Source organism: Dreissena polymorpha, chromosome 8 (genome assembly GCF_020536995.1).
Source record: "Dreissena polymorpha isolate Duluth1 chromosome 8, UMN_Dpol_1.0, whole genome shotgun sequence".
In the NCBI taxonomy this organism is placed as follows: Eukaryota; Metazoa; Mollusca; class Bivalvia; order Myida; family Dreissenidae; genus Dreissena; species Dreissena polymorpha.
In genome coordinates this window covers 71,758,144-71,830,232 of record NC_068362.1, presented here as the reverse complement: position 1 = coordinate 71,830,232, position 72,089 = coordinate 71,758,144, and the positions used below count along the sequence as shown (strand labels likewise).

At 35.9% G+C, this 72,089-nt stretch overlaps 1 protein-coding gene and 1 long non-coding RNA gene across 15 annotated transcripts; both read left to right on the top strand.

The window, feature by feature from the left end:
* Window positions 1-25,963: 25,963 nt before the first annotated feature.
* On the top strand, window positions 25,964-43,677 carry LOC127842512 (uncharacterized). 14 transcript variants are annotated; one of them, XM_052372043.1, is made up of 16 exons: window positions 25,969-26,181; window positions 32,515-32,541; window positions 32,690-32,896; window positions 33,031-33,087; window positions 34,407-34,433; window positions 34,582-34,788; window positions 34,923-34,979; window positions 36,301-36,327; window positions 36,476-36,682; window positions 36,817-36,873; window positions 38,186-38,212; window positions 38,360-38,566; window positions 38,701-38,757; window positions 39,761-39,817; window positions 40,816-40,872; window positions 41,697-43,677. In XM_052372043.1, exons 1-16 carry the CDS (start codon window positions 26,133-26,135, stop codon window positions 41,945-41,947), a joined length of 1,578 nt encoding a protein of 525 aa, XP_052228003.1. In that variant the 5' UTR covers window positions 25,969-26,132; the 3' UTR covers window positions 41,948-43,677. The 14 variants fall into 14 exon arrangements, with proteins under 14 accessions (XP_052228011.1, XP_052228017.1, XP_052228016.1 ...); XM_052372047.1 differs by lacking the exon at window positions 38,701-38,757 and having other exon boundaries at window positions 25,968-26,181; XM_052372044.1 differs by lacking the exon at window positions 39,761-39,817 and having other exon boundaries at window positions 25,970-26,181.
* Window positions 43,678-52,454: 8,777 nt separating this feature from the next.
* On the top strand, window positions 52,455-55,971 carry LOC127842522 (uncharacterized). The gene is made up of 2 exons (XR_008031682.1): window positions 52,455-52,746; window positions 53,286-55,971. It is a non-coding gene; the product is annotated as an uncharacterized LOC127842522 (long non-coding RNA).
* The last annotated feature ends 16,118 nt before the right edge of the window (window positions 55,972-72,089 follow it).

The window sequence follows — 72,089 nt, the reverse complement described above, 5'->3', positions numbered from 1 at the left end:
CGGTGTCAAACCGATCACCAACTTGAGATGTGTGGCATAAGCAGTAATACCTTATCAGTGCAGACATCACCATGAACGGCGAGAAGCTGGAAGAAGCGACCAGCTTCAGGTATTTGGGAGCCACCATTTCCAATGATTTCAGCAGTATCGCTGAGGCCGGAATTAGAAATGCCTCGACGAACGCGGCGATGGCCAGATTGAGCAGGTTGTGGATAAGCAGTTTCATCAGCTTTCCTCCAACAACTCTCTCGTAGTCTCCGTCCGACTGTACGACTGCGGAACCTGGACGCTTAAAGTTGACACAGGACGCACGATACAGGCCTTTGCAAACAATTGTCTCCGAAGACTGCTAAGCATCTCCTTCATTGGTCACAACACCGTTGAGTACGTCCGAAACATGACAGTAGCACTTGTTTGCCCACAAGGCGACCGCCAAACGACAGAAGCTGGCTTGGTTTGGACACGTCACCAGAAAAGAATCTCTGTAAACGACTGTGCTACAAGGCACGCTAGAGGAAGGTCGCTATCAAGACCGTCAGAAGAAATGCTGTATAGACAATGTGAAAGAATGGACATCCCTCAGACTACAACAGACCTGACTGGCGGAGGATCTTTGTGTAGCCGTCACTCATTTCCACCAAACGACCAGACCGATGAAAGGAATGGTGATTATTTGCTTAAATGAATCTGGTATTTTCAAATGAAACGTGTGTGCTCTAATTCGTATCGTTGAGAAAAGAGCCGATACAATTTATAATGAAATCCTTAGTCCACAGACATTGATTGAGCCGAGGAATTTGACAACAATTATATATACAGGTAAATAAAGCCATTTCTCTCATAAGAAAGGTCATGGTATCGCTAAAAATAGAACATGTATTTGTTATATAATTTTTAACACATTTTTTTACCTTTACACACATTGTTTTAACCTTCGGCTCTATAGCGATCGAGAAACAAATCAACTGATCGTCGCAACAGTAAACTTGAAGGGACATTTCAAGAGTTAAAATGGAATCTTATTTGACTTGCCTGATCGTGGTCGCTTTGTGTTGTTCAGGTATGTTTGTTATGGTTGATTATCAGTTAGTTGTGTATGTATTTGCAATTAAAATTTAATAAATAAATGATGTAACTTATTACGGCATTTGGATTTAAAATTAAGTATATTTCATTCACAGCCGATATATAATTGAAACAAATGAAGCTTCGAAAAACTTTTTTTTAATAGAGATCGTAGCGACCAAAAATAAAAATATAAACGGTTAAAAAAGGTAAAGTTGTAACAAATATGTGTAACTTATTCGTAATATTTTCTATACAATCGAATTTTAGCAAAGCCTCAGAGGTAAATTGACAATATTAGTCGCAAAGTTATTATAAAAGTAATAAAAATGTGCTGGTTACTTTTTCAAAACCGATTACACTTTATGAACAACATACTGAAATATAAGTTAAGATGAAATTATAGAAGAACACCAACGGAAATAGAGTTTGATACATTTTGAAAATCCTTTCATGCAAAAAAGACATGAATATTGTTGGGGCATGGCTTTTTTTCGGTGCAATTTTTTTTCAACGACACAAGTTATGGTTTTGCAATGAATACGACTGTCGGTTGTTATAATTTTCACTGGGGAAAGACATTTGATTTTTGGTTCCATGACAGTCGATTAATTTTTTTCATTATACCTCATTCGTTCATAGTGCTGTGTTGGTTTAACACCGAGAAAACCAATGTTAAATATGCAGCTGTGAATGAATTAAGTATTGTATATTAAACAAGATGTTTTAACTCAGTATCATATATAAACAGTTGTTATTAAGCTCAAAAAAGTTATGTTTGAATTCAATATTCTATTTTTACAGCTATGTATGAATTAAAGTTTCATTAGAATAGAGTATAAATTTAATATACTATATACACATTGAGGATCAATTTAATTCTGTTATTGACGACAGAGTAATTGAAGCGATAGGAATACGGTGGATTTTGTATTTTATTACTTTTGCTACTCATCAATATATTTCATATAACAGTATAACCGTAAAACTCGTCATTTATAAACAACATATTAAACAATTAATACGTCATATGCAATTATTATAAAGATTTCATTTGTCATTGAACCGCTGTGCAATTTCGTGCTGTAACACTTGAAAAAGGATGTATTTCTGATGTATTTAATTTTAGCACATGCCGACATCATCGTCTGTGACGGCTCGTATATGTACCTGTCCTGTCCTGTGGGCCAAGTGTGTATGTGCGCTCGGGGTTTATGGGCGCGCACATGGCTTTCACATCTGTCCTCACAAATCCTCAGTAAGCCAGGATACAAACTGCGCTTCGACAACATCCACTGCAAAGGTATAAAGCTGTGTAAGGGAAAACAAAAACATGTTTCATCTGCATGCGAGCAACGGCGTATTTGGAGAACCTTGTGCTTATACATACAAATACATAGAGGTGCAGTACACCTGTTTCTAATGTCCCCGGCTGTTGTGCTTCTGTCTTTTCTTGTTGCATTTTGTGTGTTTTTGTTGTTCTTCTTATTAACCAGAATAATTTTGCTTAAAATGTAGGAAATTACTTTTATTATTTCTCAAACAGTGTGAGAGTTGTGTTGTTTTTGTTTTTGCAATTATATTTTATCTGTAAAATGCTGGATATTTCCTTTTATTATTTCCTCTCAAGTGCTAAATATATGTTTTCTACTTTTTTGAGCACTTTCATTTATATATGGTTTAATAAAGGTTAATCTTCTTTGAGCAAATGAAATTGGCTGATTTTGAAGTATCCTGGACTTGAATAATCAAGCCGATAGATTATTGCATGGAATAGAATGTCATCATATTGCTTCATGACAACTTTATGCTTACATATTGCCTCTTTGTGCTAACGTATCACTTGGTTGTATTTAGCTTGCCTTTTCGTTACTTTATAAGCGAGAATCACATTTTCATGCATGCCTAAATGAAAACGGTTCAATTTAGGATAATGTTATTACGAAGAAGTTTTCATTTTCCTATAGTTTGTCAATATTTGCTATTTCACCACGAATTTCTGGCTTTTGAATTATTACTAAAATATATAACACCATCACGAACGCATGTGTTTCCCAAAAATATTTGTTTAGCTCTTGTTAATGTTCAAATGATCGGAACCTTTGATATAAAAGACAACTTTATCTCTGCCAAGTCAATCGGCGCTAAGGAGATGTTTGGACATCTGTAATTTTTGAATATTTTTATATCTCCATAACTTGAGTAATTACGGTAACGATTTTGACACAAGGCGATAACAAAAGCTAACTCAAGCATATCGTGCTCTGATGAGCTAATAACAACTTAACATGACCCCCCACCCCCGCATGCACTCTTCCTATTGCTGCTTTGATTAATCGCAGTATAAAAGGAAACATTACTCATTTTACTAGCTTGTAATACCGCATACACAAGCCAATTAAAGACAACACTCAACATTGCTCCAAGCGCAATATGTTTTAAGTCGCTACGACAGCTATTTGTTAATTTGTTACTTAAACTTTGAAAATGTGTCCATTAGAGCCTTCATGAGCAGTGGCGGGCTTCACAGTGATCGCTATATGTATACAATTAATAAATTGACTTAAAATAGAAAGAACCGGCAAATGTTTCACAGCATGCTTCTTGTGATTGTTATTTCAACACGGCTGATCCGCAACGCGCGTTATATTATGTGCAAGAATGTCATCAAAAGCGTGGTGTTTGTCTATATGAATATATCATTCTGTTTATACTCAAAACACAAATTCGGTGAAAACCTTACCAACCGTGCAGAAAATCTTCTCAACTTTTTTGCTCATTGAAATGCAAACATCACGCCACACCAATATGTATACGCACACTGAGTTTTATTTCAATTTGAATAGCTAATGCAAGAAGCATGGATCCCGTTGGTAAAGATTAATGCCTGAAGCCTGTATACGTTATGATTTATTTTAAACTTCAATGTTTATATATGGACGGGTAACCACGTAGTGCATTGATCATATGTCAATGAGTTTCTGTTGCGATGTGAGTTAATGTAAAGTACAGGTTTTTGTTGTGCGATTATTTTAATGAATTATTAATTAGCGAACGCATAATGGTCATAATAATTATCGAATAAAACGTATACAAAATACGTATTTCATGACAGAAAAAATAGTATAAAATATAAGCAATATAATAATTATACAATGTAACCTCATCTTGTTATCAGATTTATTTATAAAATTTGTTTTATGGCTTGTAAACTGTCTTGCATTGGTTCAGAGTACGTAGGCGGCCTTTTTAGGAGAGATATTCAATTTGTTTGTTGACTTGTGCAGTGGAGGTTTATGGAAGGGAAAGACTGTTAATATTATTCATCACCAAAAATGTTGCACGTGTTGAATATTCAGCTCATTTGTTAACAGAGAATTTTTAAAATGCAACATTTTAATATCTGTTTTGTACAATTGTAAAGTGAAACATGTTGTATATTCCGATTCTACGAAATGTTTAAATGTTTAAATAAACTTAATAAACTACATATATGAAAAAGAAGTGCATATATAAAGTATACATCTTCATATACCTAATATTGTAGTCATAATAATAAATAAAAGATACTAGATCCATATGAAAGTAAGTTGATGACTTACTACATTAGCATGTTGAATATTTTCTAAGTTGTACGATCGGTTTTAGTAATCTGCTACAAGTCAACATCTAACAAGTGTACACTATACTGACTATATATGCTTTTAAAAAGTTTTCAAGAGGCAGTAATACAAAAAAAGAAAAAAGGCCCATTATTAGTTCAAAAAACATTCAAACACATTCAACGTACATTTGTATTTACAATACAAACCTAGCTAATCGAAATTACTGAAACGAATTTAGTGTTGCAGAACGCTAAAACATTAAACTTTATATCACCAGGATTCGATCATTAATCTTGTTCAACCATGTAACAAATGGTATGTTTTCGTTTTATTGCAACATTTTATGTATTTGGGAACTAGCTTATGTTTAATTAATATTACATGCTAGATCCTATTAAATAATCTCGACTACGAATGACAAAAATACTTATTTTGAACGAGAAGCCTGTATAATTTAAATACACCGTAAGCTTAATTATTTATATATAATATCGGGTTAAAATACCCCGAAACATCAAACATTCGAACAAAACTTCATTTTCATGTTGCCATTATGTCAATTAAAGTATTTATTAACAAATCTACTTTACTAATTATTGTCTGAAATAAGTTTCACATTTAAGAACGCTAATATGTCTGCTGGTACAGGTGGAGGACATTTCAGGTGTGTTATTGGCTTCTTATCTGTAACATCTTTTCGTGTTCTTGTGTTTCTATGGTGCATTTTCAGCTGTATATGAAAATATTTCAGCGCATTTCAGGCCAAGTTCATGTATAATTTTAAAGAGCAACGAAGGTTTGAAGACATACATACCAAATGGCCAAGAAAACCTCGTTGAAGATGGTAATGTTTTACGATTTGATAAATTATAATGGCATGTTTTCTAGTATATAATACGCCAAAGTTTGTTTTAAATTCTATCATATTAAGCATATACATTTCACTTCATCGGAAATATCTGTTTACTTTATACTTAGAATAAGCGGTTTTAGAATAATCTTACATCATGAAACAAATATTGAAGGATGAAAGGAATCGCTTCTCAATCTTCTGAATCAATACACACATGATCAAATATGTCTTGTTCTGAGAAAACTGGGCTAAATGAATGTGCGTAAAGTGTCGGCCTCTTTCCGCTTGAATGGTATTTTTCGTTTAAAGGAAGTCCTTTTTTACCGAAAATCTAGTTTAAGCGGAATGTGTCGTCCCTGATTAGCCTGTACGGACTGCACAGGCTAATCTGGGACGACACTTTACGCACGTGCATTATGTCCAGTTTTCTCAGAACAAGAAACAAATATGCCTAAACGGGCAATGAAGTTCGTTTAAGGTGAATTATCATCATAGCATTGATGCAGTTGTACTTGGTACTCAAAGCTAAACATAACTAGCTTACACATTTTCTGGCCCATCTCCAATAACATTTCAACCAATAATTGTGTACAAGAATGTACGCCATTACTAGCGCACAACCACGCACACTGGCTGCTCTTTGTGACAGGCGGGTATACCCGAACATCGCTTGGCACTTATTATTCCGGACATTTAGTCACTGAAGACAACATTTGCAAAGCGCTATTAGTAACCCGTTGATGCTTTGTTTTATATAAACAAGCAACGCCAAGAATCAAAAGTGGCTACTGACGTATAAAACAAAAATTTGTAGACATATCATACCATAATTAGGGTTACACTAAAGTTATCAGATACAAACAGTATCACACTCAGGCTACAAATTGAAAATTGAAACGTTAATATTAGAGCAAAGTCGGGTTATTTCGACACCTTAAGAGTAAAATTGTATTTAGTCCTGATTTGTCGAAATTAACTTCCAAGTGCACAAACTAGTCTGGGTTCCTTCCCCTTTCACTACGCAGTAAAAGAGACAGTGGACCAGACTAGTGCACAAACTTGATGCAAAACACCGTTTTGACTTGTAGATACTTGACGAACGTTATTATCGTTGCCGGCATAACTCAAAACTTCAAGCGATTTAACTAAACCAGGCGGAGTGTAATTTCGACAGTTAGCGGCTAATTTCGACAGTTAGCGGCTAATTTCGACACTTGTCTTTGTATTAATTTTCAACAACTGTTCTTATCAGTTATTTACATTTTATCTCTCAATTAATATAATGTTAGATCTCTTTAATGTTTAGTGTCAATAAGGTTCCGTTGGTTTAGTGGATGTGGTGTCCGCCTAGCGATCAGGAGAGAGTGTCTCAATAAGACGTAGACTTTCCATGCAATCGAACTTAAAAATAGGATTATACTAAATTAGTGTTGATTACAAATCAGAGAATTATAAATAAATTGCATTTAGAGTTCGTATTGTGGTCCCACGTGACTAAAAATAAATGCATCTTAAAACGATATCATAGCAAAATTTATATGGAACACAGCGACCAGAATATTTATTAAACTCACAATTATCACACATTACTTACTGAATTGTTAAAAATATTGCCACATGTTATCGCAACAAATGACTTATACAAGCACACAAATATACATGTGGCAAATGAGCCACGGTGGTTGTTTTTCACCAATTGTCACATGCAAAATTCGCGGTGTTTGAATGGATATTGCGCGATTTGCTCGGTTGGGATTTCACACAGGATGGCATCTCCAGTGCACGAGATGTGCCACTTTCTCTGGAAATTCGTGCATGCAACCCATTTGCTGGGATTGCCGTCATCAGTATCACTGAGCATCACTGAGCACTGAGCATCATATTTAAATTGTCATCATTCTCAACAAAGCGGACATCTCTTTTGGAGTCGGACAAAGAAGGTGAGTCAGCACGCCTTTTCCTCTGTGCATTGACAAGCTCCTTAAGACGCCTTGCCTCCTGTTTCGTTTGCTTCTCTTCTTCGCGAATCTTACGTCTCCGTTCTTTTTCCTCCTCTTTATTCTCCTGGCATTGCTCTCTTTCTTCTTTTCTCTTTCTTATAACATCTTCTTGAGAAACTTTTTATATCTTGCGGTCTTTCAGCATATGCAATGCCGCTTTCCCGGAAAGCGCTTTTGGGAGCTTGCTGCGAAGTCTTTTAACAGGGTTTTTGGAGGTCAGCTCTGGTTCTCGAAGAAGAGCAAGTGACTCGAATACCTGATGTTCTCGGTCAGTTTGTACAACCCTGACGGATCCCCCATTATGCTGTTGGCTTTGGATAGAGAGCGTATGTGAAGCACTTGTCACCGGCGAAGCTCATAACGGATAAAGAGGCGGAACTTTTCGTCAGAGTCACGGCTCTTGTATTGGTAGCGCTTACAGGCTGGTCACCATTTTCTGAAGGAGCGTTGCAGTGCTTCTCTTTTGAAGAGCCGTCGTCACCTCACGAACCAACAGATGCATGTATTTCATGTATGAGGGATGAAACTTAGATCGGTCAATATTTTCAGGATTCATTGGGAATAATCCAGATCACTGAAAAACATGTATGGCATTTTCTATCTTGGTAACATCATCCCAACATTTGCGAAATACACCAGAAAATTGTTTCTTGGTGAATGTTTGACCAAGATGTTCATGTGCCAGCTTTTCACTTCTGATGATCATAGCAGAACTGCGCCGCGTCAAGACTCATGTTCGTGGAATGCCCATCTACAAACAAGATCACGGGCTTTGTATCTTCTTTTGACCAATGAAGTCATCCAGATGGTGCAAAAATGATAAAATAAGCGTACAGCTCACGCAAAACAAACAAAGTCCGCTTTCCGCGGAGTTCTATCTTGTGTTCGCGGAGTCGACTCGAAATCGACCATCTGGTCGCCGAGTAGCAGCGTCTGTCCGCCGAGGCACTCCGCATCTCGCCTCCGCGACACGCCTCTCTCGTCGGACAATCTTATTAACTATAACCCTTTCCTTGACAGGTACGCGTTTGTACGACCCTAACAATTCCCTGTCAAATACGCGTTTCTACGCCTCTATCGATTACCTGTTATATATGCATTTCTACTACCCTATTTATTACCTGATATATACGCGTTTTTACGAGGCACGATTAAATTTGCTATTTAAATGCTTAAAATGACGTTTTAAGTGTAACAGAAATGCATGTGCACATGCGATCATCATTTTGCTAAACTGTCGAGTAAACATCCGGTAATGTTGCTATTTAAAGTTATGATGCGATTGACGTCCGATCAAGACGAGGGTTTACCATTTAAACATGCGTGAATCACGTTCCGGGATATGCGCGCATCGGGCATTTCGTAATGTTCTAAAATAACTGCCATTCTCGAACCGTATTCGATGTAAATCGATTTCATTCTCATTGTTGTTTGATTCCATTATATCGTGCTTATCTAAAGTTTGTGTTTCGTAATAATGTCGCTTAAATGTTTCTCGATGTAATTAATACTTTCTTAACCGATGACCTCAATAGCGCCTTTTTTTCTTTACCCAGAAATAAACCACAGTGTGCATTCAATATCAGACAATCACCTTTAAATTTGAATCAGGATGGGTGAAGTATACAACGTGTTACGTTCATGACTTGTGGACGTTATAAATGCTAAATACTATTTTTGCCAACTTTGAACAATACAGAACCACTTCAATGCAAAATGTAATGACCTGTATAAATTCAAATCGTAAAAGAATATTATACGTAAGCCCAGAAGCGTTCGTCACAAACAGTTATTAACTAACTCAAGCGTAGAATCAAAGGACATATATATAATGCAGTCAGTCCGCAGTCCGTCCGCAACGTGATCCAAATCAGCAATGTGGATTATAGCCCTTCGCTCTTTGACCTTTATATTTAGCCTTTGCTTTTAAGAGCTATTGATGTTTTGTGTGACAAAATGTCTCTGTATGGTAATCATTTGTGTCAAGGTATTTTAAAATTGCGTAAACATGAGTAACCGTCCGGACAAGATATCGGGTCATACGGTCATCTGCGTGTACAGATAAAAAAACTGCTTCATTTTGTTAACTTTTATGTTAAAGCAAGCTATTATAAATATTCAAACTTGCATAACATATTTGTTTTCAACCTTACTCGTCCACAGTATTTTTATAAATATACTATAGAAGTCTTCCAAGATAATACATAACTTGATGTACAATTGACTTTAAAAATGACTAATTCAGACAAGCATTCGTCATTTGTATAAGCTTAAAATTAAACGTGATACATAAGTTGTTATGCTATTCTTTATGTGACATTTTACGATTGTGTCATAATTTTAATGATATTCATAGCGCCTAGAAGGCTACAAAACAGTTGAGCACCCGGATTCCCGCGTTACAAACCCACCCATCCCGAAACCAATTAATATGGTTTGCGCAATGTGTGTTTTAACCGGATATGATCTATGATAATTATAGTTACGAAACGTTTGATTTTTTTATCACCACTCATGTCACTCTAACCTGTCAACATTTTGCTTCTTTGTATGATAAATAACATGTTAAGAATATGTGATATATATTTATAAACTAAAAGCCGCCCTTAACATTATGAAGAAGTATTACACAACTGAAACACGTTTAAACTACCCGGTATAAATGATACTATATTGATTAAAAATGTCCCGGGTAGTTTTACAGTACTTGTAACATGATGAGATATTTTAATCAGTGTTGTCCCATTATAAATTCTACCTGGGTATGATTATCCTATATATTACTAAAGACTCGAATACAGTCTTGTTACTTCTTGGACTTAGATATTAATCAAGACTCACATAGTGTCTTGCTAGTTCTTGGTCTAGTGATTACTTAATACTTTCTGACAGTCTTGCTAGTTCTTTGACTTCACTTAGTGATTTCTAAGATGTACTTTAAGTCTTGCATGTTATTGGACTAAGCCTAGTAATTACTAGCAAGTCTGCAAATCTTTGTAGTATTTTGTTTTCTACCGACTCTCATACAGCGTTGATCCGGAGCGTAGTTTCGTGATTCCTTCAGCTTGTTAACAGTCTAGCTAGTCCCTGGACTTATCATTTTAACACAAAGACTCTCAGACAGTCTGGATTTTATCTGTGCGTAACCTAGTTCCTCAAGCAGACTACAAGAAAGTCTTGTAAGTGGTCGAAGTAACTTTATTCCTCCCAAAGACTTCCAGAAGTCAGGCTTGTCTCTAGTCATAGCATAATATTCCAAAAGAGGGTTCATTTCCGGATCAAATACTTATTAATCGCAGACGATCTGGTGAGTTATTGGACTTACCTAGTGTTTAACAAATATTCACACACAGTCTTGATTGTTCCTGGGCGCCTTGCTAGTTCCTTGACGAAGCCTATGGAAAGCCAAAGACTCCAAAACAGTCTGGATAGATACTTGTTAAAAAATGTCTAGTCCAAAAGACTGCCAGACTGTTTGGCTATTAACTAGTTGTATAATTTTACTCCGAAAATAGTCCAAGGCAATCAGGCTTTATCCTTTGTGTAGCTTTGGGACTCCCAAAGACTGGTTTGATAACTCCCAAATTCTTCAAGACAGTGTGGGAAGTTTACCAGTATGGGAAGACTACAAATCAGTCTGACCAGTTCCTTGGCGAAGCCTATGGAATCCCAAACACTTCCAAACTGTCTGGATAATGCGTAGCTAGCCTTGTGACTCCCTCCGTCTCCCACACATTCTAAATAGTTCGTGAACCTAGCAAATTGACTCCAAAAGACAATCAGACAGTCTAGCTAGTGTTTCGTAGCAGCCAAGTGACTACCTAAGACCCTAAGACAGTCTGGCTAGTGTGTCGTCACAGCCAAGTCTTCCAAAAGTATCGCAGACACTCTGGCTAGTGTTTTGTCGCAGCTTAATCTCACTTCAAAAGACTCACATACAGTCTGACGAGTGATTAATCGTAGCGACTCACAAAGATCCCCGACAGTTTGGCGAGTCGCTAGTCGTATTAAAAGCTCTAAAGGACAAAGTTGCTATTGCCTTGTCATACAATTTTGACTGCTTAATACACCCAAATAGTCTGGCTTTTTTCCTGGTCGCAGCCGTAAAACTCCCGCACAGTGTTCTTTTTTTCCATTGTTGGTTGTAATCTAATGACTCAAAGAAACACTATAGTTTGTTTCTGGACGTAGCCAAGTGATCCCAATGACTCCAGACAGCTAGCCAGTTCCTTGGCGTGGCCTAGTGACTCAATGTACCAATTTATTTGTGTTTATTGCATGTTCAGAATGAAATTATTCAGGATCAATTATAAATCATGCTGGTCTTTGCTGTCCACTTGATTTACATGTTTAAGTTAATTTCATTAAGAATGGTACAAATCATGTTTGTGTGTAAGCGTGTGTGTGTGTGCGTGTGCGTGCGTATGTGTGCGTGTGTTTTGTGTGTGTGGCAGCGTGTGTTACTCCGCCTGAAGGCATGCTTTTTTGTTTGCCTCTCATATAACATAATTTATACTGACATATGTTGTATGTGTGCACTGTAATGAAAGAATGAACTGTATTTTTACTCTCTTGCAAATATAAATACAATTATGAACGAGTGATCCATAAATGTTATATTATATTACCAATGTGTTATGCATGAAAATGTAAATGAAGTCTATGTTAATTTCGAACTTGGTAAAATAAATGAAAAAAGTAGATTTACAAACAACAGATCTGTCATACTGATAGCATGTTCAGTTCAGTAAAGTGTGTACAATTATTAACCGACCAAGTAATAGTTATTTGAAAAGACATGTTTTAGCTGAAGGGCACGTCAGAGTTCAGTCTATTGCCCAATGACCTTGTCGCATAACAGGTTATGAAAATAGCCAACTATTTGGAGAGCATGAGGTCTACCATCATTACTGTAGCTCATTTTCTGGTATAAGATCCTGTAGATTTTACTCTCAACGTTTAGCTGAATGGCACGTCAGAGTTTAGTTCATTGCCCAATGACCTTGTCGCCTAACAGGTCATGAAAATAGCTAACTATCTGGAGAGCATGAGGTCTACCACCATTCCTGTAGCTCAGTCCCTTATCGAAGATCCTGTTGATTTTACTCTCAACGTTTTCAGAATCAATATCTGCCAATGAGGCAAGTAACTCTAACGCTTCTGGTTTTGCCTTCAGTTTCATTCTACCCATCATGTACTGCACTGGATCATCAAAGCTGTTCCAGACGGGCATTTAAGTAAATACCTCCACTGAAGTACATGAAAGGCTTCAATTTATCTGTCATTTCATTTGCAGTTTGTTTTTCAAAAAGGATCTCCGGAACCTGATATGCAGAAGTTCCAGGCTTTAACAAATTCCAGCCACCGTTGTCATAATAGTGTTTGTTGTCTTTAGTTTACTGAGACCGATATCACATAAGTTCACCGCATGAAACTCGTTTGCAACAAGTATATTGTCAGGTTTGATGTCCCTAGGTATGATCATGGGGTTTTGTGCATGCAGATATGCAACCGCTTGGGGTCTCTTCAACATTTAGCTTCAAAGACTTGCTCAAAGATGGTCCATCAATACCAAATAGACAGCTGTCTAATGAAACAATATTAATAAGTTCGGAAACCAAATATGATCGATCACTTTCTAAAGCAAAAACGACCAGCATGACACTATTAGGATGCCTTTGATGTGAATTGACGCAGAATTCTCGATAAACAATTGGTTTTGCGATATTCATCCGCTTGATCTTGATTTCTTTGATAGCCATTTTTGTGCCTATCCACGATCCTTCATACACAATACCAAACTCCGCTCTAACAATTTCTTTACCTTAGTTTATGTCAGCCAAATGTATTCTTGGTACTGTGCAAGATGTGCCAAATGCCTGTATTTGAGTGTTTAATGTCTGTGGCTTTGTTCTGCATTCCTGTGATCGGCCGTTAAATGTCTGTGGTTGAGTGTTCAATGACTGTGGTGGAGTGTTCCCTATCTGTGGTTGAGTGTTAAATGTATGTCGTGGAGTGTTCCTTGTCTGTGGTTGTGTGTTCATTTTATATGACTGTATGTCAACTGTCTGTAACGTGGCCGATGACTGTGTGGATGTGCAGAATCTCTGTGTTTGGGTGTTTAATGTCTGTGGATGAGTGCTGCATTCCTGTGATTGGCTGTTCAATGGTTGTGCTGGAGTGTTTAATGACCGAGGTTGAATATTAAATGCCTGTGGTTGAGTGTTCAATGTCTGAGGTAGAGTGTCTAATTTATGTCGTGGTGAGTTCCATGTCTGAAGTAGAGAGTCTTATGTCTGTGGTGGAATGCTCAATGTCTGTGGCTGAGTATTCAACGTCTGTGTTGGATTGTGCCCTGTCTGTGGTTGAGTATTTAATGTCTGTGGTGGAGTGTTCCTTATCTGTGGTTGAGTGTTCAATGTCTGTGTTAGAGTGCTCTCTGTCTAAGGTTGAGTGTTCAATGCCTGTGGTGGAGTGTTCAATGTATATGACTGTATGTCAACTGTCTGTGAAGTAACCATTGCCTGGAATGATTATTTCAGTATTTTCATTGTATTCAGCTGTTCTGTTCCATTTCACTTAGCCCCAAATATGTACAACTGCTCATCTGTAATTATTACAACATAATAGTGTCCATGACATGTTATTTTCATAACTGATGCATTCATCTCATTCAACAAGACTGCCATCCTTATACCACTGATACTGTAATTTCTGTAAATTGTGCAATGGTGTTATTAATCCCAAGATTAAATCACCACCATTTATTCCATGTATTCCATTTGGACCCTGCATTATTATTTCTGGATTAGCAGAAGAAGTGTAACTGCTTAATTGGAACGACCCGTCATTTAATTCAATGAAATACATCCGAGCATCTTCTTTCACCATGCACTAGTAAAAATCCATCATCTGTGATATAGTTATAATCTGCATATGCAATTTCATGCGCTGATGCATTATTCCATTGTCTCATCGAGCCATAGAAAATTGTACACTATATCTAGAAGGTATGTTGCTTTTGTACTTAAGGTTCATATTTCCAGGCAAAGTGTTGTTTACCAAAAACACGCTTGACACGTCTTCTTCAGCTGTATCTTTCACTGTCTCTTCTACATTCAATTCTTCTTCATACTTCACATCCACATTTCCAGCTGTTTGTTAAACCTCCATAGTACATGATACAATTTGTTGTTTTGGCTTTGTTTTAATATACAAATGGTACTGTGAAGAAAATAGCCCGTGAGAGTTAAGGTATTCTTGAAAAGAACGTGCATTGCCTTCTGTGTTGGTAAATCTGTCTAAAATTTCACCAGCAAATCTGCCTAGCGACAAATGTATGTCCTTCAAGTAACCTAACTGACTTTTTCCCTCTGGTAAATATTTCTTTACACCTCTTTCAATTGTTGTTTCCATAGTTGGATCTTCATCTGCATTGTAATCAATTTTTCGTACACCTCCTCCTTTTGTCTTAGTGACGACTCTGTACTTTTCATTTGAAAAGTGCTGCCATCCTATATATAATTTGTAGATAGTGTGTTTTCCCCTTCCTTTTTTGCCTTGACCAATATCTTGTTTCTTCTGAAACAAAAAGACAACATGAGCCAAGTTATAAGAAAATGACAAGAGCTCCACGGTCGGAGGCTGATGCCCAATTCGTAGACAATTAATTGACAGGAATCAATTTTCACATTTAATGTGACGAGGACCTTTTACCTAGTGACCCAATTTGAATAGGGGTCATCTACTGTCCAAGGCCAATGCACATTGGAAGTATAAAGCAAATCGGTCAATTATTGACAACAATTATTGACAAGTTATTGATCGGAAACCTTGACCTTTGACCTAGTGACCCCAATTTCAATAGAGGTCATCTACTTTCCAAGGCCAATGCACATGGGCAGTATCAACCCAATTCGTCAATTCGTTGACGAGTTATTGATCGGAAACGAACTGGTCTATCGACCGACAGACAGAACGACAGACAGACCGACCGACATCCAGCAAAACAATATAACCCCTCTTCGTATTAGTTGTCCGTAATTATCTCTACGGACAAATTGACTGCAGTTTTTTAGCACTATTATTTTACAAATGAGACCCACATTGAAATTAACCAAGAGGACAAACATTTTGACCATAAATCATCAATGTTGGAACAAACTTCAGTTCCCTATAGCATTGAAAAAGACCTTTAAGGGTACGCATATACCTAAAAAATACTTTCTTGCCACAGGATTAAGTGTCCAAGTATCAGGTAATACTCATGTCTTACATTGCTAAACCATGTGATGATACCCAACCGAATAAAAAACAACCATGTGAATATTGTACACAAACTCAACAACAAACTATAAGAGCTAATAGTAAATAAGCTGTACCGTAATAAAGAAAACTAGAGGGCAAATATGGCTCTGAATCATTAACCGGAGTCCAAGAGCTACACGAGCTTGACCTCTGGCCAACTAACGTGAACAAAATTAATAGGGGTAATCTGCTGGTCATGGTCAACCTCCCTATAAAGTTTCATGATCCTAGGCTGAACTGTTCTTAAGTTATCATCCGGAAACCGTTTCACTGTTCTGGGTCACTGTGACATTGACTTTAAACCTAATAATATAAAAATAAAGTTTCCTTGCTCATGCTCATCCTCTCTGACTGTATTTTGTGAACAAGTTCTTCAATTCTTTGTTGTTTTTTGCGGATTGTTCAGACTGAAAATAAAGTACAGTGAATTGTTTAAATATTTTAAGCAAACAAGAGGGTCATGATGACCCTTGATCCCTCACCTGAATACAATGAATTGGGGTATCCAGCAGCAGGGCAGGGTCAGATCCACCTTCTATACTGCAGATGCCTCTCTCATGCTGACAATTAGGGCCCGACCCCCATCTTTTTCTTTCTAGTTTCCGTGCTCATGATTATCCTCCCTGATTGTATTTTGTGAACAAGGTCTTCAATTGTTGTTTTGTTTGCCGATTCTTCAGTCTGAAAATGAATGGCAGTGAATTGTTTAAATATTTTAAACAAACAAGAGGGCTATGATGACCCTTGATCCCTCACCTGAATACAAAGAATTGGGGTATCTGGAAAAAATCTTTATTATTCTGGTAGGGGAGCACCAATTTAGATTTTTCATTGAAAACAGTCAAAACATCCATAGTCTTTGAATGCACTGTTCTTGGCTTACTTGATTATTGATTATCTATCTATCTATCTATCTTCCATTAAGGTCGAACCCCTTTTGAGGACATAGACCTGTCGTGCGTCGACCGACAAGAGTGTTAGTAAGTCTGAAGTAAAAGGATATAAAAAAGAGAATAAGAGTGTGTTAGTTATTAAAAACAGGTTAAAAACAGATCAGGTGTTCTATGGGGAGGTTTGTTCCACCCGGCTAACAGCCAGGCTGAACTCAGGTCCAGGGAGGTTTACAATGTCAGGAGGTAGAGCATTCCAGTGGATGATTGTTCTGGGAAAGAATGAAAACTTATGGTAATCAGTTGTGGTTTGGATGTTCTGGAATGCTTTGTATGGGAGGTTCTTGATGGTCTAGTGATTGGTTTTAGGCAAAAAACATGTATGCCTGACGGGGATGTCAGCTTAAAATTACAAAATATGACAGTGAATTAAATAATTGGTAAACCGGATGGCCATGATTTAATAATTGTAAGGAAATATGTTTCACAAGAATGCATCGGAAACAACATGCATTAAGTAATTAAATTTAGCAGTTATTCAGGTTGATCTGCCCGCAATTAAACATCTGGTTATTTAAATTGTAAAACCCGGGCGAATTAATGAAGTCATGTGACCTGTGACTATATAATCAGCAACTTACGGGGAATTAGGCAGAACTGCTCGCGCCGTCGGTCAAGAAACATCGGTCCGAAAACAATTGCATTGAATATTTGCTACGACACTCTTGTTCGGTATATCAGCTTTTAATATGATGAAACAAACACACGTTTTCTGTATGTTTCCTTTTATGTTTGTGTGCAAAAATAGTTTCTTTGAAATCTTGCTCTTAATATTATCTTAAACATATTGGAAAGGGCCCTTTGATGATGTTTTTTAACGGTCGGCCCAATGCTTTTGTGTACATTATCTACATTGTAACTATAGAATAAAAGTATATGTATATGTTGGTTTGAGCAGAAGCCATTTTCTTTATAAAGAAATATTGGCGTTGACCTGACCTAAAAGTATTTCCGGTATGTTTGCAAGCTTGATAAAACCAAGATTTCATCAACATAAGTCGAGTAAAGTAATAGACCATGAATCACTCGCTACTGACCAACCGACCTTCCTCATACCCTTGTCAAAAAACACAACAGTGGCTACCATAAATGATAGCAGGGAAAGTAATTGTTTTGTAATTAACATTGAATACACAAAGTAATCGCCACATCATTGGTAAGAAAAAATAAATACCAATTTAATCTGTTTTAGGAAAGTTATCGTGATTAAAATTATCATATGGTCTTTTTCCTGTTAGAGTATAAGTGGCATATATAAAAACCCAAGCCTTTTCCGCATGTAACTTAATACAAATTTCGATTTCTTCTAGTATTGCATTACACTTATCTGGTATTTGATGTGTTTGTTTTTTAGTTGTTCGCGTAGCGTACAGCTAATGTCATTGCAGAAAATTTCAAGTCAGTTCGCTTTTATCTGCGGAAAGTTTACTACCCACCACATCTGCCGCATCTGCCGTATCCAAGCGAGAAAGAGTTGTATAATTTATGCAAGAGGTTTGTTCATCAACTATATGTATTCACAAATGGAAACATTATGTGACTATCGTGTTAAATGGAATATTTTTGAACGGAGTTTATATAGAAAAGAATCAATAAACAATGTTTGTATTATACGTGTCGCGGAAGAGCTTGTTTATGAATGATTAAAATAGTTCACTATCTGCTGAGTCTTAATGACGTAGTACAGGTCATTCATAATCTGAGGCTATTAATAGATTCAGGAAAATAACGCAATAGTACATGGTTACGCGTGTTTATATTCTCAATTTATAAAACGTTGAACATGAGTTCAACTTCAGGGATAGGATAGACAACAACCAAGATTCTTCATAATCGCTAAAACCGAATATAAAAAATAATAAAAAATATCACAATGTTTTATTTAATGTTTCGTAACCTCGTTCATGCTTCAACAGCGGGGTTAAATTTGATATTTCTGGGAAACGTTCTTTTTTTCTCAACATATAGCGGCGATCTTTTGCATTTACGGATGCTAATAACGCAATAGTACATGGTTAAGCTTGTATATATTCACAGTTCTCCATGTATAAAACGTTGAACATGAGTTAACAAATTACTACTGGTATATACAATAGACTACCTCAAAAATGCTTTATAACCGCTAAAACCGAATATTAAAAACAACTGAATATAACAAGAAATATCTTTTAAAAGGTAGTCGGCGTAAATTCTGACTTTGAAATAAAAGTTTGAAATTTAAGTGTCTAAATAAATAAATTGAAAACAAAAGTTTAACTATTGTGTTGTTTTTTTTCACTTGTTAGTCGCATATTCACCGCATGAAATGTGCGCCATAATTGTCAAACTTCATATTAGTGTAAGTAGATAAAAATTATAATAAGGAAGTGCACATCTTATGTGTCCTCACATGCCTTATTAAATGTATATTTCTTCACTATAAAAATATATCGAATGCTAATACTTGATTAATTCGCAGTTTTCTTTCGACAAATTTAAATTACACTTTCATAGCCGCGTCATGCAAAAACGGGTCTTATGCGTTTCGGCAAGTGTATCTTAAACCCAACATGTGCATTTGCGCAGTCTGGACAGAGGCGATAATGTTCGCTATAAAATCACTCAATGTGTTATGGTCTCATTATGTATCTCCTGATTAGACTGAGAAAGGCGCAGGCTGAGTTGGCCATATATATGATGGGCGCATATGCAATAAGACCCATTTTCGCATGACGAGGGTCCTTAAAAATCTCGTTGCGAATTCTAAATGGCACATTTCAGCACATTGCTTTTCGATACAAAATTGAATTCAAAATAGCACTTGTAAATAAGGGCAGCCTATCCAGGCGTTCATAAACGTTTTCCAGACGTGCTGACCAAGTACGGCAAACATTTGTGGTTGGATAATTGAACGATTTTTCTCTTATCGTGACATTTTACTATTGCGATAATGTTTGTGTTCTCATCTTGAAAGCAAAACTGTTTGCATTGATAGTCAATTATATATATCCCGCACGATTTGGTGAACGATTACTTACCCTGAAATTCTGCGAGATGGATTTTAACGCGTACTTGTATCTGGGCTACAATTTGTGTCGTTTGAACATACAGATAGTAGTCCGGAATTCCTTACACTGAACAGTGCTAGATCTACATCCTTTGCGCTTAGCATAGACACGGTGATGTAGCCAAAGTTCAGAGGTGTTATTTCGAATCAGCCTATGAAATATTTGAAAATATTAACGCTTGTCTGCTGGCATTATGTAAAAGTCATTTAAAGTGAAAAGCTGGGTAAACGGCTATGCCGAAAAAGCGACTTAGTGCTCTATACCTATGTTTAGGTCAGAGTTGTTGACACCGTGTGAACTGCTAGGGTAAGAAGTAATGCATAAACAACAAAGTACGGGTCAACAGGGCTGTATTTATGACTACCTAATTCGTGAGTAAAAAGTATTGCTCGCAGATTTTTATTTATTTATTTACATCTATTGTCTAAATGTATATTTTTAATTTGTATATGGTGTAAAAGTTTAATTTGTTTATGGTGTAAAAAAATCCAAGGTTTTGTACAGGGAATTTTCATCATGAAGTTATATTCTTAGCGAGATAGGTATTCGATATTCCAACAATATTAATTTAATATGATGGTGATTGCAAATTGTCTTTATATTCAGTTCTCATTACCATTTTCATCATACTTTCTATGCTTTCAGAACCTCCAAAAAGGGCCATGATGTTGTTATTTTGTCTAAGTTATCTCTATGAAATAAATAGGATGATAAAAAATGCACACAAATCTCGTTATATCAAACTTTGAATGGCATGTGTTCATTTCAAACTTGCGATTAATTTTGAAAAATGAGTTGCGTCTTAAATTATGCAATAGCAAACAATTTCAGTGCCTTCAGCGCTTTGATTAAATTTTGTGAAAAATAAGGGATTGATCAGATACCGGTAGTTACTTTATTTCATAGTGCATCAAATAGATTAAATCCTGATATTTCTTAAGTGTTTTAACACTTAATCACATTTTGAACCGCCCGTTAATCGCAATCTGTAGATAATATAAAAGTCCATTTTGGAAACACGGTTCACTAATATGGTTAAAAACATTAAGTTACGTATAAAAAGTGTCTACTGTTTTATAAAGTCGATACTTGATGGGTCGATCTCGATTGGCTGGATTTCCCGGTTGGCTCAAATAATCCTCGAAGCAGCTATTTTATATTTCAATATATTCGCGTAAATTTCGTTTTTTTACTCGAATTTGCAAGGGTCCGATCAGCGGTTGGCTCGTACTGTTTCGAACATCGAACACCGAAGGATTCCAGACATGAGCATTTAAAAGCCTTGCAACAAACAATGACAATTATTATAGTATGTGTATACCAGACGTGAAAGTCGTTGCCAGATGTATTTTGTATGACACATTATTCATTAAAATATTGTTTACATAAATTAAATTAAAGACTATGTGATGGAGGTTATTGTTCTATGTTCATATAGCTTTAGCTGATTATTGTAGTGCGCATTTTGACTTTTGTAAGTATTTTTGTATATCATAAATGATGCTCTAAAATGTCAGACCGTATTCAACCCACATACATTCTTTTTCACATGTATGAATAGTATGTTTACGATATTAAAACATATTTCGCAATGAATGTTAAACTACCGTTGCTGCAAATCAGTTCTGTAACATATACAGCGGTTTCACACTCAACCCTCGGTATTGAATTCGACTCATATGATTTGTATCTAAGTGGCCACTAAACGGCTCAGCAGTTTCCAAGATAATTACCAACGGCTGCATAATGTGCAACGTACCAGCAAGCTTCACACGGAGTAATGATCACACAATGACAAACAATTTCTGATATTACATATGCAATTTGTAAAATCAGCCACCATACACATTGATAAATGGCTTAAGTGGTGTAAATCTCTTTAAGTCAGCAATGCAAAATAGTTTATGTGAGTTTGTATTGTCCTGTAAAGCTTATTGCGTTCTCACATTGCACAGCGTTTTATTATCCGATACGATTTCAAACCTTTCCCACGCGAAACTAAACGTGATTGCAAATTGAAATTGTTTAAACGTTGTTCATCACATCATATCTCGAAACAAAAAACAGCATACTGTAACTTAAACTGAATCGTAAGCTTGCTATATTTATGTCATAAATGCAATAACTATTTATTTATGGTCCAGACAAAAATAGTTTTAACTCAAAGTGAATACAGGACTCAACTACCTGTCCACAGATAGGGCATCGATCAATCTTTAAAAAGGAACATTTACAGAAAAATTGAACGTTAGAACGCTTTATGAGTGTGGCAAGATCAACAATTGACGCTAAATCGAAGAGTTACTGCGGGGACATCATCGCACTGGTCGAGGTCAGATAGTTAGGCTGCGGAGAAACAGACAAAGGGCATAAGATATAATGCCGTGGGAGGGATTCTATTTATCACAATGGCGTTGCTTTCATCGTCAGGAAGAAGGTAGTCAACAAAGTCATCAGTTGCACACCAGTCTCTATCAGACTCATCTCCACCGATATCTCAGCGAGACCTGACAATATCAACAGTGTCCATGTTTACGCAACAACGTCAGACTACGGACACGAAGAAATCATACAGTATTATGAAGAGTTATGAAGAGTTAGAGCGAATCATAGACAATGTCCCGAAGAAAGACATCCTCAAAGACCAAGGCAACTAGAATGCCAAGGTTGGACCAGTAGCGTACCACGATTGATCAGGGGCGGTAATACGATTTGGCATTAGAGAGACCAATGGGCTTGTGGGCTTAGTTTTCTTTGATTCGCCAGAAGCAACTAACTCCACGGGCCAACACGCTGTACACACAAACAGTCCTGAACTGCAACCTGGCATGCTCCGCCCGGGCAAGTTAACAACCAGATAGATTCCAAACTTGCTCCGAAATTGTTCAAATCGGCCATCACATGGCGATCATTAGAACGTTTCCTGGCGCATACATCGGCAATCACCTTCTGAACAGATGGATTAAATACTGCAGTGACTTGTATATATTCCGCTTCGACCAGACCCCAGTCCCCTTCAGTAAGATTCCAGACCAGAAGCGAACGAAGAAATCCAGGCCACACTAAAGGTAGTGTACAGTCTGAAAGCAGGAATTTATCGGGGAACTGACAATATCCCTTATGATCTGAATAAGTACGGAGGAGTTGAAATACTAAAGAAATGACAGAACTATGTAAAACGGTATGAAAGGAAATGAAGTAGCACAAGATGTGGAACTAATTTTTAGTAAGCATTCTACCGAAAAAAGGCAACCTCAAGGTATGCCAGAATTATCGCACAGTTAGCCTCATCAGCCATCCCAGCAAAGTCATGATATAAATAATACTCAACCAATTAAAAAGTTAGACCTAGAATCTGGTGGCAGAAGTGCGGGCTGGATTCAGAGCTGGGCGGAGCATAGTGGATTTTTAACTGCAGACGCATCATTGATAAACACCTGCAAAACCAACGTGAGCTCTTCCACAACTTCATCGACTTTAAGAAAGACTTCGACCCCGGATGGCATGATGCTCTACGGCAGGTTTTGAGAGAGTTCAATATTGCCGATGTGCTAGTGCAGGTAATTGAAGAACTAGGAGAGGCAACGACTGCAGCAATAACGGCCCTGTGTATGAAGATCTAGGAGGAGAAGACGTGGCCTAAGGAGTGGACCCAGTCTCTGGTCATCGTCCTACAGAAAAAAGGGCAACTTTTTGTGACAGAATAACTGTACCATAAGCCTCGTCAGCCACGACGAAGTCATGTTACGCACCATCCTCAACCGACTGAAAAGTGAAGTCGAGGACTGATGCCGAAAGAGCAGGCTGGATTAAGAACTTGACGGAGCACTTTGTACCAATTCTCCAGATGCAATCGTAATGGAGAAACATCTACAACAACAACGTGAGCTCTTCCAAACCTTCATCGACTTTGCGAAAGCTTTCGACTTCTTGTGGCATGATGGCCTATGGTAGGTTCTTAAATTATTCAACATTGACATATGGCTGGTGCAAATAATACAGGAATTCTTCGGAAACGTATGCAGTGCTGTTCGTCTGAACGGACAGATGAATTATTTTTTTAAGGACTTCAAGGGGTGTTCGACAATGATGTCTTCAGTCCTTAGTCCAGTTTTGATCGTTTTCTTTAAAATATGCAGTACATCCTCCAAATCCAGCACACCTCGATTTTCAACGGTGGCAGATCGATCTCGAACTTGAGATTCGCCGATGTCATTGCACAAATGGGCGAAACTAGTAACAAAATCCAAAACCTCACCAGTGCAGACATCACCACGGCGGGAAGCTGGAAGAAGTTATTAGCTTCATATAATTTAGAGCAATTCCGTGGTTGGTGCCAGTACCAGTGCCAGTACCGCCAAAGTCCGAATTATAATCACCATGGCGATCACGGCAATAGCCAGATTGAGCAGATTGTGTACAAGAAGCTCCATCAGCTTCCCGAACAAGTCTCTTGTAGTCTCCATCCTACTGTACGACTGCGTTACCTGAACGCTTTACGCTGAAACCTGAAGCAGGGTACACACCTTTAAAAACAATTATCTCCGTAGACTGACCTGCATCTCTTTCATTTTAAACAAGTCCACCGAGTTCCTCCGGAACTTGTCAGCAGCACGAGTTGGCCCACAAGAACTCCCAACCTCATGGGAGACCGTCAAACGACGAAAGCTGGTTTGGTGTGGACACGTCACAAGACGCAACTCCCTGTACAAGAATGTGCTCAAATGCACGCTATCGGTAGTTCACGAGCGAGGCCGTCAGAAGAAAAGCTTGATGGAGGATCTCTGTGTCGTCGTCTCCCATACCCCCCGTGAGGACCAGGCCAGTGATGATTTCCTTAAATTAATCTTGTATTTTCGGTATTAAACTGAGTGGCTTTGTGTTAAATGCGTACATTTTGTTAGTTTGAGAAAGGAGGCGATATATAATTATCAATAAAATGCCCAGTCAACAGACATTGAAATAAATTAAATACATCATCTGTCAATTCTAATGAAAGTTAGTGAAATGAAGTTCACCAAAATTATTGTTGTCTGTTAGAAATGCTTTAATTTGTATGTTCGAACGTATTTGGTGCGAATTCAAATACGCACTATGTTGCTTTATGCAAACATAGTTACCCTCTGCTTCGAGAGTCAGTTTTCAAGATGCGAGGCAAGCTATCGGTTGTACAGATATTCTTGGAATACAAATTACCAAATCGATATTTTTTTTTTACTTTTTCGTCTTTGGTCTTCATGGGTACTCACTGATGATAATACAAATGTTTGACGCTAAATCATTATTTAAATGACAAATTATATTTTCTTCGTTCTTTTGGAAAAAAATCACAAAAGGAAATGTCAATTAAAAAGTTTACATTTTCTGAAATGTTTATTCGTAGGTTATTATACTGCATTCAATTAAAAGAATTATAAGGAAAATTGTATAGGTTAAGCGAAACTACATCATTATTATACTGCTGTATGATATTTCCTTGTCTGTTAATAATCAACTCGTATGATGCAAATACGATGTATGCAACTCAGAACATATACTTGAAAAGACAAATTGAAAACATACCTAATCGGCAAGTCACTAGAGGTACACAAAATAAATTATTATCATCATTGAAAGCAGGAGTTTGTTGCAGACTTGAATTGTATAGCGCCTCAAATGGTTTTTAAACTAATGGGAAAAAATCACTGCCGTTGTTCATTTAATTGCCTCAGCAACTAAAATGTCCTTACACCCATCTCTCAATAAAAGAAGAAAAAGATACTGGAATTTGCACTTCTAATATAATACATTTCTTGTTTTTATGTACATGATACTTTAAACTGGTACGACAAGCATCAAAGTTCTGCAATATATTTCATTTAAAATATGTATATTTGAAATTATTGAACATAATGTTCAAAATATGTGCAACAAGCGTTTCATTCCACACCCAGTGCAAAATTATGGCTAGCTTTAACTTCTTCAGTCTATCTTTCAGTCTAAATATGTTAAACTTAACAACACAAAATACGTGGTAAAAGTATGATCACTTAAGTAAATCACATAAGTTAACAGAAAGATAGCAACAGGTAAAACTATAAATGTACGTCAATACAAAACAATATCCGCTATTTCGTCAGCCGCGGCCGCCCTTGAGATGTCAATCAGGTAGATCATGGTATCGCTCAAAATAGAAAATGCGTGTGTTGTGTAACCTTAACACATTTTTTTAACTTCGGCTCTATAAAATAGGAGCCTTTGCGATCGAGAAACCAATCAACTGATCGTCACAACACTAAACGTTTTAGGAAATTTCAAGAGTGAAAATGACATCTCATCGGACTTATCTGATCGTTTTCGCTTTGTGTTGGTTAGGTATGTGTGTTACTTATTACGGCATTTGGATTTATTATTAGTATATTTCATGCCCAGTCAATAAATATTTGAAACAAAAATAAAGCTTGTCATTTGAGATAGTAACGACGACAAATAAAATAGAAACGCGTTAAAAAAATAGGTACAATGTTAACAAATAGGTAACGTATTCAAAATATTTTCTGAATAAACGAACCGTGGTAAAGCCTCAGAGGTAATTTGATAATAGAAGTCTCAATTTACTTATCATAATAATAAATATGCTCTTGTTTTTTTAACAGATTTAACTTTATTTATAACATACCAGTATACAAGTTCAGACGAAAGTATAACATAACACTAAAGGAATTAGAAATGCAAACATTTGAAAATCAATTCGAGTAAAAAACAAAACGAATATTGTTGGGGCATTACCACTTTTCTGTGCATATTTTTTCCTTTGACACAAGTTTGGAAACAAAAACTATAACAATAAGTCGCGTGTTATGATTTTCACTGGGGAAAACATTTGATTTACGGTTCCATAACATTTGATTAATAGTTTGTATTATATATCCATTGTTCATAATAATGTGTTGGTTAAACAATCGTGAGAACAATTGTTGACTTAACAATCATATATTTTATGTCGACTGTTGCATATGTAGTTGTGCACGAATTCATTGTAGTATATGAATATTTAAATTCATTATCATATATTAACAGTTGTAATTAAATTCACAAAACGTATGTTTGATTTCAATATTTATGTGGTTATAGCTTTGTAAGACTTATAGTTTAATTAGAATAGAGTGAATTACATAAACATTTTAGGATCATTGCATTTCATAGTACAATATCACAATTGTGTTATTGAATCCTTACATAAACATTTGAGGATCATTTCAATACATTATATAGTAGACGACAAACAATAAAATAAATTTACAGGAAGAACGTTTTGGAAATTGATAAAACATAAAATCGGACAATGAATTTCTGTATCGTTCAATTGCACACACACAATCCGAAAGAAAAGCTTTATTTTATCTAATGCTTGTACAAATTTTCCTCAAAATATTTAAAAATGGTTATATACAATAATACAATACAATACAGTTTATTCGTATGTTAAGGCCTCCAGACCAGAATACATATATTCAGCATATACATGTATGTAATAGTGATATTATAAATATACATCAAACATCGTGTATTTACATATGATACTACAAATGAGATTAAGAAATAAAGCAACACATATAATACAAAATAATCAAATGGTAACAAAATGTATGTATATACATATGCATTATTTGTTTTCCGTTTCGGTAAAATAGTTCACGCGGTAGTTAAATTATTATTTCCGCTGATAAACGTTTAGCCAGTGACCATATGTTGTCTTCCCTAGAGTCAGACATCGTACTAAAAAAACAATGCGATAGTTCGGCCTCTTTCACACCAGTTTCTATCAACGTGTTCTAACCTGAGAGGTTCATACAAAGGGCAGATAACAAGATAATGAAATTCATCTTCAATAGTAACGGCATTATGACTTACACAAAATGCAACACAATCTCGATCTCTTATCTATATTTAAGTGTCGCCCTTTCTCAATCATCAGCACATGTCCAGAGCACCGGAAATTTGACATCGTCCGTTTTAGAAGGAATGGGAGATCTACAATAAGTATCTCTCAATATTAAGCATGGATTTGTATTCCTTAAAGAGAAGCGATTTAGGTGAGTTATTGATCTTTAATTGAAGTTCCTGCAGAGCACAGTCTTTCAGTCTGTTCTTGAATTGTGAAAGAAAATCACTACTATTTCCAACTCCATTGTTATGCCATGCAAATCCAAATCCGTAGTTAAATAGCATACGTTTAACATTTGTCGCCCAGTTTGATCTACCAGCATCGTCCTGTCTTCTAAGCATTTCATACAGCTGTTTTGGTTAGCGATTTTGGTCCATTCGGGTCAGTCGAATCCAATATTGTATACATTTCATCATATAGTTTACCGAAATTACCAGACGGCCGCAATCACTTAAAGCGAAAATAATGAAACATTTTTATTTAACCCACATATATATTTACAAAAGTCAAAATGCACTCTCTCAGTAATATCCGAGGACTCGAACTCCCAAATCTCCGCTGAGAAACATAAAATAGGAACAACCATTGAATCAAAAAGTTAAAATGCTTCATTGGGTTTAAAGTACCCAAAATGTTTACTCAAATTATATATGCTAAAGACAGCCTTCTTCGCTTGTTTAGCTAAAACATCTTTGGTCATATTCCATGACAATTTGGTGTGAAGAAAGCTCCTAGATACTTATAATTGGGCAACACTTCTATTTCCGCCCCCATTAAGGTCCATTTTTCATAATGCCGTACACGACCTCCATTACGGAACACCATGACCTTTGACTTCTCAAGGTTAATTTTAATTCCCAGGTTATCACTAAAGTCTGCTACGCAATTGATAATATTCTGCAAATTTGAAGCAGTTTCCGCAAAGCTGGAGACGTCGTCAGCGTATAATAATGCATAAAGTCGCTCAGATTCTTCACACACGAACACTCCGTTATTGTTAATGTTTGAACGTAAATAATGAACCAAGTCATTCATGAATAGCAAAAAGATAATCGGTGAACTTAAACAGCCTTGTTTTGTTCCGATTTTGCACTCAAAAAAGTCGGTAAGGCGACTTCTCACTTTTACGCAAGATTTCATTTTGCTAAACATCGAACAAAAATATTGAGAAAATTTCCACAAATAGCAAATCGTGACAGACATTCCCATAGTTTTTGGTGGTCGCAACTATGAAAGGCCTTTTGGTAGTCCACGTAAATAACGTAAAATCGACCACCTTTTTTCGTAGTGTACTTTCGTATAATAGACTGCAAATTAAAAATATTGTCGTTAGTCGAGTATCCCCGCCGAAAACCTGCCTGTGCTTCATTGATTATGCTGTTGACTTCAGACCACTTTGTAAGTCTTATAGTTAATATATTGACAAATATCTTTACTAATAGCATTCCTTATTGATATTGCACGATAGTTGTTCGGGTTCATTGTGGATCCTTTCTTGTGAATGGGAGTTATTATACTTTCACTCCAGCTTTCAGGGAAATTGCCACCTGTGTAAATGTCATTAAACACTCTGTGAATGAATGGCCATGTTTTGTCGATAGTGCATTTAAACATTTCTATACACAGCCCGTCCGTACCTGATGAACATTTCGATTTAAGTGACTTAATACTATTTACTATTTCGTCCTCTGAAATTGGTTCGTTTAATTCGCGGGTGTTTATATTTGTTTGTAAGGGAGGTAACACCTGGTGCTCGTGCGTATCATCGGATTAATTCGGTGTGCTTGCCGAAAACAGGTGTTTAAAATACTCGTACCACTCATCGCAGAAAATCGAGTCATTTATTGCATTGCGTTTTCTTTTCGCTCGTTTTATATTGTCCCAAAATAACTTTGGGTTATCGCTTTTTTCCACCAAAACGCGACGTCGTTTGAGCTCAAGTTTTTTCTTTTTGTATTTACAAATCAGCCTGAACCTGTTTTTGTAGTTTAAGTAGTTAGTGAGATCCAGTGCAAAGCTGGTTAATCGAAATTTTCTTAAGCTACTATATTTTTGGCGCTTTAATTCCTGACATTCTGTGTCCCACCACTCAGATTGAGTAACTGGCGTTTTATTCCTATGGAATCGACCAACTATTTTCTTCTTCATGCAGTCCGCTGCAGTTTGTATTATTTCAATAAATTCTGATAATCTACATGTTTGATCACCACTGGAAATAGACCTTTCAAATGTGTCATATCTGATTTTGAATTTGTCTAAAAAAGTTTGTTTTAACTGGTCATTCCATGGGAAGTGATATGCACTTTGCACACGCGATATGTCCGCTCCATCACTCGGTGCTTGCTTAGCAAATTTAAGAATGCACTTCAGTGGAAAATGGTCAGAGAAAAGATCTGGACAAACTTCAAATCGTTCTATATAATTAAACAGTTGTGTTGACGCGATTACATAATCCACGGTACTTCTTCCACCATTTTCGACGCAGGTAATTTCTCCTCCGCGGTCATCTTCTACTCTGCAATTTAGAATGTGTATGTAAAGAGAGCAGCACAGATCGATTAAGGATGTCCCAAACCTGTTTAAAGCACAGTCTTTTGTGACTCTTTTTTCATTAAAAGTGTCGCAAGGGTATGTGGTTTCCCCTACAATGTGATCAATATCGCCATTCGGAATAAAATCTATTAGATCACCCGTTCGCGCGTTAAGATTACCTTCTAGAAGGATAAGTGCAGATGGAAAGTCAGAAAGAATTAATAATAATTTCTGACATAAAATGTCTATACCGTCATCATTGTCTTCATCGTATATAACTGATCTTTCCGGTGAGATGTATGTGAATATCATAAATAGTTCTTTGGAATATCCCGTCAGATCGCATGACACGTTCACAACAATGCACTCTGTCAGATGATCGTAGACTCTTTTAAAGTATTTGCATTAACTGTCTTTGATGAATACTACAACGCCCCCTGATCCACGCTTGCCATTTCCTATTCGCATATTTTCAAAGCATGTGTAATTATTAAAAAAATTGTAATCTCTTGATCTTTTGTCTACCACGTTTCGTTTAGCGCTATTACATCGAAATATTCGCAGAAACATTTAAAAAGCGCGTCATTCGAGTATTGTTTAAGTCCTTGTACTTTAATTGAACATAAACTAAAACAATTTACACTATTTACATCGTTCGTGTATTCTGAGCCTTGGCCATTTTCCTATTTAGCAACTAATATTGGTTTGTTCGAAATGAAGTCATATTCGTATAGCTCCCCGCACACCATTAGTTTATCCTGTTTGTATCTGGCTGCCTTTCCTTCATGTTGGCACTGCTCAAGGAATGGATGCAGAGCGGTTCGTGCTTTCACAATTCTATCCGGTAAATCTTCTACTACTCTACCACTGACTTGACCATTCTTCCGTTTATCACTAAACGCGTTCAGAACCGTTTGCTTATGTTTCAGCAGTGCAAACCTAGCCAGAATAGGTCGATCTTTTTTCGAAGATAGTCTGTCAGTATATTCGAACTGAATGTCCGTCGAGTCAATACCTAATTGTTCGAGTATAAACGACCGGACTTTTTGTTCACATTGTGCATTGTTTTATAATCCATCATGGTTTATTCCATAGAATTTCAAATTATTGTTTCGGAGAATGGTTTCCTGTTTTTCCTGAAGTTTAGAATTTTCGAGTATTTTTTCTTCATATGTTTTTATTCGTTCGCTTAATGACTTCACTTTTTCTGAAAGTTGCTTGTTTTTCTGCTTGATTTCGATATTTTCGCGTTTTAAATCATTGACGGATTGTTAAAATTTATCGAATTTGCTGTTCATCGTTTTCACATAACGACGAATTTCTAACAATATGGATGCTTCATCGATACTGCCCGAGTCCAAGTCCTCATCACCAGTAGCGTCATCGTGTATCTGATTTCCGCTTTTCGTCCCCGTACTAATCGTGTTTGTAGAATGTAACCAATTACTCAATGACGTTTGATTATTTTCTAAAGCACTTCCGTAAGGCTGCTTACTACTGAGTTCTGGTAGCATTGGCCCAACTTCATTTCCACCTGTAGGTCCCGTTTTTCTTCTGGTAGCACGATTCGTTGTGTGACTTAAGGATTTAGACCGTTGAGATCGATCTCGGAGATCTGGTCCAGGATTTCGTTCTACGCATTGTGCTACTAGTAGAAAGAATAAAAGTATTCGCATAGTCAATAAAATATAGTGGTATTTATCATTTGCATTTTGCTGTAGTGATTTCTTCTTCCTCATCGGCTGAGTAAATGCGCCGATCCTTGTCCGCCAAAGTTCAGTGCTAATTCCCATGTTTACGACCAGTGCAGTTCTTTCAGGTAAAAACTTCCGAATTGTAATCCTTGTCAGTCATGCGTGACGGAATCTCGAGTTGCTAACACCATACACTGTATCGAATAACTGTATCGAATAACTGTTTCGAATAACTGTAGTTTCACAATCACTGTGATATAAATAGATATAGATGTATGTTTACATTTTCAAATTAGTCTTTAGATAACAAAGACACTGGAGCTTTTTTGTTTTGTATTACATTTGTGTAACGATTTTCAAATGCCACAAAGCTCAGAAAACAAATATACGTTACATATCTTTACATTCGTCCTTTTATAAAACCAGTAATCACGTATTTAAGCACAAACTTGTAATATTTCAACTGCGCAAAAACAAAACAACTTTTCTCAGCCGGAAACGAAAATTGATTGTTATATATCTCTTTCCTTACAGACAAAAGTGCTGGCTGTAGAGAGGGGGGTAAGTAAATATTTAAGACATTACAGTTTGTTCTCTACAACTCTGTTATTTTCCTAAAATAAATATTGAACACATTTGAGTCAAGAACTCTCGTTTATACAGCGCACTGTTCGTAGACAATTTACGACATTTATGTATTACAATTCAGACATATGCACTAAATACGAGCATGATGTGATCCGCTTGAGACTCATGCCCGGCACGAACTGCAACTCGTTCCTTCAATGCGCTACCTTGGCAACCCACGATGACGCAACGGTGACCTACTACTGGGTGAGGCACAACTGTGCGCCAGGCACCAAGTTTGATTCGTCAATAGGAGTTTGCAACCATGTTGACGCCTTTATGTGTGAAGGTAACATTGCATTGACATATTTAATCACAACTACATAACATTCGTGACCTCCAAAGCTATTTGAGTACTAACGGTCGCGTTTAAAATAATAGCATATGGAAGCTAATATATTTATGTATTTATATTTATTTAAGATGGATGGTTGACTACACCTGCACCGTCAACGCAACAAACACCTACGACGCCTATTGGTAAATGTTAACTACTTGCTGATTTCGTTTTGACAACAAGTCTGTACTCTACCTTTATTCGTGTAAAATACATTTTCCGTACTTTGAATGACATTTTGTTTTATTAACTGAACCGCTCATAAAACGTGAAATAATGCTAATTTAAAAAAATGGAAACCTTTTCTGCACCTATAATTATTTTAATGTAAGTTTATGAATAAGCCGCGCGCTAGTTACACCAGGCATAATGCATTCGCGTAACGTGTCGTCCCAAATTAACCAGCGCAGTCTGAAAATCGTATGTGTTAGTACAGCTCATTGGGACATTGTCGACCTGAAATGGCTTGAAGTCATCCGGGGTTGACTAGAAGCCAATTCTCGTCACCCTATGGTGACTTCAAGCCGATTCATGTCACCCTGGGGTGACTTCAAGCCGACCGAGTGACTAAAATCGGCTTGAAGTCACCCCAGGGTGACATGAATCGGCTTCTAGTTACCACCGGGTGACTTCAATCCATTTCAGGCCGACAATGACCCAATGAGTTTAGCGCATTTAACTCATTTTAACACAATAATTGTGACACATAGCAATTTCAGAAAAATCTCTATCTCAGAAAAACCGTTGTTACGTCCTTTTTTAAAATTGGTTTATAAGCAGGTTCCATGACAGATAGAGCGTGTCCTCACGTCTTATTTTATTAAGGGTATATTAAATAAGCGTCATACAAATTGTGGTGCTTTCTTCAGGAAGTTGACCATCTTCGGTATTTTATGTGCCATAACCTATTCTCTACATAGTACAATATCACACTTGTGTTATTGAAGCCTTACATAAACATTTAAAGATCATTTCAATGGATAGTACAATATCACAATCGTGTTATTGAAGCCTTACAAAAACATTTAAGAATCATTTCAATGCATTGTACAATATCCCACTTGTGTTACTGAAGCCTTACATTAACATTTGAGAATCATTTCAATACATAGTACAATATCACACTTGTGTTATTGAAGCCTCACATAAACATTTGAGTATCATTTCAATGCATACATCTGAGAATCATTTCAATGCACAGTACAATATCACATTAGTGTTATTGAATCCTTACATAAACATTTGAGGATCATTTCAATACATTATAAAGTAGCCGGCAAACATTAAAATAATGTTACAGGAAGAACGTTTTGGAAATTGATAAAACATAAAATCGGACAATGAATTTATGTATCGTTCAATTGCACACACACAATCCAAAAGAAAAGCTTTATTTTATCTAATGTTTGTACACATTTGCCTCAAAATATTACATTATGGTTATATATATCTTTTCTTTCAGACAAAAGTGATGGCTGTAGAGAGGGGGGTAAGTAAATATTTAAGACATTACAGTTTGTTCTCTACAACTCTGTTATTTTCTTAAGATAAATATTGAACACATTTGAGTCAAGAACTCTCGTTTATACAGCGCACTGTTCGTAGACAATTTACGACAATTATGTATTACAATTCAGCCATATGCTCTAAATACGAGCATGATGTGATCCGCTTGAGACTCATGCCCGGCACGAACTGCAACTCGTTCTGTCAATGCGCTACCTTGGCAACCCACGATGACGCAACGGTGACCTACTACTGGGTGAGGCACAACTGTGCGCCAGGCACCAAGTTTGATTCGTCAATAGGAGTTTGCAACCATGCTGGCGCCTTTGTGTGTAAAGGTAACATTGCATTGACATATTTAATCACAACTACATAACATTCGTGACCTCCAAAGCTATTTGAGTACTAACGGTCGCGTTTAAAATAATAGCATATGGAAGCTAATATATTTATGTATTTATATTTATTTAAGATGGATGGTTGACTACACCTGCACCGTCAACGCAACAAACACCTACGACACCTATTGGTAAATGTTAACTACTTGCTGATTTCGTTTTGACAACAAGTCTGTACTCTACCTTTATTCGTGTAAAATACATTTTCCGTACTTTGAATGACATTTTGTTTTATTAACTGAACCGCTCATAAAACGTGAAATAATGCTAATTTAAAAAATGGAAACCTTTTCTGCACCTATAATTATTTTAATGTAAGTTTATGAATAAGCCGCGCGCTAGTTACGCCAGGCATAATGCATTCGCGTTACGTGTCGTCCCAAATTAACCAGCGCAGTCTGAAAATCGTATGTGTTAGTACAGCTCATTGGGACATTGTCGACCTGAAATGGCTTGAAGTCATCCGGGGTTGACTAGAAGCCGATTCTCGTCACCCTAGGGTGACTTCAAGCCGATTCATGTCACCCTGGGGTGACTTCAAGCCGACCTGGTGACTAAAATCGGCTTGAAGTCACCCCAGGGTGACATGAATCGGCTTCTAGTTACCCCCGGGTGACTTTAATCCATTTCAGGTCGACAATGACCCAATGAGTTTAGCGCATTTAACTCATTTTGACACAATAATTGTGACATATAGCAATTTCAGGAAAATCCCTATCTCAGAAAAGCCGTTGTTACATCCCTTTTGTAAATTGGTTTATAAGAAGGTTCCATGACTGATAGAGCGTGTCCTCACGTCTTATTTTATTAAGGGTATATTAAATAAGCTTCATACAAATTGTGGTGCTTTCTTCAGGAAGTTGACCATCTTTGGTATTTTATGTGCCATAACCTATTCACTACATAGTACAATATCACACTTGTGTTATTGAAGCCTTGCATAAACATTTGAGGATCATTTCAATGGATAGTACAATATCACAATCGTGTTATTGAAGCCTTACATAAACATTTAAAAATCATTTCAATGCATTGTACAATATCACACTTGTGTTACTGAAGCCTTACATTAACATCTGAGAATCATTTCAATACATAGTACAATATCACACTTGTGTTATTGAAGCCTTACATAAACATTTGAGTACCATTTCAATGCATACATCTGAGAATCATTTCAATGCATAGTACAATATCACACTTGTGTTATTGAATCCTTACATAAACATTTGAGGATCATTTCAATACATTATATAGTAGACGGCAAACATTAAAATAAAGTTACAGGAAGAACGTTTTGGAAATTGAAAAAAAAACATAAAATCGGACAATGAATTTCTGTATCGTTCAATTGCACACACACAATCCGAAAGAAAAGCTTTATTTTATCTAATGTTTGTACACATGTTCCTCAAAATATTTAATAATTGTTATATATATCTTTTCTTTCAGACAGAAGTGCTGCCTGTAGAGAGGGGGATATGTAAATATTAAAGACATTACAGTTTGTTCTCTACGACTCTGTTATTTTCTTAAGATAAATATTGAAGACATTTGAGTCAAGAACTCTCGTTTATACAGCGCACTGTTCGTAGACAGTTTACGACATTTATGTATTACAATTCAGCCAAATGCTCTAAATACGAGTATGATGTGATCCGCTTGAGACTCATGCCCGGCACGAACTGCAACTCGTTCTGTCAATGCGCTACCTTGGCAACCCATGATGACGCAACGGTGACCTACTACTGGGTGAGGCACAACTGTGCGCCAGGCACCAAGTTTGATTCGTCAATAGGAGTTTGCAACCATGTTGGCGCCTTTGTGTGTGAAGGTAACATTGCATTGACATATTTAATCACAACTACATAACATTCGTGACCTCCAAAGCTATTTGAGTACTAACGGTCGCGTTTAGAATAAAAGCATATAGAAGCTAATATATTTATGTATTTATATTTATTTAAGATAGATGGTTGACTACACCTGCACTGTCAACGCAACATACACCTACGACGCCTATTGGTAAATGTTAACTACTTGCTGGTTTCGTTTTGACAATATGTCTGTACTCTACCTTTATTCGTGTAAAATACATTTTCCGTACTTTGCATGACATTTTGTTTTTTAATTGAACCGTTCATAAAACGTGAAATAATGCTAATTTAAAAAAATGGAAACCTTTTCTGCACCTATAATTATTTTACTGTAAGTTTATAAATAAGCCGCGCGCTAGTAACACCAGGCATAATGCATTCGCGTAACGTGTCGTCCCAAATTAACCAGCGCAGTCTGAAAATCGTATGTGTTAGTACAGCTCATTGGGACATTGTCGACCTGAAATGGCTTGAAGTCATCCGGGGTTGACTAGAAGCCGATTCTCGTCACCCTAGGGTGACTTCAAGCCCATTCATGTCACCCTGGGGTGACTTCAAGCCGACCGGGTGACTAAATCGGCTTGAAGTCACCCCAGGGTGACATGAATCGGCTTCTAGTTACCCCCGGCAGACTTCAATCCATTTCAGGTCGACAATGACCCGATGAGTTTAGCGCATTTAACTCATTTTACACAATAATTGTGACATATAGCAATTTCAGGAAAATCTCTATCTCAGAAAGGCCGCTGTTACATCCTTTTTTAAAATTGGTTTATAAGTAGGTTCCATGACAGATAGAGCGTGTCCTCACGTCTTATTTTATTAAGGGTATATTAAATAAGCTTCATACAAATTGTGGTGCTTTCTTCAGTAAGTTGACCATCTTTGGTAATGTGCCATGACCTATTCTCTGCATAGTACAATATCACACTTTTGTTATTGAAGCCTTACATAAACATTTGATGATCATTTCAATGGATGGTACAATATCACAATCGTGTTATTGCAGCCTTACATTAACATTTAAGAATCATTTCAATGCAGTGTACAATATCACACTTGTGTTACTGAAGCCTTACATTAACATTTGAGAATCATTTCAATACATAGTACAATATCACACTTGTGTTATTCAAGCCTTACATAAACATTTGAGTATCATTTCAATGCATAAATCTGAGAATCATTTCAATGCATAGTACAATATCACACTTGTGTTATTGAATCCTTACATAAACATTTGAGGATCATTTCAATACATTATATAGTAGACGGCTAACATTAAAATAAAGTTACAGGAAGAACGTTTTGGAAATTGATAAAAAATAAAATCGGACAATGAATTTATGTATCGTTCAATTGCAAAAACACAATCCGAAAGAAAAGCTTTATTTTATCTTATGTTTGTACACATTTTCCTAAAAATATTTAATAATGGTTATATATATCTTTTCTTTCAGACGAAAGTGCTGGCTGTAGAGAGGGGGGTAAGTGATTATTAAGACATAACAGTTTGTTCTCTACAACTCTGTTATTTTCTTAAGATAAATATTGAACACATTTGAGTCAAGAACTCTCGTTTATACAGCGCACTGTTCGTAGACAGTTTACGACATCTATGTATTACAATTCAGCCATATGCTCTAAATACGAGCATGATGTGATCCGCTTGAGACTCATGCCCGGCACGAACTGCAACTCGTTCTGTCAATGCGCTACCTTGGCAACCCACGATGACGCAACGGTGACCTACTACTGGGTGAGGCACAACTGTGCGCCAGGCACCAAGTTTGATTCGTCAATAGGAGTTTGCAACCATGCTGGCGCCTTTGTGTGTGAAGGTAACATTGCATTGACATATTTAATCACAACTACATAACATTCGTGACCTCCAAAGCTATTTGAGTACTAACGGTCGCGTTTAAAATAATAGCATATGGAAGCTAATATATTTATGTATTTATATTTATTTAAGATGGATGGTTGACTACACCTGCACCGTCAACGCAACAAACACCTACGACGCCTATTGGTAAATGTTAACTACTTGCTGATTTCGTTTTGACAACAAGTCTGTACTCTACCTTTATTCGTGTAAAATACATGTTCCGTACTTTGCATGACATTTTGTTTTTTAATTGAACCGTTCATAAAACGTGAAATAATGCTAATTTAAAAAAATGGAAACTTTTATGCACCTATTATTATTTTACTGTAAGTTTATAAATGAGCCCCGCGCTAGTAACACCAGGCATAATGCATTCGCGTAACTTGTCGTCCCAAATTAACCAGCGCAGTCTGAAAATGGTATGTGTTATTACAACTCATTGGGACATTGTCGACCTGAAATGGCTTGAAGTCATCCGGGGTCGACGAGAAGCCGATTCTCGTCACCCTAGGGTGACTTCAAGCCGATTCATGTCACCTTGGGGTGACTTCAAGCCGACCGGGTGACTAAAATCTGCGTGAATGCACCCAGGGCGACATGAATCGGCTTCTAGTTACCCCCGGGTGACTTCAATCCATTTCAGGTCGACAATGACCCAATGAGTTTAGCGCATTTAACTCATTTTAACACAATAATTGTGACATATAGTTATTTCAGGAAAATTTCTATCTCCGAAAAGCCGTTGTTACATCCTTTTTTTAAATTGGTGTATAAGTAGGTTCCATGACAGATAGAGCGTGTCCTCACGTCTTATTTTATTAAGGGGATATTAAATAAGCTTCATACAAATTGTGGTGCTTTCTTCAGGAAGTTGACCATATTTGGTATTTTATGTGCCATAACCTATTCACTACATAGTACAATATCACACTTGTGTTATTGAAGCCTTACATAAACATTTGAGGATCATTTCAATGGATAGTACAATATCACAATCGTGTTATTGAAGCCTTACATAAACATTTAAGAATATTTAATCACAACTACATAACATTCGTGACCTCCAAAGCTATTTGAGTACTAACGGTCGCGTTTAAAATAATAGCATATGGAAGCTAATATATTTATGTATTTATATTTATTTAAGATGGATGGTTGACTACACCTGCACCGTCAACGCAACAAACACCTACGACACCTATTGGTAAATGTTAACTACTAGCTGGTTTCGTTTTGACAATATGTCTGTACTCTACCTTTATTCGTGTAAAATACATTTTCCGTACTTTGACATTTTGTTTTATTAATTAAACCGTTCATAAAACGTGAAATAATGCCAATATAAAAAAATGAAAACCTTTTCTGCACCTATTATTATTTTTCTGTAAGTTTATAAATAGCGGGCTAGTAACACCAGGCATAATGCATTCGCGCAACGTGTCGTCCCAAATTAACCAGCGCAGTCTGAAAATCGTATGTGTTAGTACAGCTCATTGGGACATTGTCGACCTGAAATGGCTTGAAGTCATCCGGGGTTGACTAGAGGCCGATTCTCGTCACCCTAGGATGACTTCAAGCCGATTCATGTCACCCTGGGGTGACTTCAAGCCGACCGGGTGACTAAAATCGGCTTGAAGTCACCCCAGGGTGACATAAATCGGCTTCTAGTTACCTCCTGGTGACTTTAATCCATTTCAGGTCGACAATGACCCAATGAGTTTAGCGCATATAACTCATTTTAACACAATAATTGTGACATATAGTAATTTCAGGAAAATCTCTATCTCAGAAAAGCCGTTGTTACATCCTTTTTTAAAATTGGTGTATAAGTAGGTTCCATGACAGATAGAGCGTGTCCTCACGTCTTATTGTATTAAGGGTATATCAAATAAGCTTCATACAAATCGTGGTGCTTTCTTCAGGAAGTTGACCATCTTTGGTATTTTATGTGCCATAACCTATTCACTACATAGTACAATATCACACTTGTGTTATTGAAGCCTTACATAAACATTTGAGGATCATTTCAATGGATAGTACAATATCACAATCGTGTTATTGAAGCCTTACATAAACATTTAAGAATATTTAACCACAACTACATAACATTCGTGACCTCCAAAGCTATTTGAGTACTAACGGTCGCGTTTAAAATAATAGCATATGGAAGCTAATATATTTATGTATTTATATTTATTTAAGATGGATGGTTGACTACACCTGCACCGTCAACGCAACAAACACCTACGACGCCTATTGGTAAATGTTAACTACTTGCTGATTTCGTTTTGACAATATGTCTGTACTCTACCTTTATTCGTGTAAAATACATTTTCCGTACTTTGAATGACATTTTGTTTTATTAATTGAACCGTTCTTAAAACGTGAAATAATGCTACTTTTAAAAAAATGGAAACCTTTTCTGCACCAATTATTATTTTACTGTATTTTTTAATAAGCCGCGCGCTAGTAACACCAGTCATAATGCATTCGCGTAACGTGTCGTCCCAAATTAACAAGCGCAGTCTGAAAATCGTATGTGTTAGTACAGCTCATTGGGACATTGTCGACCTGAAATGGCTTGAAGTCATCCGGGGTTGACTAGAAGCCGTAGCATCTGTAATCTTGCCTATTTGATATTTCGCTATTTAAGATTTATGTGATACTTATGCAATAATACGCACATAAATAGTTTGCTTGCCAATAATACAGACTTTAATGATGTCATAATATCATATCCTGTTTGTACTTTTCTGTTGTGTGGTACTTCCAGCCGTTTCAGTTGTTCCTTTCAAACTATACAACATAAGCGAAAAGATAAGATAAATACAATACCAGGTTAATGTTAGGTAAGGGTTATGAGCTAACCTTTATTTAACACTAACCTAGTATTATATTTCCTGTAATCAGGGCCATTCGAGATTATACAATGAAAGATTTATGTTATACTTATTCAATAAAACGCGCATTGATAGTTTTGATTGTCAAAAATATTGGCTTGGAGACTGCGAGACTTTAAATAATTAGTTTCGAAAACGACAAGTTAGAACTACAATTTTATGTTGCTTGTTTTCATTCCATAGTCAAATTTGGCCAAGAGTGTGGTCGTTCAGCCAACTCATGTGATCGATCGGATGGAGTCAAGTGTAAACAACACGACTGCTGTGCAAATAAAGGAGGTGAAGTCCCACCATGCAGTGACAAGTTCTGCCTGTGCGAGACCGAACGGGGCTGGATCTACGACTCGACATCGCCGTCAAAGTGTAAGCAGGCAGATAAATTGGCAAAAATGAGCTGTGATTCTGATGGATACAAAGCTTCTCGACCTTCTTAAACAACGAGATGATACCGGCGCTACGACAAACTCCTAAACAAAAATACGGACTATGAAAAATATCATTTTTCTTCTTTTTGTTTTATAACTCTCTTATTTTCTTAAAACAAATATGGCGTACAACTATGTGTCAGTTTTGCGGTTATATGTTTTTATAGTCGCATACAATTTTTTTATAATTATATATTTGTATACGTTCCATGCATGTTTATGCAATTAAAGGGGCCTTTTCATTGATTTTGGCATGTATTAAAGTTTGTCATTAATTTCTTTATTTTGATAAATGTAACCATTGGATCTAAAAAGCGCCAGTAAAAAATTAAGAATAAAAAAAAATTAAAGAAAAAAAAGTAAACCTCAACAGGGCTCGAAACACTGCCCCTGGTGTCCTGGAGTCAAAAGTCTATCGCTTAGACCACTCGGCCATCCGTGCTCATTCTACGATGGTCGTATTTTTATACTGTATATAGACCATTGTCGTAGCTTCACAAAATATAACGACAATAACAGAACTCTCCAAATTATTCAATCGTTTCGCGTTGCAACGCTTTATAATTTTCAGGTTTTTAAATCGTCAAAAGATTAATATAATGGCTATTTTAGAGCGTGGTAAATGTTCAGTATTGCTGTTTCCTCACAAATATCATAACTTAAATGAAAATGTGCGAATCTGAAAAAAAAAAATTCAATGTGGTCCATTTACCAAAACGTGAAAAGGCCCCTTTAATTACAATCTGCACGTACGTGAATTTTAATATTTTAGGTGCAATGTACAACCCTAACCCTAACTCAAGAATTAAACGTAAGGCTAGAAAAAAGAAAGAAATGACATTTATGTACATATTTTGACGTTAATATATTTCAAGTGAAATCTATGTTTATATGAAATTCAATGGCAAGACACAAAATCAAAAACCGCCTGATGACTGTTAGGAGTCCCAGTCAAATCTTCTCGTGGGACAGGAACAATATTAACTAAGAAACAAGACTTCTGCCAAAAGCGAACGCGCTCCAGTGTGTTTCTATAATAAATAGTGTTTGTAAATATTTTAAATTCAGCGAGCAGTTTCTAAAAAGGCAATCCAATTCGTTGACAAACATATTCTTGATGAGATTTCATTTTCTCTATGCAGTATTTCTTAAGTAAATAATAGCGTTGTTCATACAGACATACATGAGGAATTGACGGATAAACAGATAAACAGAATGACAGTCAGATTGCGTTATTCTCATCCCCCTAACTTACAAAAGCACTGAATCGATAGATCGATACGTTGTGTGCCTTTAGTATCGAAAGTTTGCTGTTTGCATTTTATTTGAAGTGGTCGTGTTTTTCGGCGACAATAACACAGCGTCTTTGCGGCGACAACCACATCGCGTCTATGCGGCGACAATCACATGGCGACTATGCGGTGACAATCACATCACGTTAATGCGGCGATCGCGATAGACATGTTTTCAAACATACACATAAAGCAAACGAGTCGAACTCTTTATAATGGTTACCACTCATGTTTTAAACGAAACAACATAAATAGTTATGCAGCTTTCTTGGTGCTGGTGTTACTTTGCTTATATTTCTATGTACACAACGTTTGTCTTGAATATTTGAAATTGTCAATTTATCACTGTGTCAAAATGCTATTTCAGTGTTACATGGCTTTCGATCACATGTTTTATCATATTATTGTTGTTGTTTTCCGTTTATCTCTTTCTTCAAATAAAATTTTAGCATCACAGTGCGTTTGTTATTACTTACCCTGTGTTACATATCATCTGAAAACAGTAACTATTGAATTCTACAAACTCCTTACTTGTTAACAATCTCTCTAAATCAGTTATATTGCGGGCACCGCTTTAATTTTATAGTTGATGTTGAATTGAGATTGTTGACTAGGAACACGGTTTAACACGGTTTAACCACAATTTTCGGTGAAAGCAAGTCAATTCAATGTAGATTTAATAAAATAATTTATAAAATTTACACATATAATCTAGAGAAGTCGACTTTGTACAGCGTGATTAACCGGAACGACAACAATACGTTGATATTCAACTCACATTACTTCATCGGATATGCGGATCATCGGGTACACACTACTCTGTACATATCTGCAGGGATTTGATTTTGGAAAAGAAACACATAATGCAAAAATGTCTTATTATAGATAAAATGGCAGTAACTCACGTCAGAATCCTTTAAGAGTAACGACCTTTACAAAATGTGCACGTCCGCCCTATAGCCATGCTGCGAATAAAGTTCACCATAGTCGGATTAAATGTGTCTGAGATCGTGTAGGGAAACATATTATTAAAGTTTTCAAAGGGCAATCACTCTAACAAATATTTAAAGCTGAAAGACCGGACAGCATGCCAACCTAAATGATTATTTTTTATCAAAATCTAATAATTTGTTCCTAAAGTTTCCGTTGGAAATTAAATTATCATACTAACTTGTCGCAAATGTGTCATATCGAAGGGCTAAATAAATAAAGCGCAACGACCAGACACAATGCGCAAGCACATCCTAAAGAGATGCTGCATATAAAGTGTCATTACATACAAATATTTATTGATCTCGCGCGAAAACGAAGAATTTGGCGAAAGGAAAGACGAGCAGCAGGAAATACGGACGGACATCGATTGGAACGAAAATCATTTTGTAGGAAATTCATTTCACACATCCGCACACTAAGTATCATAGAAATTAAAATTGAGAAGGAAGGGAAAAGCGGCGGCTATATGCTTCCATTTATGGGAGCATTGCAATACCAGATATCGATTTATAGCATTTTTTAAAATAGAAAACACATTAAACTCCCTATGTCATAATAATGACCAATCAGACAATCGCAAACGGACCGAAGCCGAAGGGGATGCCTGGCTGGTTACATGTATTTAATTGGGTTTTATTGTTCTTCTTTTATTCATATAAAGATTTTTAATAATAAATAATTGATAACAAATGACCGCTGAGTTTCAAACAATCGCATGTATCCACGTGGCGATATGATATATCGCTATTATAAAGTGCAATTTAGCTTTGTGCAAACCGAACGGTAACGTCATTCGTTAATATTCAGATCAATATTAGGCACGCGCGATCCATATGATTAAATAGTGACTGGTTCGGGTGTTCATTATTGCCCATAACGTGTTTTACCGACTTAAAACGGTCATATAGAAAACGAAGGCTACATATGGTGAGTTACCATACCAACCTCCGCGGAAAAAGATTTGACAGGAACCAGCATTGGTGGGTCAAAACTCTGCCTTCATAACCATCCACGTGATGATAACGTAGACACGTGGTATCCATTACTCTCAAAGTATCGGTCCTCCTCATTGGATAGTGCCTTTAACGAAAAACCTTCAAGAAGTGCTGTCAAATTAATGTGTTGTTTTTTTTCAATTGTTTGGAGTTGTAATTTATTTGATGGTTATCCATGACTTTTACGACGATCATTCTCATGATTTCCGGTGTTCGTTGGAAAGTAGGTCATGTTTATTCCAGGTTGACGCTATGATTTTTAATTACGTAACACACACTTATGTTAGTTTGTTTATGGATTGATAGTAACTTTATCAAATATTTTATATGCCGCTTATTTTTTTAATAAAATGTAAAAATATTCAAATAGTTTAAGAACAATTTGAGCAAGTTTCGTTTTTCCATTAAGTCATTTTTAGAAATACACATTTTACAATAGATTGACAAATAACACATGTTTTTTTGTATTTGTTAACTTCCATAATTCGTATGGACGGACAGACACTACGGACATACATGCTACAATAATTTTACCGTTGTTGTTTTTACTTTTTTAATTTAGGTAATTTGTCTATACTGTACTTAACTTATACACTATTTTCAAAATGTAATAGAACATGATACTCATAGGCGGATCCAAGGGGGGTGCGGACGCGGCGTACGACCCCCCCCCCCCCTAAAATCGCCAAAGTAAAGTCAATTAATTTAATGTTTCACACTAAACTTGATCTAAATCACCTATTTAAACTCATTTTTCTTCTTTTTTTTGTACACGACATTTCCCGCTTATCACAGACAATTGCTAAATGTTTGAACGTTAAACTTTCTTTCGCCGGGTTTTTCAAGTCGAACTTTGCAATTCGGATGTATCCCTCTATTTGCACATTGATCCTCTTTTCGCTTCGTTTTATGTCAACAAAGATAGATGCACCAATGCCAAAACGAGCGAAAATTCTTTAAAGCATTTCTTCGGGGCTATATCCAACCGTATTACGTATAAACTATTCACTTATTTGGCATTATAAGAAGGTACTATGATGAAAGCACATAGGGTGTGATATGCTCGAGAAGTGGAACCCGCCAGGGGCCTTAGCGGCCCCCTGAACCCCAGCAAATCTTTCAAAATCCCGCCATCCCTCTAACCAGCAATCCTGGAGCCGCCCCTGCAATTTCAACAGTTCAAGCACCTTCCATTCATAATATTTCATTATTTTAACATTTCAATCATTTTAACACAATAATTGTGACATATAACAATTTCAGGAAAATCTCTATCTCAGAAAAGCCGTTATTTACCTCCCTTTTCAAAATTGGTTTGAAAGTAGGTTCCAGGACAGATACAGCGTGTCCTCGCGTCTTATTTTATTAAGGGTACATTATATAAGCTTCATACAAATGTTGGTGCTTTCTTCAAGAAGTTGACCATCTTTGGTATTTTATGTGCCATAACCTATTCACTACATAGTAAAATTTCACTTGTTATTGAAGACTTACATAAACATTTGAGGATCATTTCAATGGATAGTACAATATCACACCTGTGTTATTGAAGCCTTACATAAACATTTGAGAATCATTTCAATGCAAAGTACAATATCACACTTGTGTTAGTTACGCCTTTCATAAACATTTGAGAATCATTTCAATGCATAGTACAATATCACACTTGTGTTATTGAAGCCTTACATAAACATTTGATAATCATGTCAATGCATAGTAAACTATCAAATTTGTTTTATAAAAGCCTTACATAAACATTTGAGAATCATTTCAATGCATTGTACAATATCACACTTGTGTTATTAAAGCCTTACACAAACATTTGTGAATCATTTCAATGCATAGTAAACTATCACATTTGTTTTATTGAAGCCTTACATAAACATTTGAGAATCATTACAATGCATTGTACAATATCACACTTGTGTTATTGAAGCCTTACATAAACATTTGAGAATCATTTCAATACATACTACAATATCAGACTTGTCTTATTGAAGCCTTACACAAACATTTGAGAATCATTTAAATAGTACACTATCACACTTGTGTTATTGAAGCCGGACATAAACATTTGAGAATCATTTCAATGCATTGTACAATATCACACTTGTGTTATTGATCCCAGCTTTATTCTTATATGTATTTTTATTGTTTCGTATTGTGCTGTTTTGTACTGTTTGGCAATTGGTCACTTGCCTTAAATAAAGGACCAACTAATTGTATATAATGAGAATGCAATACTGCTCCAGCAGCTGGAATTTCACTTCTTTATATTTATATTGTGTTATTAAAGCCTTACATAAACATGTGAGAATCATTTCAACATAGTACAATATAACACTTGTGTTATTGACGCCTTACATAAACATTTGAGAATCATTTCAAATCATAGTAAAATATCACACTAGTGTTATTGAAGCCTTACATACATATTTGAGAATCATTTCAATTCATAGTAAAATATAATACATGTACTTGTGGTAATGAAACCAGAGTAATACAAGCGATGTAAATTTTGTTATGTTCTGTTACTCATCAATACATTTTTACAATATTATTTCCGTAAAATATTATATTTATAAATAGTATATCAAACAATTAATTCTTCATATTAAATTATTATAAATATATCATTTGGCATTGAACTGCTGTGCGAGTTCATGAAGTAACATTTGAAAAGGGATGTATTTCTTATCAATGTTTTTAATTTTTAGCACATGTCTCCTCCATCGTCTATTAGGATTCGTATATGAACCTGTCCTCTACCTTTCCTAGCCAAGTGTTGTATGTGCACTCAGGGGTATATTGGCGCGCACAGGGCGTTGTCATCTGTCCTCACCCACACATCCTTACGACGAACTGCACTTCGACAAAATCCACTGCAAAAGTATAGAGTCTGTGCAATGGAAAAAAGATGTTTCATCTGCATGCGAGTAACAGCGTATTTGGAGACTCTTGTGTTGGCACATTCAAATACCTCGAAGTGAAGTACGCCTGTTTCTAAGGTCCCTGGCTGTTCTGCTTCTGCCTATTCTTATTGTATTTTGTTTGTTTAGTGTTTGTTGTTTTTATGTATTTTTGCCAGAATAATTTTGCTTAAAATGTCGGACGTTTGCTTGTATTATTTCCAATGAGGTGTAAAGGTTGTGTTGGTTTTGAATTTGCAATATTATTTGTGTGTGAAATGCCGGATGCTTCCTTTCATTATTTCATATGAAGGGTATAATTTATGTTTTATATCTATTTAAGCAATTTCATTTATAGATGGTTTAATAAAGGTTGATCTTCTAAATCTAGCAAATAAAAGTGGCAGATTTTGAAGTATCCTGGACCTCTAGTGTCTGTTAGTGAATCTATGTTTGTTGATTGAATGATCAGATTTCTAACTTGGTGCAATGTTGCTGTTCTCTATCAAATTGTAAGATATGTTTGAAGTATAAAGCCGACAAAATATTGTATGAAATTGAATGTCATCATTTTGCTTCATAACAACTGAATGCTTACAGATTGCCTCTATGTGCTTACGTATAACTTGGTTGTGTTAAGCTTTAATTTCGTTACTTTTTAAGTGAGACTCACATTTTCATGCATGCCTAAATGAAACCGTTCCAATTTAGTATCATGTTAATGCGAAGAAGTTTTCATTGCTCTATAGTCTGTCAATATTTGCTATTGCACCATGTGTTTCTGGCTTTTGAATTATAATTAAAAAATATATCACCAACACAAAAGCATTTGTTTTCCAAAAATATTTGTTTAGCACTTGTGATTGTTCAAATAATCAAAACAAGTGATATGACTTGTATAAAAGACGACTTTATCTCTGCCAAGTCCTTCTGCGCTTAGGAGACGCCGTTTAACAGTTTATATTTTCAAGCTCTATTTCGTTAATCTCAAGATACCAACTTAAGCAATAGAGGTGAAAGATTTATATAACGTCATATAACTATGGAAGATCACACTGGAAATTTTCTTTGATAGTTGTTTCAAAATAGTATACAGGAGCGAAATGCATTTAAATTAAAATATATAAATATCCCACAATTTGATTTAAAGCAGCAGCTCAGTTATCGCTAATAAATTTTATATTAAATGGGCATTTTCACAGATTTTGGCATGTATTGAAGCTTGTCATTAAATGCTTTATATTGATAAATTTAAACATTTGAGCTAAAGGTATCCAGTAAAAAACAAACAAGAATAAAATAAAAAAATAAAAAAGTAACCCTCACCTGGGCTCGAACCACTGACCCCAGGGGTCCTGGAGTAAAAAGTCTCCCGCTTAGACCTCTCGACCATCCGTGCTTATGCAATGAGGGGATGTTTTTTTTATTCATATAAGCAATCCTCGTAATTTTACAAAATATAGCGACAACAACAGAACTTTCAAAAATTTGCAATCGTTTCCGATTGCAACGCTTTATAATTTTCAGGATTTCAAATCGTCAAAAGATGCATATAAATGATATTTTAGAGCATGGTAAATGTTAAGTATTACTATTTCCTAACAAATATCATAACTAAAGCTAAACTTTGCGAATCCAAAACAACTTTTATTAATTTTGTCAATTTACCAAAACGTGAAAAGGCCCCTTTAACAGAATTTTAACTATGTCTTGTGATTCCACCAAAGCTGGTACATGTAAAGTACCTTCTTGAAATATTAGTTGTGTTGCTCGATACACAGACATGTCGATCTTTAAAAACTCGTATAAGAAATCATTTCTTTAAAATTTATAATAAATGTGTTAAAAAAAAGGTCATGGGACGGGATCAGGGGCAGTGGCATGTGGCAGTTTTCAAAACATAACCTACGAAATACCGGAACATAGGTGAGCAAAAAGCGAAGAAATAAATATCTATTGTGCACATATTAATTTAAATTTTCTGTATCACATATACAATCATCCAGCCCAGTGTGTCTCCTTAAGATTTGAAAGTGAGTGTTAAAAAACTACCGACGACCTGTACCAATGAATTGTTTCTAACCTCAAACATGAATGACTTATAACGGCAGTAAAGAATATAGTTTTAACACCAGTATATTCATTCTGTCAGCTTGAATAAACTAACGGAATGCCTATGAGTTGCAATCTCAGCCAACACATTCCAGACGCTATCGTTCTTCAACCAATTAAGTCAAGTCGCAGAAGTGATTAAATAACAGGAAAATATTTACATTTTTTTTGCTTCTGTTCTGTTAATGGTCTCGACACATACAATACTAATGCCTATTTAAATGCATAAAAAAAAAACATTTGTTTGAAAAAATTTATCCAGAAGCAGTGGCCGAAATAAAATTGCTGAAATATTTTAAACAGGCTTATTAAGAAATAACACTTTCGTGTAAGACATGAACAGCCAGCATAATGATGCCATTCTGTACCGTTAATACTTCAACGTAACATATGATCGTATTTCTAGGCTTAACCAAATATAACAGAAAAATAACTCGTTGGCGAAAACATTTATCGGGTGCGGTTCAAATTGGACACTTAGGGTGCAATCAACAACAATTATCCATTTTCAGTGGGGCAAATCCAAAGATTATCTTAAAAATTTGTTGTGACGCAAAGTAAAGTTTGTTTTAACGAGTTATCTATTTATGTAATGCACAAATTGTACGGAAGCGTATATCGTTCACCCCAATAATATGGTAATGCCGGATTTATTTATACCGACTTAATGTGAAATAACATGGTATGTCGACATAGTTTTGTAGCTTTTTCCCACTTAATTTTACTCGCCATACCGACATTAAGTTAAAGTCTCGACGTAAATGTTTCCGGCTTTTCCCGAAAAAAATATTTTGTCGACATGATCTAAGTCGACACGAGGAGTTATTTTTTACGCCATGACTCCTTTTTCATATCATGCTGTCATAGAATAAGGTACATCCCAATAATATGGTCATGCCGGATTAGTTTATTGGCGTCGCACTGGAGTGCAGCGACTAGTATGTAATGCATTTGTTTTCGCTTATGGGAGGAGAAGTTATTTTACGGATCAATGTATATATTTTTGTTTAAGAATATCTTGTAAAGTGGTGATTTTTTGTGTAAATTAGTGTAAATAAGTACTGCATTTGTGCCTATTACATTTATTACAAAATTTATTGCCAATAATGCAAAGCTAATTGTTTTAAATATAAACTGATCTCTGATCACAGGGGAAAGATCACAGGGACTGGGCAAATACGCGAAACATTCTGGTTTTGTATAAAAACAAAACATAATCAAAATATATATATTTTGTGGTTTTTCTAACGATAGCGCAGACTTTTGCTGTTCGAGTTTTGGTTAACGCGTATTTTCTTCAATTTTACAAGACGACAGCGATTACACGGTTTATTGCTTTATTGATAACCGTTACACTACAGTCACTTATTAAGGCAGTAGGTGCCTAGTGAGATCGGGAATAGTCGGTCGATATCGCCGTATTCGGAAAGCGTTTCGGCTATAAGCGATATCTACGGTTAAGTCCGGAAATTATACTAAATACACGAAATAAATTTGTATTTTTTATTTACGAGTTAAATTTGCTTATCTCTTTAAGATTGAATAACTATACAATACAAATATAAGTTAAATTCATTAGTTTCATAAAATATTTGTGTTCATGACGACACTGTTGTTGACATTTTCTCAAAATGAAAGTGCGAAATAAAAGCGAGCGATTTGCAAAATCGAACAAGAAGCAAACAACGATCAACAACGTTGTGTTCGATGGAAGAAGATTGATTGACTCGTTGAGCTGGAGGTTTTGCTAAACAAATTACAGTATGGTCAGTTTTGTAATCTGTGTCCCATTCCTTTGACAATATATAACATTGTTGGCGAACTACAAAATGGCCTCAGTAGTTATTTGTACGTTGTTTGTGAAAACCCTGACTGTAGAAAAGTCAACCGTGTTGCTAATGGACAGCAGCACCATCTCAAGATCAGGGGAATGCCATGCTTTGACGTAAATACCAAGCTTAGAACAGGTATGCATGTCTTCATTTTTCAACCTGCCATTTCTATCAATGTTTAATCATTGTACATTTGCCATTGATCTTTGGACTTCTTACACATTTTCAGATTCCTTAAAATTCCAAGTGTCATTCCCAGTGAATATTTGTTTATCGCGTAATATATAAGGAAACATTCCGGTGTCCATCATATTCAGTTTTCAAATTTAGTTTCGCATTTGTGTTGTTAAATTCAATTGATTGCTCATTCGTGTTATTTAATAATGTAATGATGATACGAATGGATTCTATGAAAATACATTGTGACGTCATTATTAAGTAACTACGGCCTTATTTCGTTTTCATGTTCTTATCATTTTCAATTCTCTTTTCAGCAATGAAAGTCAGTTTGGGCAGGCCGGTGAAGGTAAATAACTTCCTAATCACTCTGAACATAACGCTTATTGCAAATAGAAATCTTAAGAAGATGGAGGCTCGTACTGGGGAGGCCATCAAGAAAATCTCAACTGCGTCGTCTAACAAGGCTGCCATTGATGCTTATGAGAAAGAAATGAAGTAAGTGTAAAAACTAACTTTTAATACAATGTTATTGACTAGTCTGGTGCCAAATTTTAGTATTTTTTCTCATCAACTGTCTTCTTATTTCCTATTGCAGATGAACATGAAACATATTAATAATAATTGTTTTATTAAAGGCACTGTGTTCATAGTTTGGTAAAATTACATTTTTTTAAAAAGATTTTTGGTTAGAACCCCAGGGCAGGCACATTATTAAAAATATTTGTGATTGTAATTATAAATATTAAAAGCTATTCCAAATATTACAATATTTTAAAATAAATGCATTACTTTTAGTCATAAATCTTATGAAGAAGCATAGGTATATTAAAATTCTGAGCTATTCATATGAATGGTGAATTCTTTTCACAAGCGATAATTTGAGTTCAACGACTTGTCAATATGTAATGTCCTTGTTGTGCTGAAAATTGATTTTTCTTATAACCAACGATCATATAAGGCGTCATAATGAAACTTAAAGGGGAATTATATAATTCATGAAATAAGCATTGTGTGAATTTAATTTTGTATTTCAGTTCGAGGAACAGTAATACCTAATATTACTCAGATTGCTGCTGTGCATTTGAAGACGGGTTTTAAGTTCTCGACATATGTGAAGACAACAGTGCCAATTTCTTCCGAAGCTCAGAAAGTGATTGGCATCTCTGTTGATGATCATGGCATAATGCGTGTAAATGGTGGAAGTGTTGATAGTGTATAAATTAAAACTTCTCTTCATGATTGCATGATGTGGCTTGCAAAGTTTCCCAGAGCCATTTTTGTTGCTCATAATGAGCGCAGGTTTGTTTTTCCGGTGTTTGTTAGTGCATTGCTGAACACACACTGTTTTGAAACGTTTTGTAATTGTGTAAGCAGTTTTGTTGACTCTTTGCCGGTTTTCAAATATCGTATCCTGGACAGTCACACAAACAGGAAGATCAAGTGAACGTGTTCTCTAGGCAACCTGCAACGCCCACAGTGCTCCTGATGATGTTGAAGCACTGGGATCTTTGCTTAAGACATGTCAAATTACTGACAATATGGCCCACATCTTTACTGTTACTGCAATCCATAATTCAGTTTGTTTAAGTCATGAAAAGCCTTAAAGGCAAAGAACATTAGATTGTTAGACGTGCTGTTGCATAGAGGAACTCTAAAGCGACCAACAGCTGAAAACATTGCGGGATGTGGACTGGCCTTGTGTGATTTGAAAGCCATATTTTGTAGTTCCGGAGAGGATGATTTTAGGGATACTTTCATTGCTAAAAACAATGGAGGACTACCAAAAGTCACAAACGCAAAAAAATATTTTATCTGAAGTGGTCCCTAAAATCGGTGAGTTTTGCAGTGACGAAAAGTGACGGAACGAGATAATATGGCTTTCAAATGACACGCGGCCAGTCAAAATCACGCAATGGCTTTATACTAATACTTAATTATGTACATCTAGTTGTCATAAATCTGACTGTTCTTATTAAAATATAAGTTGTATATTATTGTGCTACATGTTTAAAGAAACATGATAACTTATACATCTTTATGCTACGTAATATTTGGACAACTTTGACATTTTGTGGTGAACTGCGCCTGTATTCATATGTTGCCTTTTGACTTTAGGTGACCTTAAGATTGTATTATTAGCTCGGCTGTTTTCGGAGAAAACTCCGAGGTATTGTCATAGACTCTTCGTTGTCCGCCGTCCGACGTCCGCCGTCGTGCTAAAACCTTTACAGTGGCTCTAAAATTAAAGTGCTTCCACCTACAACTTTGAAACTTCATATGTACATGCACCTTGATGAGTTCTACACGCCACACCCATTTAAGGTCGCTAGGTCAAAGGTCAAGGTCACTGTGACCTCTAATATAAAACTTTAAATTTGCTTCTAACATCACAGGGCTTCCACCTACAACTTTGCAACTTCATAAGAACATGCACCTTGATGAGTTTTAAATGCCACTCCCATTTTGGGTCACTAAGTCAAAGGTCAAGGTCACTGTGACCTCTAATATAAAACTTTAACTTTGTCTCTAACATCATAGTGCTCCCACCTACAACTTTGAAACTTCACATGTACATGCACCTTGATGAGTTCTACACGCCACACCCATTTTTTGGTCACTAGATCAAAGGTTAAGGTCACTGTGACCTCTAATATAAAACTTTAACTTTGCCTCTAACATCACAGTACTTCCACCTACAACTTTAAAACTTCATATGTAGATGCACCTTGAAGAGTTCTACACGCCACACCCATTTTGGGTCACTAGGCCAAAGGTCAAAGTCACTGTGACCTCTATAAAAAAATATGACAAGCTTACGCAGCCGAGAGTGGCACCCGTTGTGCGGTGCTCTTGTTAATGTATTATTATATCAATATAAATTCAAAGTTAGCTAAATTTCTTCACATGTCATGGTTTATAACTGTAGCAACTAGAAAAAAAAACAAAAGAAGTGATATACAAATTTATGCTTAAATTCATTGCGTGAAAATGAATTGGGGTAGGCATACTCAAAGTAAAATTTCTGGAGATAGGAACGGTAAAACTTCCTGAAATTCATTCAGTGTGTAGAAAATATGTTGTGTTAAATAAATATGTACAATATATGCATTTCATCACACTACAAGTGACATAAAACGTAATTAAAGTTTCTTGTCACTGAACCATGTGTTGCCGTTTTTGCCATTTTATCCAGATAAGTGCATATATTATTGGACATCAAAGGCACAATTGTCTTTCAATGACACTTTTTTAATTCTGTATCTACTAACAAAATCCAGTCAAGTACGTTTATTAAGTTAATTGTCAAAATATATGTATATCCCATTACAAAAAACTATATAGTTTGGATATAGGGTAAATCCATAGAAAACGCCCAACCGAGTCAAGGAGTATGTGTACTCAACCAAGTATAAAAAGTTAACCGGCTGGTAAAGAGTTTTAAAATTTTGCAATTAGTTGTGATATACAATTTACTATGTGGAAATAATAACAAAGAGTGTTTCTGGAAAAGTACCCATTAGGCTCCCACTACCTTAATATCTTAGTTAGAAGGTGATTTTTCAAGCGGTTCCGTAGTGTAGTGGTTACACGCTCGCTTCACATGTGAGAGGTACAAGGTTCGAGCCCCAGTAGAATCAAATTATTTTATTTGTGTTCTATGTTAACTTTTTGTTTTGATGTAGACATTTTAGTTTAAATAAATATGCTGTTTTATTGTAACCATTTTTTGTTTTTATTATGCCCATGAAATATATGTGTGAGAGGGTGGGGGGGGGGGGTTCGCACAGGTTAATTAGGGACGACACTTTCTGCTTTTATGACATCTTTAATTCAAATGAAGTCTCTTCTTAGCAAAAATCCAATTTAGGCGGAAAGTATCGTCCCTGATTAGCCTGTGTTGACTGCATAGGCTAATCTGGGATGACAATTTACGCACGCGCATTAAGCCCAGTTTTCTGAGAACGAGACTCTTTTATATCAATTTTTCAGTGGGCAATAACAGGGACCTCGTTAGAAGTTTGCACTTAAAAAATCTATTCGCAACTCTTTAGCAACAGATTGGAAAGATTTATATAGCTTTAGTAGAGCCATGTATCAGCAACATTAGTCTGGCAGTTAAGGAGGTAATCTCGAATAAAAAACGTGGACGGACAATTTTTACACAAGGCGATCACAATAGCCCACCCAAGAATCTCGTGCTTTGATGAGCTAATAACAACTACACATGAAACACACGATACACTTTTCTTTTTGCTGCTTTGAGGAACCGCAGTATAAAAGTAAACCGTACTCATGTTACTAGCCTGCAATATCGCATACACTAGCAAATTTAAGACGAAATCAACAATGCTCCAAGCGCAATACGTTTCGAGTCGATATGACAGCTATTAGTGAATACAAATTACTTAAGTTTGAAAACGTGCCCATTTGATCCGCTAAACGCAATTGCGCGTTGCACATTTATGCTACATGTATAAAAAAAATAATTGCCTTAAAGTAGAAAGAGCCGGCAAATATTTCTTATCCTTCTAGTAATGGTTATTTTAACACGGTTTATCTACCACTTGCGTCATATTATGTGCAAGAAAGTCTTCAAAATGTTGATGTCTACCTATTTAAACATATCATTATGTTTATACTCAAAACACGAAATTGGTGAAATCCTAACAACCCGTGCAGTAAATCTACTTTTTTGCCCATTTAAATACAAACATCACGCCATACCAATATGCATACGAACACATTCTTTACATCTTAGGCAAGCAGCATGGACCCGGAAGATAAAGATAAAGGCCATATACCCGGATAAGATATTTATTTATGTTTAACTACAAGGAAAACAGCAAATATTAATATGGTCTATTACTTTTGACAAATGCAAAGTTTTTATATTTGTTATGGATTGACGGGTAACCACGTATTGCATTAATCACATGACAATGAGTTTGTGTTGCGCTTCCGGTTTTTATCATGTGATTATATTAATAAATTATTAATTAGCGAACGCATTATGGTCATGATAAAACTATCAATAATTGTCTAAAAAAAAACTTAAATATACATTTCATGTCTGAAATATACATTTCAGTAGCCAATGTACACCATGCAAAAATCATACGATGTAACCTCATCGCGTTATCAAATGTATTTATAAAATGTATTTAATGGCTGTAAAATGTCATTCGTTCAGAGTACGTAGGCGGCCTATTAAACACATTATAAATGTATATTAATTGCAAACTAAACTCACGCAACGAACTTTGACGAACTTTGAAATAAAGCTTCAATCCAGCTATTTAGTGTTCACTGAGGCTTATTCAATGTGTGTGTTGACTTGCGCTGTGGAGGGAAGCCGGGGTACCCGGATGACAACCTGCCCGCTTTGTTGACAACCATGCAAGCGCATATGCGACGGGACGGGGATTTAACCATTGGCGCGATGACGGGTCGAGTTTTTAATTTAAGAATGATTGCGTTAGAACGACGGCAGTATGCCGTGTTGCAGGTCCGATGTCGACCGATGTAAATACCTACATCAGGCCGATATGCAAATGTATATTTACCCGATAACATGCCGATATAAAAAAAAAGTTGTGCGTGTTTGAGCGTATGCAACCTCTGCCAAACGTATCTTTCAAGACATTATATTATGTTTGATCGCATGTCGTATGCAGTTATGTAAGGAATGTATATATAAAGCACGTCGTAAACGAATCGGTTTAACTGAAATTTTAAAGATTTAAGTTGAGGCCAATCGCGAGAAAAGATCGGCATTTGCAAAGCTTAAACAATATGCTGTTAAATGAACTATACGGTTTCGCAATTATATAAGATGAAGTTAGCCAATGAGCAAAACAAATATATAAGGTATGCAAAACATAAATACAGCTTTATTTTAAAAAATACTTCAGTGATGGTACAATATTTCGGTACCTTAAACCGAATGTAGTTATATTGAAGTCGCCAGATAAAGTGTTAAATAACATGAGCATAAATAACTACTTAAATACAAACTACCGATACATTTTATCTGATGAACAATCCATTCGATTTCGTTCAAAATAATACTATTATGAGTATTTTAATTATTTTATTTATCAAATAAAGAAACTAGCTTGCTTAAAGTGTGACACACCTTTGGCTACACCCCTTTGGCGACACACCTTTGGGGACACACCTTTGGCGACACACCTTTTTCGACACCCCTTTTAGGACAAGTGTATCTTATGTGTTGCAGAACCGAAAACTGTGTCAATTTCTTGTATGAACATAATTATTATCTGAACATAATAGTGATGCATTTTCTGAAAGAGCTAATGTCAAATTTATATGAATGATTTTTTATATTAATAAACAGAATATAAAATTGTATACACTATGTTTTCGTGTATGTTCACGTTCAGATATCGTGTTTTCTTAACTTTAATTATAGTTTGTTATTCATCGAATTGTTAATTATATTAATGCGGTAATACAGTTAGCGTTTTTTTTGGCTTTCAATAAATAAAACTGTATTTGTCTTTGTACTTATGCATTTATTTTAAGCATTCACTATTTAAAGGATATTCAGGAAGCAGTCAGAAATAAACTGATAAAGGGCGTATTATAAGTACAAGGTACATACACCAACCTTGAAAGTAAATTTGTTTTTAAAATACACACTCAGAAAATCGAAATGACTGAAACAGATTAAATGTTGCAAAACGCTTATACTTTAAACTTCCCACGATACGATCATTAATCCTGTTAAACAAGTACACAAAGGGTATGATTTCGTTTTATTGCAACATTTTATAACACGTATGTCCCTGTGCATGAGCGTTTCTCTACTGTAGGCTAACCACAAATAGGATACATGTTTTAGTTTTGCGTTTTAAGGTTTAAATATTTTAACCTGCCAGATCTTATTTAATAATGTCGTGTACGAATGTTAAAAAAGTTTGAGAATACAACGAGCATGGTAGCCATTACTTATTTTTATCTAGATGCCACAATAATTTTAAAACTTATCTCACTTACCGAACAAAACTCAAACAAGGGATGACATAACGATGGTCCCAATTTAAAATGACGAACCTACATTTTTGGCATTTCGCGATTTTGATATTGTGTAAAGCGGGAAATCAATGCACATATACCCCCAAAACAACAAAATAGTTAACCAATCGCAACAGCTCCATATAGTCACGTGATGTAATGACGAACCGCAATTGCTTGAAGTCAAAATGACGAATCTGAAAAAAATTGTTACGTCGGCATTTTGCGAGCTTATTAATATATTAAAGTATCAATATAGCCATGTATTTTAAGGCAAATTGACGAAACGTAAACGTTTGCTTATAAAATAATTAAATGATGTACATTTTATAGCATTGATGAACGCAAAAAGATATCAAAATAATATAAAATGTTGAGGTATTAACTTAGTAACTTGTGGCCGCAACTAATAGCTTGTTCCTACAACTTATTAAGTTGAGGTTTCAACTTAGTAAGTTGTTCCTTCAACTTTATAACTTCTGGCCGCAAGTTACTAAGTTAAGACCACAATTGTCTGAGCACTTGCCTTGTTTGCGACTGGGTTCAGGGTTCCATCCCCGGTCTGAGCACTAGAAACGTACGCGTCGGATCCCGGTTTCGAGTCCCATGGTTTTTGGATTTGAACCCGGGACGCTTCTTGTAAAGGGCGATTCCTCTGACCGGGGCTCGATCCCGGGAACCATCGCTTACGAGGCGAGTGCAAGATGCCTAAGTTTTCGACGGTCTGAAAATCTAATACGGAGTTTTCGACGGCCTCGGGGTTCGAATCATAGTTCGAGCACTAGCCCTGAAAGCTTTGGGTCTCTAGATCAATCCTCGGTTTAAGGATTTACCCTATAAGCGACGGCTCGAATTCCGATGTGAGAATTTGCACCAACAGTGACCGGTCCCGGGTTCGAGCCCCAGTCTGAGTACTAGTCCTGAAAGCTATGGATCCCGGGTTCAAGCCTGTGTCTTAGCTCTTGCCCAGTAAGGGAAGGATCCCGGTTGCAAACCTCAGTCTGAGCGTTCGCACCGAAAGCTACGGGTTCACACAGGGACTCGAACCAAACAGCCGTCGCAAACATACCATACTGAGCACCCGCCTACTAAGCGACCGGCTGCGGAAATGAGCTTCGTAAGCAACATTTCCCGCTTTCGAGTCCGGAAATGAGAGCTAGCCTCGCAAGCTATGGGTGTTCGGGTTCTAGCGCCGGTCTGAGCACTAGCCCTGTAAGCTCTAAATCCCGCATTTTTCGGGTCCGGCGATAAGACTACGACTTTGATCAGGGTCCGTTCGCTTAAATGGTAAGTACTTAAACAGGGATTTTAGCCCGGGGGCATAGCATACAGGGTGAGTGCTCAAGCAGGGCATCCAAGCCGGGATCCGTTACGTAGGGTGCGAATGCTCAGACTGGAATCCAAGTCGCTTACAGGGAAAGTCCTTAGACTGGGGCTAAAACCCAAAGACCCATCGTTTAAAAAGGGAGGTATCAGACCTGGATTCCCAACCGGAATCCGTCGCTTATGTGCCTAGTTTTCACAACAGGGTTCGAGCCCTGAACCAAGTCGCTAACTTGGCGATCACTCAGATAGGGGCTCAAATCTGAAATCCATGACTTACATGGCAAGTGCTCAGATAGGGCTCGAACGGGGGATCCATAGCTAACAGGGATAGTGCTCGAACCCGAGCACCTAGTAAAATAAGGGGTACTAATTGTGATAAAACGGTAAAGATGAAACGCCCGATATTATTGGTTAAACTTAAATTAGTGGTTTCAACATAGTTAGTTGGTCCCACAAGTTATTTAGTTGAGGCAAAAACTAATTAGTTGTGGGAACAAGTTATGAAGTTGTCGCCACAAGTTTCTGAGCTAAGGCCTCAACTTAATAAACAAGTTGTTCCCACAAGTTATTTAGTTGAAGGAATAACTTAATAAGTTAAATGAACAAATTACTAGGTTGAGGTCACAATTTAATAAGTTTTGGGAGCAAGTTATGAAGTTGTGGCCACAAGTTACTAAGCTGAGGTCTCAACTTAAACAGTTGTGGGGACAACGTACGTTGTTGTTTCCACAAGTTATTTTAAAAATTGTTTCCACAAGTTATTAAGTTGAAGCCACAACTTATGATGTTGTTCCCTCAACTTTATTAGTCGTTCCCACAAGTTACTAAGTTGAGGCCACACTATAAATAACGAATTGCGGTTGTCACCTCTGTTCCATGGTGTAAAACAGAAAAAAATGCATTGCTTTGCTATATCTAACGGACAACAGTGGAAAAATTTATTCTATTGAAACAAAATCTATTACAATAAGCTGTCCAATTTGCCGAAACATCACATAAATGCAAGTCTAAATGACGAAGATACATTTTACAGCAGATTTATTAACTTAACGTCAAATTAGTTCCATACGAACATGGTCTATCATGCGACACTTTTAAAAATGTTTAAAATAATCTTTATTTGACTTTGTGCAAGAAATGTTTAACTAAAATAGGTCTCCTGAAAACGTGTGTTTTTGTAGCTTCGACATTTTAAATTGAGACCATCGATAAGTAGTTACAAATATGATTTGTATATTTGAATTTGAATTTTTATATAAATATCGGGTAAAAATTTCCCGAAACACCAAACATTCCAACAATACTTAATTTTCATTTTGTCATTATGCCAATGAAAGTATTTGTTTAGAAAATAAATAACTTATTATAGTCTGAAATAATCTACACATTTTAAAACGGAAATATGTCTGCAGGTTCAGATGGGGGGAAATTTCAGGTATGAGATTGGCATCGTATCTGTTATGTCGTTTATTTCTATAGTGCATTCACAGTTGTATGTGAATCTATTGCAGCATAGTTCAGACCAAGTTCATAAATATTTTCAAAGAACAACACCGGTTTGAAGACATACATACCAACTGGCGAAGAAAACCGCTTTGAACTTGGTAATGTTTTGACGATTTGATTACTTTTAATTGCAGGTTTTCAATTATATATTACGCCAAAGTGTGTTTAAATATATAATATTATCATGGTCGCAATGCACGCACATTGAAACACGAAGGGAGCTAACCGTGGATTAGTATCACAACATACCAACTCTTGTTACCCTCTCGAGGCGTTTGAGTACACGCCGCAGAACTGATTTTAAATGTCTTTAAAAAAATAACATGGCTGTTTGGTTTTCTTATTCTATTCGTTGAACATGTATTAATTGTATATCAGTTATTTTAAGCAACGTTTAGCACTCTTTCGGAGTACAGAGAATTCGCTGGTTAGGCCGTAACTATTTTGCTAATATATATTCACACATGTATTATGTCGTTTTTATTAGCTGATTTTTTTTTTAACTATTTCGTAGTTAAGATGATTCATATAAACCAATTAATTTATTTATAAACTATTTAATTTGATGTCATGCTATTACATCTTAAAATAAGCACAATTTTTATTTTTTACTATACCGAGGACAAAATATAACAGCTTTGTGCTTTTATTTTCGCTCGCTTCGTTTTGAAAAACATACACACGATAACTTGTGTAACCGTAAAGCATACTGTTGAGATCGTTTAGGCATCTGGAACGGTCAAACTTGGTAATGAAGCTTACTTTGGCAACACAATTATTAATTCAATATCACTGCCCGACATCGAACAGGGACCCAAATTAAATTGCACGAGGCCATACAAACTGTCTAAACAGTGTACATGTATATAGTTCCAATATACTAGTTTCTAGTTTCAGAGTCAATTATAAAGATAGATCATCATTATAACTTAATAATTTCAATTGGACGTATCTACCCGACATAGCCGGCACGTCTTCAAACATTGAACGTCATATGACGTTGTATTGAACAGACACAGCAGACAATGGTTAGTGCCAAATAGAATATAACATTATAGAAGAACCGAACTTGCTTTCTAACGAATTAAAGAGCGAGTATTTATTATCAGTGGAACTTAGCTTTTTTATACGAAATTAAAATACTTTTCTTAAATGATAAATAATGGTTGAAGTGTGCAGTACTAATTTTTAAAATGCAAATAAATACAAATCATGAAAGGTTTATATATTTTGTTGCCTCAAGCACTTATGTTAAAGAGGACTTAATATGTGTCTGCACAAAACGTTTTGCAAGTAAATTACTCATTGTTGGCAGCTTGTGTTTAAGGAAAACGTTTTAGAACACTAAATTATTATTTTTAATCGCATGACATGGACATTGAAATCGATAAAAAATAAGATGTTATGGTTATGTTATTCGTGTTATACATTAACACTATTTAATCTGTCCTTCTCAAACGTTAAGCGTTACTTTTTTTCATTTTCGAAACAAAAGAGTATTAAACAAAAAATTCGAAAGAACCAAATGGGTGTAACTGCATGTATTAACATAGTCATGTCTTGATTGTTCTTTGTTGTTGTTCTTGTGTGTGTACGTGTGGGATATCCTCCGAATGTCAATCACATCAGGTCGGTCAAATTAACATTTACGTTTCTTTTGCAATCTTAGGCGAATTGAGTTGAGAAAATATTAAGTAACATACCGACAACTGCCCCGCCCAAAAAAACCGATGACGAATTTCACGACCAACCTCCAAACCAGCTATGTATATGGACATGTTAGATTCGAACTCACGATTCCCTTTGGTGACGAAAGCAGATACTATTTGAATACCAAACAGGCAGTTTTCTTTACCCAATGCATTAGTTCAATTCTTGTTTTAAATATCCACATAATGTATTTCATGATTATTAAAATGTACTGCTAACGACCGAATTTAGGGAATAAACATCAGATGCTAGATTTGTTTGTGTTATTTTTTGCTGTGGTTACCACTCCTTGAGGTTGAGAGTTCGAAACTAACGCGGTGGTTAATGTTTGGACCAAATCAATTTTTTAAACAATTGTTTTTTTATTTATGATGTATGGAAGCATATTTGTGCCACCACTTAACAACTTAAAATAACATGAAAATAATGGAGGATTTCGCGAAAAAGAAATTCTTTTCGCGAAAACAGATACATTTTCACGTAAATAAATATATTTTGTTAACACGAATTTATGCATGTTAGTGCTCTAAACTGCCAACACATACAGATAAAATGTTCATGAAAATAATGGAAGATTTCGCAAAACAAATAACTTTTCTCGAAATCAGATAACTTCATGAAATTATGAATATTAATTCGCGAAAGATGCCAGTTATATAAAAATAGATGCTCTTCAATTGGTGAGCATTGTCTTTATCCTACAGACCGAGAACTGGAGTGTACGTGCATACTATAGCAAGTAGTAAGTTTCCTTTTATTGTTTTATTTTTTATGTAAATGCATCTTTGTTGACGAAAATACATGAAGCTGTTTTTACATATTTATTTTCAGACACAAAAATGGAAAATACTGGGTGAGAAATGGATGTGCGATTTTTCTGTATTCATTAATGCAACAGTCTATACAGTGTCAATGTCACATTTAGAGTTCAAAGGTCGAAAACGGTACAGTACCAATTTCCCCCTTTGGAAAGCCACCTGTTAGACCATTGGATTTTTTATTTGAATAATAGATCTCTAATTTTCTTTATGGTAATTCCAGATCATGCCCGCATACGATATTCAGGACGCCGATCTTCGGGGTATGTCATCATCACAGCTTATTGTTTTGTATCGTCAGAGAGGTTATTCTATACGTGAAATTCTTGGAGTTATGGCCATACGACATGGAACTATAACAAGCCAACGATCAATTTTCCGAGTCTTGAGACGTTACCGCCTGACTAGAGGCCAAAGTCAGCACAGTCTCGACGAAATTATTCAAGAAATATTGCTTGAGTTATCAGCTTCCTGTGAAAATGCTGGTTACCGGCAAATGCGTCAAAGACTCCTGATTAATTATGGACTTGCAGCTACATTTGAGATGGTTCGTCTTATTTTAGGACTCATTGATTCACAAGGTGCTGCCGATGTACATATCTAGCTTTTATTTAGATTACATTAGGGAAATTGATGGCATTCCAGTTCGGGTTTACGGTGACGCGGTATAGAAAATTCTATTGTCCGTGATGTGCAAATGGCATTACGATGGACAAACGCAGATCAGTACCAGGGGATCCAACGCTTCGTCTATGTTTCATCTAACAGAAATGTCTGAATTGAGAGGTTTTGGCGAAGTCTTAGAGAAATGTGTGGAAATGTCTGGATGAACCATTTTAAAGATATGAGTGATTTCGGATTACTGGACACATCTGATAGTGTGCACTTAGAATGCATTAGATATTGTTTTCTTCTTGTCATTAGTAAAGACCTGAATGAAGTTTGCAATATTTGGAATACTCATTGTGTTCGTTGAAAAAACCGAATTTCATGTCCTGCAGGAAAACCTGAGGTGTTGTTCTTTCAGCCAGAAGTACATGGCGCAAGAGATTGTAAAATATCACTGGTTGACCAAAGGGAATTAAATGATGTGGAACGGGAGTATTCTCAACGCCCTCCAGAACTTGGTGTATCACAAGAGTTCCTGACAATTGCAAGAGCAGCTGTCGGAGATTTGAATCTTCAAAGCCCACCGAGAAACAGAGAAGAAGGAACAGAGCTTTTTGCTGCAATAATCATGTACATTGAACGCCTCGTTTAACGCGGAAATGAAACAAAAATGAACTTAATGATACTTCCTTACAAGCTGGCTAACGTGTGCATTGGTTGACAAAATGTCAATTAATAGATATAGTTGTGTCTGAAAGCAGAGCAAGTACTAGTTTTAAACAAGCTGTTGGCTTTGTATGCGTTGTCATTGCCATGTATGATTGTGTGTCAATAAAACAATACATGTTTTTTTAGTTTCGCTTTAAAATATCATTTTAATATGTGGCCAAAATGCTAGCTTTATTTGTTATGAACACCCTGAAATAAAAATAAAACACAAACCAGATTACGGTGTATATGGAATCAATACCGTCACGGGGGAAGTACTGTTACACGAAGGGTAGAGTGTCTGGAAATATAATTTCTGGATCACTGCACTGTTTGCGTAACACTTTCAAATGTCATATGAACGATGGAATGCTTCTGTTCTGCCCATGTGTGGTAATCGCCCTTATACTGTCAAATAGTTATACATTTTTTGGGCATACGGTATGAACAATGCAACACAAGGTGAGCCTTGAGACGGTTCTGTAAAGACTAAAGATAAACGAGAGAAACTGACTCATTACGACTGTCAAATTTGATATCATTGTTTCTTGCAGTCGTGTCAGAGGGCTCTCAGGTGTCATTTTCTCGTGTTCCCTTGAATGCAGGGGTTGTCATAAGGCACTTCTCGTCTTGCATTGTTCCGCCAATGTGGGTGAGAATAGCAGTTTTATGCCATACAATAAGAGTGTTTCATATCCAAACTAATTTTTATTATGCAGTAGTCTACATGTGACATTGACCTTTGAGTAACATACCTCAAACACACCAGTAAACATGGATAAATACATCAATAGATATGTACAACTAACTATTTGTTAAGGTACAATTACACAGAGTATGCGAAAGTGCAAAGGTAAGTCAGAGGTGGCTGTATTAGTTGAATTTGTTTGATGGTAATCAAGCTGATATTTAAACAAGAACCGTTCGACATCTACACACTCGACTTTTCTCAGGGCAGTGCTAGATTATTATTATAAAATGAAAATCTAAGTGAACAAATATACGTTGAAAATGGGGTATAATTCTGCCAAAATATTTCTTGGATTATCTGTCTTGCAAGTTGGTGTTCTCCTTTTGATAGTTAACAACAGCCCATTGTATAAAACTTGGATATCTTATCCGCCGGTTATCTTTGCGCACTGCTTAAATTTGTCCGAATTGGTTAAGACCTTGGTTAACTTTAACAACAACAAAACAATATCCAAAGCATGTAATGGTCTCGTGAATCTTTTTATACAACTGGAATCCAAATTAAATTATCCAAACACCAGAGATATTGAAAAAGATAACCAATGATAACTTTTATCAAAGTTTACACAACTGGCTGCAAGTGTTCAAAGTTAGAGGTGAAAACCTTTGATAGTTGTTGAAAAATGGACACCAGTCACACACTTAAACAAGACTGATGTCCTCAACTACAATGATCTGACAACAATAACTCAACATGCGTCGAAAAGTAGAGCTAAAACACATAAACATGATTAAGTCAAGCAAGGGCAAATAAAATTAATAATGACACTGTTTATTTTAGAAAAATTTTATATAAAATAAGACAGACTTTTTGTCATATCACAGCATAGCAATCAATGTGAAATCAATGTTATCAAAAAGGTAAGAAAATAAGAAGAAAAAAAAACAAAAAAACAAGAACTTCGCGGACGAAATTGTGCTACGGACGCAGGCAGGACATGAAACATCGTACCATAAATAGAGATTTAACCTATAAGTCTTAGTGTGACCTTGACCTTGTGGGTAGGGACCTGGCTGTTAAGCATGACACACTGGACAATCATGATGAACCTTTGTGCCGAGTTAAATAAAATTCACTTGAAAGATGACGAAGTTATTCTCCAGACACGAATGACACTTGAAACTGTATCATATATGGAGATTTGACCTATAAGTGTGATCTTGACATTATAGGTAGGTACCTGGGTGTTTAACGCGACACATTGTCTAATGATGGGGAACAATAGTACCAAGTTAAATGAAATGCGCTTGATAAATTACAAAGTTATGCTCCGGACACGAAACATTGTACCATATAATCATATATGGACATTTGACCTATAAGAGTGACCTTGACCTTGGAGGTAGGGACCTGGGTGTTAAGAGCGACACATAGTCTAATGATGGGGAAAAATTTAGAACCAAGTTAAATGAAATGCGCTTAATAAATGACGAAGTTATGCTCCAGACACGAAACATTGTACCATATAATCATATATGGACATTTGACCTATAAGAGTGACCTTGATCTTGGAGGTAGGGACCTGGGTGTTAAAAGCAACATATAATCTAATAATGGGAATTATTTGTGCCAAGTTAAATGAAATTTGCTTGATAAATGACGACGTTAGGCTCAGGACACAAAAGCTTGTATCATATTGTCATATATAGACATTTGACCTATAAGTGTGACTTTGACCTTGGAGGTACGGACCTAGGTGTTAAGCGTTACTCATCGTCAAATGATGGGTAACATATGTGCCACGTTAATTAAAATTCGCTTAATAAATGACGAAGTTATGCTTTGGACACAAAAAATTGTATCATATTGTCATATATAGACATTTGACCTATAAGTGTGACCTTGGTCTTGGAGGTTATGACCTGGGTGTTGAACGTGACACATCGTTTAATTATGGGGGACATTTGTGCCAAGCTAAATGAAATTCGCTTGATAAATGACGAAGTTATGCCCCGGATACGAAACACTATATCATATTGTCATATATGGACAGTTGACCTATAAGTGTAACCTTGAAATTGGGGGTAGGAACCTGGGTGTTAAGCGCGACAAATAGGCAAATGATGGGGAACATTTGTGCCAAGTTAGATGAAATTTGCTTGATAAATGAAGATGTTATGTTTCGGACACAAAACATTATATAATATAGTCATATATAGACATTTGACCTATTAGTGTGACCTTGACTTTGAAGAATGGGACATGGTTGTTATGTGCCACTCATCATCAAATAATGGGGAACATTTGAGCCAAGTTAATTAAAATTTGCTTGATAAATGACAAAGTAATGCTTCGGACACCAAAAACTGTATCATATTGCCATAAATAGATATTTGACCTATAAGAGTGACCTTGACCTTGGAGGTAGGGACCCTGGTTTGTAAAGCGCGACATATCGTCTTATGATGGGATCACTTTTGCCAAGTTAAAAGAAATTTGCTTGATAAATGACGAAATTATGCTCTGGACGCGAAACACTATCATATTGTCATATATGGACAGTTGACCTATAAGTGTGACCTTGAAATTGGGGGTAGGAACCTGGGTGTTAAGCGCGACAAATAGGCAAATGATGGGGAACATTTGTGCCAAGTTAGATGCAATTTGCTTGATAAATGAAGATGTTATGTTTCGGACACAAAACATTATATCATATAGTCATATATAGATATTTGACCTATTAGTGTGACCTTGACTTTGAAGAATGGGACATGGTTGTTATGTGCCACTCATCATCAAATAATGGGGAACATTTGAGCCAAGTTAATTTAAATTTGCTTGATAAATGACAAAGTTATGCTTCGGACACCAAAAACTGTATCATATTGTCATAAATAGATATTTGACCTATAAGAGTGACCTTGACCTTGGAGGTAGGGACCCTGGTTTGTAAAGCGCGACATATCGTCTTATAATGGGGATCACTTTTGCCAAGTTAAAAGAAATTTGCTTGATAAATGACGAAATTATGCTCTGGACGCGAAACACTATCATATTGTCATATATGGACATTTGACCTATTAGTGTGACATTGATCTTGGGGGTAGCAATCTTAATTTACGGCGAGACACATCGTCTAATAGTAGGGAGCCTTCGTTGCAGGATGAGTGAAATTTGATTAGTGATAAATGGCAGAGTTATGATCCGGACAAAAAAGGGACGGACACACAGAGGGACGGACGATCGCGATTCCCATATCCCCCTCCGACCTATCAGGGGGGATAACAACTTAAACTGAAGGATATAAAATGCGAAAAAAACTTGAAAATTTGTGTAATAAAGAACTATTTCAAACTCTTCACAGACAGGCCTTTTAAACTGAGTAAGCTTTATTTAATAATCTCAAAGATGACAATGTATAACATTTATGTTCATTGGTATTTGCTTTTTTTTTTATTAAAATGTTACTAAAAGTATACATTAACATTGTATTAAATGTTACTAAAAGAATACATTTTTTATCAGAAAACTTAAGTTTTAACTTTGTTCTCAAGAATAAAATTCTAAAAAAATTACCGTTTTACATAAAGGGACACAGATTCCTTTTCATTAGCAGGAATATTTCTACCAGCTATCAAGCAATGTTTGGATGAATTGAAAATGTATTTTATAGTTAATTTTACAATATTCATTATTTTTAGCCTTATCAAAAATGACTTCCATTGTCATAAATTTGTACATTTGACACTATTGCTAAAATATACACTTTCATTGTGTAAAAAATGAAAGCTGGAAAAATTTCAACAAACTATGTTATATATAAAAATATCCAAATATTTACCAATGTAATGTCAATCTGACATTTAGAAATTTGAAATCAATATCCAAATTTGAACAAATTAATACCCACACTTAAGATACCCTGGTTTAATAAGTGCTCTATAAGAATTGTAAAAACATAGCAATTATAAAACACAATCAAACAGTACACAAGTATACATGAACATATATGCTGACATCTCATGTTTAAAACCCTCAAGTCAAATATGCAAGGCCAAGATGGCGCTAAATAAGTCTATGTAAAACTATTTACCAACAGGACAGCAAGAAAATCAAAAGAAGAAATACTTTGTGCTCAAGTGTGTAAAACCTAATTTCCAAAATAATGAAAAAACATCATAATATCATGAGTGTCACCCTCCTTGGGTATTTCTTAATACTTTTCATTAAATATTGATTAAAACTACATAGTACATAGTATGAGCTTGGTTACTGCTGTATAAAAAAAACATCTGGGTTTTCATTGGTTAATCAATCGTACCCAACTACTCCCTCGCCATAAATCAGTCCAAGAAATATAGTTTTATTAAGTAAAACCGTTTTTTGACATGTTGAACTGACACTTGCAAATGGGGCATATCAAACCCCTTTCTTTGCAGCTGCAAACGTAGCACAGCATGTGCTCACAGTCTAAAAAGGTATCGCAATATCTATCTCTGAAAATCTGGCATGTTGGAATTCTAGGATAGATAATACTCTGAAAAGAAAAAAACAAAAACACTCACAAAAGACCATACTAACACTTTTAACACTTCATGTTAAATAATTTAGGTCTTACAAGGTTTTATAAAGTGCCTCAGACACAGCAAACAGTAAAAAAAAAGCTCTGGGACAGCTGTAACAAAAAATATAAGTTTACCAATGAAAACATTGATTTTTATGAATACGTGCCTTCCCAAATTATATTTATAAAAGAAGTGTAGAACAAACACATTTCAAACATTTTTAATAACAATTAATATCACTATATTATACAATTAATAGATCTATTTTGTATAAGTTAATTAAAACATACTAACAGACCACGCGTAGAACACCACGTTAGGCATTCACGTTAAAGGCTCTGAAGTGCATCTATTTTTAGATCTGGCAATTTTCGCGAATTTTTTAAGGTTTCGTGAAAAGTTTTCACGAAAAGTAAGGTTTCATGAAAAGTTATCTGTTTTCGAGATAAGTGATTTATTTTCGTAAAAACTTTAATTTTTCTTTATGTGGTGGCAGTTTAGAGCACTAACAGGGAAAAATTCGTGTTAACATAATTTATTTTCTTTTCGTGAACATTTATCTGTTATCGAGAAAAACGTTTTTTTTTCGCGAAATCCGCCATTATTTTCACGTTATTACATCTGGTAAGTAGTGGCACAAATATGCTTCCATAATGATGATTATTATAACGATAAGATATTGCCTTGATTGAAGCAAATAAATTCGAAACTTATTTTATTCGATTAATTGCTCAAACACACATACAGCCCACCCAAATACACATACAACCCGCGTAAACACACGTACAGCCCAACCAAACACACAAATAGCCCACCCAAAAACATGTACAGCCAACCAAAATACATATATAACCCACTCAAACATGC

What these genes read in the sequence shown, in the direction of transcription:
- LOC127842512 (XM_052372043.1), top strand. Translation starts at nt 26,133, where the DNA reads ATGACATCTCATCGGACTTATCTGATCGTTTTCGCTTTGTGTTGGTTA. An exon ending in TGCTGCCTGTAGAGAGGGGG is followed by an intron (nt 36,328 to 36,475) that starts ATATGTAAATAT and finishes ATTACAATTCAG; the next exon opens with CCAAATGCTCTAAATACGAG. An exon ending in TGCTGGCTGTAGAGAGGGGG is followed by an intron (nt 38,213 to 38,359) that starts GTAAGTGATTAT and finishes ATTACAATTCAG; the next exon opens with CCATATGCTCTAAATACGAG.